The 71688-nt window shown below is 46.4% G+C and overlaps 2 protein-coding genes across 2 annotated transcripts; both read left to right on the plus strand.

Moving 5' to 3' along the window:
- Positions 1 to 2624: 2624 nt before the first annotated feature.
- On the plus strand, positions 2625 to 44641 carry LOC311167608 (butyrophilin-like protein 1; the record flags this gene model as incomplete). Its single annotated transcript, XM_084228689.1, has 6 exons — positions 2625 to 2988; positions 36565 to 36846; positions 36974 to 37174; positions 37436 to 37456; positions 37549 to 37575; positions 44607 to 44641. 6 exons carry the CDS (start codon positions 2625 to 2627, stop codon positions 44639 to 44641), a joined length of 930 nt encoding a protein of 309 aa, XP_084084815.1.
- LOC311167609 (butyrophilin-like protein 1) lies at positions 5196 to 12472 on the plus strand (the record flags this gene model as incomplete). The annotated part of the gene is made up of 7 exons (XM_084228690.1): positions 5196 to 5232; positions 6020 to 6301; positions 6418 to 6552; positions 6643 to 6669; positions 7647 to 7673; positions 11522 to 11552; positions 12265 to 12472. 7 exons carry the CDS (start codon positions 5196 to 5198, stop codon positions 12470 to 12472), a joined length of 747 nt encoding a protein of 248 aa, XP_084084816.1.
- Positions 44642 to 71688: the final 27047 nt, after the last annotated feature.

Below are 71688 nucleotides of genomic sequence, written 5' to 3' on the forward strand. Positions count from 1 at the left end.
GGTCTGTCCTTCATGGGGGGCCTGGGTCTCTTCCTCTATTCTGGGGAGTCACTGGGTGTGATGATGAGGAGGGGAGGGCAATTTGCAACCAGTGAACAGAATGGTGAACAGTCTGGGAATGGAGGGGCCTGGTGTTCTGAGTAGAGTGGGTCTGGGATGTGGATTCCACAGGGTGGGAAGCGAAGGGAGGATGTTTTTCTCCAATAAACCTCATTGTCTCTAGCAGCACAGAGGCTCAGAAGCCCTGAGACAAGCCAGGTCTGCCCTTCTCGGTCTCAGGGTCGAAGGGGTCCCTAGGAACGGCCCTGCTCCTGCTGGTGGGGATCCCTGGGCCTGCTCCCCTCTCCCCCATCCCACAGCTCCAGGCTGCCCTGATCCTCTGTGTGGACCTGGATGCCTCCTGCCCTGTTTCTCCCCAGCCCTGAGGAGATGGCGCCCTGCTCCTGCCCCAGCTCTGTGCTCTGCCTCCTCCCCTCCCTGCTGCTCTTCCTCCAGCTGCCCCCTGGGGGGTCCCCAGGTGAGTGTGTCCTTCCCTGTTCCTGTGTCTCCCTCGGGTCAGTGGGGCCCAGGAGCTCTGGGAGCTCCTCCTTCAGGAATTTCCTTTGTTCATTTGTCTTTGCTTAATATCTTCAAGTTCCATCCATGTTGTTTTAAATGGCATGATTTTACTTATTAAAAAAAAAAATCAGTGGGCCAGCCTGGTGGTGCAAGTGGTTAAGTCTCAGCATTATCAAGCTATCACCAGCCACTGCAGCAGGAGTTTCATCCCTGGCCAGGGAGCTGATCCACACAACTTGTAGCAGACTTCTCCTGTCTTGCTAACTGCTCCCCTCAGCAGTCTATTTCTGTCAGTCTTCTTGTTCTTCTCCCCACTCTGTCTCTGGTGAATCATCTCACACCACCCCAGCACCTCTGGCTTACAGCTCAGCTCTTATATGCATACATAAATAAAAATATATTTTTTTAAAATCTGAGTACTATTTCATTATGTGTTTGTGTGTGTATATGTAATGTTACTCTATTTCTTTGAATGAGTCTCTGTACCTGTCTCTCTTCAAATTGTGGAATATCCATTATGCTTATGTTGCCTTTCTTCATAGATTGGTTAGTTCTTCCAGTTTTTCTTTATTTTTCTCTTTTTTCTTCTAATTCGGTCCATTGTTCATTATTATTGTGAGGTCTCTGATTTGATTTGGTCTATTCTGCTCCCATAGCTTCTCCAGGAGTGAGTAGCTTCTCTGCTAATATTTTTACAGCCCCCATTTCTGTGATTTTAATTTAAAGCTTCAATTTCTATTTTCTTTTTACTCATATTATTTTCCAAGTCATTCATTTTTTGTTCTGAATTTTGTTTTTCTCTGTAATTCACTTTTCTGAGTTTTCTCCATTTCTTTGACTTTATTACAGCAATTTGAACTCTACTTGATAGTAAGATATGATCTTCCATATCTTTGTAGTTGCATACTGCAGAGTTGCTGTTGTCTTGTGATTTCATATTCCCTTGAGATCTCAAGTTTCTGGGGCTTATTGTACTCCTTTAAATTTCTTGTTTTTGAAAAAATGCATCTGTAGAGGTAACTTAGAGAGTTGAACTACTTCTTGCTTTCCATCAGGTGACCCTGGTGTGTTTTTAGATTTGTAACTTACGTAGGACTAGAGACCTGATCCTTGAGATGCTGAGTCAGAGACTGTGGGGCCTGCAGTCATCCAGCCTCTGGGGTGGGTGCTCTGGCTGGGGCATGTGATCTCATGTGTGTGGCACCCCTGACACCCGCCTCTCCCAGTTCAGCCCTGAGACTCCGCCCTGTGCACACTGTCCCTGAGCTTCAGGAGAGCGGGGCCAGTCCTGAGTGGGGAGAGGGGATGCTCTGTGCCTCCAGCTCTGTGCCTCATTTCTTCACTGGGGACCTTGTTAGCTGGGAGCACCCAGTCAGAGCTGTGAGCCCCTCACTGTCAGCTTTCCCTGCCCAGGGTCACGTGCCTGGTTTAGTGACCACCGCACTGTGTGCTGTGGCCTCCCCGACCCTGACCACAGGCTCCAGGTGTCTCTCTTGTCCTAAAACTCTTGATCAGTGAAGCATGACTCCCCTCTTTGCCCCTTTTAGTGCTGTCTGCCTGGTGACTGCTGTATGAGAGTGTCCAGTTGTCTCTCAAGCCTGGTGTTCTCTGGGTGTCCTGTCCACTCATTCACATTGATGATCCTCTGTGCAATGAAATACATTTCCTTAGTCACCTTCTTAGTCCCTCAAGAACTCTTTTGAAATGGATGTTCTTGGGCACATCCCAATCTGCTGCATCAGGCCTGGGGTAGGATCCCTGCATTTTACAACTACAAGCCCTCCTAGAGATTGTGATGCTGAAGGTGAGAACCATGGAGTTAGAGTTTTTATGGAAGGTCCTGCTATCTGGGACACTAGTGAATGAGGGAGCATCTTTGACATTATTTCTGGACCACAAGTTGTGGTTGGGAGATCTTTCCCAGATTCAGATTTGTCACTCTTAATCCTTCATGTCAGCTGTCTGCTCATAAGACACCTTCCCTCGGCCTGCCTGGGCCTCCCCCAGTGTACCCTGATGGTGTGTGTTCCCTGATATGACTGTGTCTCTCAGCCTTTCTAACTCCCATGTCTGTGTTCACAGAGAGGTTCCGTGTGTTTGGCCCCTTACAACCCATAGTGGCTGAGCTGGGCAAGGATGTCACACTGCCCTGCTCCCTGTACCCAGCCATGAGTGCAGAGAACATGGAGTTGAGGTGGTTCCGGTCCAATATCGTGGAGTCAGTATTCACCTATCAAGACGGACAGGAACGACATGAGGAGGTGATGGCCCAGTACGCAGGGCGGACCTCACTGGTGGGGGAATTCCTCAGTGAGGGGGAGGCTGCTGTGCGCATCCACAGGGTCCAGGCTTCTGACAACGGGCTGTACACCTGCTTCTTCAGCAACGGAGACTTCCATGGGCAAGCCAAATTGGAGCTGCAGGTGGCAGGTTGGTGACATGATTGAATAACTCAGAGTCCTGGAGTTTTGTAATTGGGTTGAAAATAAGGGCAATGCAATTTAGTTTTTCTTTTCTTTATGAGTAAAAAAAGCCTTATTCATTCACGTTTTATGAAATGTAAATATACAGGGTACCTACCACATGTCTGGCCCTGTTCTAAATACTTGGATACAAAAGCAAATATAATAAAGTTCTTCACTCTGTGAGTTTATATTTGTGGTGGGAGAGAGAGCAATTGTAATAAATAACCAGGGCATAAATGACATTTTGAAGTGAGAAGGGATAAGGACAGGAAGGTAAATGAAGCAGGGAGATGGGTCAGCAATGTGGGGTGGAGCTGAGGGGAGGTTACAGAAATATATAACAGCTCAGGCTGGTGCCATGGGAGCAAAGACTCCAGGGAAGTAGGATCATAGATGAGTAGATACCTGATGTGTGGATATTCCTTTCTCCCCAGTTTTTAGACAGATAATTACTAAGTATCATATGTAATGTGAAGCATACAGCATAATGACTGATTTGTATATATAGTGAAGTGATTGCCACAATAGGTTTAATCACATCTGTCTGCTATTATAGGTTTAATAAAAAGAAAGAAAAAGGAGCAAAAAGGGAAAAATTTCCTCATCATCAAAAAAAAAAAAAATTCTCTGGAGTTTGTCCTTTAACAACTTCCCTACATGGGTCTCCCCGGTGGTGCAGCGGTTGAGCACTGGGTTGTGAAGCTGCCCGCAGCCTCTGCAGCGCCGGTTTGATCCCTGGCTGCTCCCCGGCCACCGGAGGAGGGTCCCACATGGCGCGCAGACCTCTCCTGCCGCCCACTGCTCCCCTCAGCAGTGTACTTTGGTCCTTCTGTCTGCTCTGCTCCCCGCTCTGGCTCTGGTGAATTCTCTCACCCTCCCAAGCTTCTGACTGTACCCAGTGCTTGTATAAATAAATAAATAAAATCTTAAAAAAAAGAATTCCCTTCATATCACTCAACAATGTTGGCTACCGGCATGTTTTACATTGCAGGGAAGGGAATTTCTATATGGAGGCACAGCCCCTGTGAATGACCTGGGGAGAGTGTGTGTTTGGTGTGTGATCTGCTCACATGGAGTCCTCATGGCTGGTGGGAGAGAGTGAGGAGCAGGGTATTGTGAGGTGACAATACTCTCATAAAAAATGTGTTGAGTATATGGCAGAGAGTTCAAGGGTGGCTCCCACTGGTAATCAGAAACTCCTCCAAATGTGTAGATATTTGAGCTGGGATGTCATTTTATCTAACAGGGTTCTATAAAGCCCCTCAGGCCAGATGCAGAAAGGTCGATGGAGTCCACAGAGCCTGGTGATTGTGGAAAACAACAGTTAAATTCTATAGTTTGGGGTATTGGGCCTTGAGGGCCAGGGTGTAAAAAGTGTGATTAATGCAGAGAGAAGAGGGCTAGAGAGGAGTCACAAACAGAGTCACTGGTGCGCATGTTGTGGTGATTGTATGTGGAGCTATTGGAGAATTTCAGCACAGCAGCGCTTGGCATGGTGACTCTGGCAACAGTGGGAGGAAAAGGGCAGAGACAATATCTGGAGTTGTGGTTGCAGTTACGGGGTGGAGAGGGGGCTGGTTCACACAGTGTTGGTGGGTGCACAGGAGGTGCCCTCATGTAGATTTAGAAATAACCCAATTGAATGAGGAGAATTGGGTCACAGAATTTAAAGAAGAAGGGATTGCAGAGGCTTCAGAGGCTTTGTAGAGTCTGTTTGATATTTAATGTCAGGAACATTAATAATGTGTATCAGTTACCTGTCACCATAATGCTGCTGTGTAACAAAGAACCACAGAAAAAATCTCTCAGTGGCCTGTAGAAATGGACTTGTATTAACATGGGCTTGTGGGGACTTCAGCTAACTGGGATGGACTTGACTGCTTGCCATTGAACTTACTCCTAAATTTTTTGGTCAGATGAAAAGGTTACCCAGTGGACCTTGGCTGGGCTTGTTACATGAATGGTCATGGGCTCCTGGCTGAGGGAGGCCCGCTTCAGGGGAAATGCTGGTGACAGGCCCTGCTCTACCAGAACTACAATATTCTTCCATGGAGATGGCAGAGGGAAGACCCCTGAGGCCAGCACTTTAAACCTCTGCTGAGTCACATGAGCTGATCTCTCATTAGACGGATGAAGTCACATGACTGAACCCAGAGTCAGAGTATGAGTAAAATGTACCTGGCAGAGTGTGAGCCTGATATGAAGAAGGGTGAAGAATTAGGAACATTTTTATTACTAATTTACCTCAGGTGAGACAACAGCATGAGTTCAGATGTAGAATTTCGGGTGTGAAGAGCATGTGAGGAATCCTGGCAGATGTAACCCACAGGGATGGGGCTATCAGGGAGGGAGATGGGGGTGCTGGTGAGGTGATATCTGGAAGTGATGTATGAGGAGACACAGAGCTGAGGGAGAAGAAGCTCTGGGAGAGGGTGTGAGATATGATGGGATTTAAGGACTGGACCCTGGGACTGTGCTGCCTTCAAGGAGCAGGTGCAGGGAGAAAAGTCAGGAAAGGGGCTCAACAGTGGCCCAAGTTACAACAAGCCACCCTCAGAGGGAAGTGACCAACCCAAGATGGAGTTGGTTTCAAGGTTAGGTCAGAAGTTTCCTGACTGAAAGGAGACTGGGTGAGAGGAACTTGGAGACTGCTGTTGACAAATGGGAGACTTTTGTTGAATCACAGAATGGACTAGGAGGAAAAGCTGCCAGATGGAGGCTGAGATGTTGGTGAGAAATGAGAAAATACAGCCGTTCATGGATTAAAAGGTATCCTGTTCTAACAAGAAAAGAGTTCTACAAAGACTTGAACATGTTTATATAATTATAAAATTATAAAAATAATAAGTAGAAAGGTAGAGATGAACATGTCAGGTCATCATCTTGCTCCCCCAGGGATGGTCTCCCCCAGATCCCCCAGGATGCAGATTGACAGCCTCTCCTGAAGTGTGCATAGGTAGGTTCTGACCCACCTGGCTCTCATCTTCCCTCCGCAGGTGTGGGCTCTGTCCCCCAAGTGCACATCTCAGGGCCAGAGGAGGACGGGGTGTGTGTGGTGTGCATAGCCTCAGGCTGGTTTCCAGAACCCCAGGTGCAATGGAGACACCCCCATGGGGAGCAGTTCCTGGAGTTCTCCAAGGTCCAGGCCCAGGACACTGAGGGGCTGTTCAGCGTGGAGGCTGCTCTGGTGGTGAGAGACAGCTCTGCGGGGAGCGTGACCTGCTCCATCCTCAACCCTGTCCTGCGCCAGGAGAAGGCCATGGCCATTGTCATCCCAGGTCAGTGCTGTTCCCCACTTCATGTTCCCTGCAATATCAGATGCACCCCCAGCACTCTCAGGTGTGCTGGGCTGGACTGTGTCCTGATGGCATCTCTGTGGGGTCTCTGACTGCAGAGCCCTTCTTCCCCCGGGCCTCTCCCTGGAAGCTGGCTTTCCTGGTAATTCTTCCCTTGCTGCTGCTCCTGCTCCTGGGGGCTGCCTGCTACACCTGGAGAGAACATTCTACACAGGAACTCCAGAAAGTTCTAGGTAAACTCTGCTCTCTCTCCCGAAATCTCCGTGTCCCCTTTATTGGTGACATTCTGGTTCTTAGCTCACCTGTTTCCTGTTGTCTTTCAGACCAGAGGAAGGCAGCTTACCTGACTGGTGAGTCATGCTCCAGGGGTCCTGGATCCCTGTTCCCTGTGCTCAGGGGTCCCTCCCCTTGGCTGTCTCAGCACAGACATGTGGCCCCCTCCCTGGGGTGGAAGTGGGAGCTGGTAGGAGGCAGGACCCTGCTCCATGGGCTCTCCAGATCTGGGTGCTGCTTTCTCCCCATTGTTGGGATACTGGTGGGGTGGTGCCCTTTGAGTCTCCTGCATCCTGGTCTCATTCCAGCCCTGAATTTCCCACCATGGTGTTGGATTTCTCATCCTCAATGCATCTCGTTCTTGGTCAGCACCTGGAAGTAAAGCAGTGGCTCTGGGTTTTAATAAGTAAATGGACTCTTGAAGTTTAGGAGTGTGACCTCCTGCCCTTTCTCCCCAAACAACCCCAAGGAGAGTCTGTTCTCTCTGCTCCTGAAGATGCTGATCAGTGGTGCTGGGAGAGGATGGGGTGACCTTGCATGGGAGGGAGTGGGGGGACTTTCCCTCTCCCAGAGAGTGTTTATCACTAGAAATACTGCATTGGAGGAAGACGGGCCATTTCTACTCTGGAGCTGGTGTGATGTCCATGTTGTGTTTTTATTTCATCTTCCCACTAATTTCCAAGGAAATACTGAATTGTGTAATAATATGTTCATTAAAAAACATCTTCCAATATACTGTTTTTGATGCTGTGTAGCAATACTGAGTAGCAGGTGAAGCAGGAGCTTTGAAGTCTTTGAGGCCAGGAGCTGGCCCAAAGCCCCACAGCAGCAGCAGCAGCAGGTAGGGCTGGGTCAGTCTGTCCTGCAGGCTCCTGACCTGAGCCATGGGTTTTTCCACCAGCCCCAGTAGTCTGCACAGGGCAGGAGGTCGTGACCTCTCAGCCTCTCCCCTCCACCCTCTAGAGATTCTCACCTGTAGAACAAGAGGAGTCCAGGGCCCCTGGATCACAAGAGCAGCTGTTGTGCTGAGTCTCACCTGTGTGTTCCTTTTCAGCCTGGAGGAAGGCCCAGCTGTATGCAGGTGAGTGGCCCTGAGGTCCTGGGACCCCTTTCCAGCCTCCTGTCTACCCCTTCTCTATCAGGGGTCCCCATCATGAAGAACCTGGGGTCCCTGGTCTTCCTTCACTCTGGAGCCTCCATCTGAGAACTTCAGGGTCCCCCTTGTGAGCTCAGACCTGCCTCCACTTGCCCTGTCCTCCCTGCAGGTCATCGGGGTCAGGACATGGTCACCTACCCCTTTCTTGTGGGTTTGGACAGTGGATGTCAGTGTGAGGAGAAGCTGCAGCAGGGACAGATGTGTGGTTCAGGATTTGCTGATCTCTTGAAAATTCCAGACATCCTACTTCCTGCTTCGGAGTCATATCTTGCTAAGGGGTCCTGGGTTTTAGATCCTTCTGGATTCAAAATTCCAGTCCTATTTTGGATCTAGTTTTTGTTTCCTGTTTCCTCTTGATTCTCTGTCTTCTCATACATGCTCTGATTCATATCCTAGCTGCATTTTTCTTCTAATTCTTGTGGGTGCTGAGGAATCAGTTGTTTAGTGAAGATGTCTGAGTCTGGATCAGAGCTTCTGGGGTGTTTATGTCTCTTAGGCAGGGGCCTGTGAAATTTCTGAAATTGCTGTAAAATCCAGTTTGTGTGTGTGTATGTGTTGTGTGTGTGTGTACTTTTTTTGTCTTTATAACAAGATGCACAATGTATGATTTTTAGAACCATCATCTTTTTAAGGAGAATTCTGTTTGACAGTCTCGTGGTTGCTATTATTTAGTTGTTTTTTTTTTTTTTTTTTTTTTTTAAGAGGCAACTATGTAGACTGGAAAAGAACACCTAAAATGGTTATAATCTGTTTCCAAAGAATAGTAGGGAAATGTGAAAGAAAAGTCTGGATGGAGATAGAGAGGGGAAGGAAGGAGAGGGGTGTGTGGGAGAAGAGCCTTCTAGAGGTTTTGGGCACAGTCACCAGTTGGAATATGTGCTGTGCAGACACTGTGCAAGGCTTGGGAATGAAACACAGTGGGCCTTTGGAAGTCCTTCAGATAAACTTACACTTTTCAAACCATTATGAGGTGACCATCTCACTGCATTGCCTCTCACATGAGCTCCTCCTGTCACCCCAGGGCAGGGTCTGCACAGGGTCCTGCAGGGAAGGTCAGAGATGCTGATGACGGGAGATCTGAGAGTCCTGAGCCTGAGCCACATGCCCTTTCCCTGCTTAGGGGTTTGTTTATGGTCCTGGACACAGACCTTGAGCCACAGAGATGGGGGTTGTAAGGGAGGGGCCTGGGGACCTGGAGTGTGAGGACCCTCCTGAGAGTCTCCCTGGTTCCCCTGGGGCTCATTTCCACACAGTGAGGAGCACAGAGTCATCTTTACCATCATTCCAGCCTTTGCTGAGTTTGTGTCTCATGTATTTTAGCATAAACTGTCCTTTGGCATGCAAAAACTATGATGTGTTTGAATGAAAGAAACACCAGTAATACACTAGAATCAACATTTTGATATTGACAGATTCACAGATGGATACATGTGTGATCTCGTATTATTTGTAAAATTTAACAAAAATGTTTTATAAAGTTTTGCTACAAAAATTGACTAGCACAATGACATGCATACACAGTCCTGGGCACACTGTGTCTCACATTAAATGCCACTTTGATCTTCTCTTTTTGCTCCTGCTGCTCCTGTTCCTGTTCTCCTCCACTCCCTCTTTTTTATTGTTGTATGAAGAAATGTGGTATAGAGCATTAGAGCTGGATGTCAAATAATGTCTCAGCAAAAAACAAGTAAATTTAAAATCTTTTTTTTACAAAGAGGTCACATATATGCCACCCAATCATTGCATGTGATCTTGTTTCTTATCACGCAAAGATGGAAATGCCAGTTTCTCTGAGTGAGCTTGTGCAGATGTGGCTGGTGTCACGCATTTACACACCATGTGCACAAGAAGATGTTGTTCCTTATTCCTGTAAATGTGCATCCTGGATTCTCCTCTCTCCCCCTCTCTCCTCACACAGTTGGGAAACACACACTCTTCCCTGACGACCACTCAGAGTCTTGCTGTGTCTGACCTGAGTGTTGGGGAATGACCTGCTTCCTCCTTCCCAGGCAGGCGTAGAGTGGGGGATGATATGGCCTTGGGGCTCTGCGGGGGAAGGGCCTGTGCTCCCATTTCAGTCATTTCAGGGGCTCCCCTGGGTCACTGGTCTAAGACCCTGTGTGGCACATACTTAGGGGGGCAGGCATGTCCTGTCTGGTCATTAGGGCTTGTGGGTGACGCTACCTCTACAGCAGAGTCAGGGTCTGGGTCTGTCTCTGGTCAGCAAATTGATAAAACTTGTGGTTCCTTCTTCCTGTCCCACATCCTTGTCTTCCTCTCCTCACCTGTCCTTCCCTCCCTGCCTGCTCTCCAGGGCCCTCTCTCTTCCTCCATCTCCTCTCAGAGCAGGTGACACTTTGGGGTCCTCATCTGTCCACATACATCATGGGGTCCTGGTGCTCCCTCCAGACCCTCCCCTGCCAGGGCCCTGCTCACCTGCCTGGGCCCCCACATGAAGCATCAGAGCTCTGGCTGCTGCTGACACACGTCACCACACCCTCAGCAACCTCACCCACACAGTTTATCATCTCACACGCCTGCAGGGCAGACTCCTGAGACTGCGTCCTGGGACAAACTCCAGGGTCTGGCAGCTGCTTCCTTCCAGGAGCCCCTTCCTCTCCCGGGATCTAGGGCCCCTGCATTGACTGGGGACCCCATCCTCTGTCTACACAGCCTGCCGTGCAGCCTCTTTATGGCCCTGCTGCCGTCACCATGTGACTGTCTCTGAGCACAGGGGCAGGTTCATGGCTGTTAAGGCTCATGGAATTGGTTCCCCCTCATGATCCTCAGTAATATTCCTGTTTCCAGGTCCTGTCTCTGTCCCACCTGCAGGTTTCCCTTTCCTCCGTCAAGGACACATGTTTACAGGGTTATGGGATGAGGACATGGACACCTTTGAAGTCATTATTCTGCTAATACAGAGAGGCTTTACTTTGAAGCTTCCATCTTTCTGGGCTCCTCTTGAAACAGTTGTGTCAAGCCAATGTGTTTGTTCTTCTCTGTCTACAGGGATGGCTTGGTTTCCACCACACATGAAAATGTGGAAAGTTGTCACTAGTGTTTGATCCTCTTAGTGTGTGTCCATGTTCCCTATTCTCCACGTCTCTCTCCTCCTTAGGACCCTCCACCCCATCCTGACTGTGCAGGACCCTCTCCTGCCGTGTCCTTGGTCTCCTCACTCATGTCACTGTCACCTCCATGTCAGCTCAGTCACAATGTAGCTCTCTTTCTGTCTTTGTTTTTTTTTTTAATTTGACAAGGAGATTTATTCAGAAACAAGTTGAAAAGCATTTCCTGTTGGTTTCCATGTGTGCAGTCTTCCCCAGGCAGCCCCTGCTGCTACTTGTGTGTCAGGTAGGCATGGGCTGGATTCTGGTCTCTGTCCCCAGGGCTTACAGATAAGCTGCACATTCAGTTCTCTTAGTCTCTGTAAGTACACACAGTCCTTGATGTTTGATCGCCATAAGATTTTTTCAAGTAAATCTAGTTTGCAGGATGGGGTGTGGCTGATGACTTGAGAAGCATAAATGGATGGTCATTCTGTTCAGTTGGTGTCCAGCCCCTCAACCCCTGGGTATTAATCTGTATGACTTAGCTTTCATGGAATGTTGCTGTGGGGTGTGTGTGTATCAATCAAAAAGATAGATGTATCAACTAAATTTTTCAAAACATTTTCCCCATCAATCCTGTGTCCCTCTCCTGTAGAAAATGAGGCGTGGGCCCTGATGTGTCAGTATCTCGAGTCCCTCACGTGACATGTGTGTCTCTTGCAGATTGGCGGAAGGAGAAGTTCTGGGCCTGTGAGTGACTCTGTTCTCTCTGGGGCTGCTCAGCTTCTGGCCTTTCCTTCTGTTCTCTGTGTGGGCACAGACTCTGCACCCTCTGTGGGGGTGGGAAGGGTGCAGCTGTGATGTCACACAGCTGGGATTGGGGGGGATGACTGGTCATGGGTACTGAAGGGGCTTCTTTGTCCTTGGGGTCCAGGTGGATCCCCAAAGGCCCTGTGACATATCTGACCCCCAGTAAAACTTGTGGCTCCTTTTCTTCTTTGGGAGACTGTGTGCTAGAGACACAGGCTCTCATTTCAGAGCAAATATCCCTCCCACCACACTGCTAAGAATCTCGGGTGAGGACGTCTGTGCCCTTGTTTTGGGGCTGAGGGTGTGGAGGGCCTTAAATAATGGGTCCTTCTCTCTGCAGGGGCTGTCACTCTGGATCCGGGTTCTTGTGACAGAAGAATTTCAATCTTTACTAACAAGAAGAGCCTGTGGTGTTCTCATTATGGCAGACAAAAAGGATTATTTCTTTGTGGTCTTGAGGGCATCACTTCAGGGCGCTGTTACTGGGAAGTAGAGGTCGGGTATCCATACAGAACTGAGTGGGGTCTAGGGGTCTGGAGGAAAGATGAAAAAACAAGACACAATGATCCGACCCCGCGAGATGGGTTTTGGGTTATTGCCCATTTCAACAACATTTTCCAAGCCTTTACTGACCCTCCTACTCCACTACCCCATAGGCACATTCCCTACATGGTGGGGGTTTTCCTGGACTATGATCATGGGGACGTCTCCTTCTATGACATGACTGATGGCTCCCACATCTTCTCCTTCCCTCCTGAGTCCTTCTCTGGGACTCTCCTTCCATATTTCATCTGTTATTCAGGAGACGTGTTCATGACCCTCTGCCCCCTGGAGGCTGGCCCCAGAAGCCCTCTGTGCCCATGAACAATCCTCTTTCTCTGGAGAAGCCTGTGAGTCCCCCAGGGCAGGGGATCCCCTAAGGCTCTAGTGTGGATGGGGTTCCCCCAGGGACTGAAGCCCCCCTCCTCCCCTGCACCCCTGAGACCATGTCCCCATGAGGCCCCTCCCTGCCCAGCCCAGCCCTGGGCTCTTCTTGGGGCTTCAGGTTCCCTGTGGCAAACCTGTGAGTGAGTCCCGGATGCTGGAGTCTCATCCTGCTCTGGGTGCAGATTCCTGGGCCGTGGCTGAGAGAACAGTCAGGTCAAGCCTTGGACTGAGGACACAGAGGATAGAATTGACTTACTTTGAACTGGTTTGTGATAATCTGAATTTTTCCATCAGAACCCATTTTTCTTTTGGTAAAACAAATATTTCATGTGGTTTTCATGCTGTTAGGACAAGAAAGGGGATCGGCTGAATTATTCTCCTAAGTTTATTGGAGTTTACTTTATCCAACTTGAGTTTGTGCAGAGGAACCCAGAGTCTAATGAAGGGTCCCCAGGTCTATTTTGAGGGATCTGGACTCTCTAACGAGGAAATTTAAGCATCCAAAATATTTCAGGGAAATGGCAGATGATGGATTTAGAAGAGCCTAATATTCTGTGTTATATTCTTCTTACTCTGGAATGGATGAAATACAACTGTTTCCCCCCCCCCCCCCAAAACTCAGTAAATATCTATTACTAGTGATAAACTTGTAGTGTGTTTATTTTTGGAACTCAAAAATGTAAGGTTGGCACAGGGGGCCTGCTGAGGGCCCCAGGCTGTAGGCACAAGGAGAGGCCTTGAAACTGCAAAGGGAATTCCACCTTGCCTCAGCTCCTAGAACCAGAGGCCTCCACCTGACACAAACAGGACCTGATAGCAATCAAACAGAAACCACTAAAAAAAAGTCTTTGGTTCTGAATACCCAGTTTGCCACCCAACAACTTTTCTCACCGTATAAAGGGACATCTCCCCCGACAAAGGACACAACTTTACTGAGCCCCAAGGGGGTCCGCAAATCTTGCCCAGCACCACAATAAAGTTCCTGCCTGTCAGAAACTTGGCCTGGCTCTCCTTTCTTTACATACCAATCTTTTCAAAAAGGATCTGCTTCTCTTTTTGTGTTAACACCTATTGGAAAGAAGAAAACTGCTCCCTGAATTAAGATGAGAATAAAGAAAAGACTTTCAGACTTGGGGTGACTTGGGGGCTGTGACCTGAGCTTCAGGTGCCCCTGTGCTGACTAGGTCCTTCTGAGTCCTGAGGCAAAGGGTCATGGGAACCACAGCTGCCAGAGGAAGCAGGATCCTGAGCCCCAGACCTGCAGGGAAGAAGGTGTGATCCTCCCCCAGGGGACACTGACGTGGTTCTGCTGGGAGGAGAAGACAGAGAAGGGGAGTGGGGAGGAGTCAGATATCATTTATGTGTGTAATCCAGGACAAAGGAAGGTTGTAATTGTATTTATTATCCATTGTCTTCCTCTCTCTTCTTACCCTTATGCTGTTATACAAATTGTTGTTTATATTTATAATATTTTTTTGGGTAACAGAATAGACAAAGGGCATGTGACTAATTTGAGATATAAATAATATAGCATGTTACCTGTAATAATTGGGGCTGCCTGTCTCATTTTTGGGAAAGGTGAGCGCTTCTTTACTTGTAAAGGAAAATTTCCCTTCTTAGTTAGATACATACAGTTGTGTATGTATTCAAATGTGTGAATTGTGTGTGAGGAGCTGAGTAGTCACAGGTTGTCCCGGCCCGCGGGATTCGGAGGCACGGAAAGAGAAGGGCTGAGGATTGAAATGAGGGGCTTGACAAATTGACGCTAGCGTTTGCTTCTTTATTTTTCCTTTTCCTACTTTTACATGTTTTTTCCTTTCCCTGTCCTACTACCTTCCCTGGCTTTCTCTATGCTCCTCTCTCAGTACGCTTCTCAGTATCCTCTCTCAAAGTCTCTACGCAGTATCCTTTCCACAGTCTCCCTCTCGAGGTCTCCTCGCCTCATCCTCTGCGCAGTCTCTCTCCTTCTCCTCCACGCAGTCTCTCTCCCTATCCTCCACGCAGTCTCTCTCCTTCTCCTCCACGCAGTCTCTCTCCCTATCCTCTACGCAGTCTCTCCCATGGTTCCCTTCTTCTCCCCCCTCGCTCCTCCCCTCGTACCTCCCAGTCCCACGTGATTTTCCGGAAACGCAATGGTTTCTCCGAAGGTGAAACAGGAATCGAAACCGAACTTGCGAGCATGCGCAACACGGCACATGCTCCATGCGGCTCCGGACAACAGGTGTGGACTCTCCCATCACCATGTGTCGCTTCCTGGCCCACATTCCACACGTGCCCTCTTGTGTGACCTGGAGCTGGACCCCAAGTGCGTGTTCCTTGGCCCCCTGCACAGTGTCAGGATGAGCCCTGGAGGGGACACTCCAGTCATAGCTGAGGTCATGCATCTCTCTGGTCGTGCTGCTTCTGGATCCTACGATGGGATGTGTCATTTATTTTTTTCCAGCTGTTGGTTCTCCTTCAGCTATTATATTTGAATTTTTTTCCTTCTATAGTTAGGAAAAAATATTAGAAACTACAGATAGGTACAAAATTTATTATCATAACTTCTCATTCTCATCTGGGGTATTAGAGATAATTTAATTAAATAAAATTTATGTAATTTTTAGGGAATATAATTTTTTTCATTAAATAAGGATGTGTTTTTTGTGAAGTTAACTGTTTTCTGCTCTATAGAAAAGATATTTCTGAGGATTATATTTTTTTGGCCCATTGACATTAACTACTTTTGCTTCATCTCAGCATATTTATTTCAAACTGCCATTCATGCTGACAATATTGAACCTGTTCTTCAGACTCTTCTTTATATCAGGTTACAATTATACCAGTTCCATCAAGTATTGATTAAATAAATTATTTATATATTTGTATGACAGTCATGTTTGTTATATCATGAGAATTAGACAATATTTCTTACATCTAAAATGGGTGTTTATATTAGAAACTTTATATTAATATAGTAGAAATATTTTTTGCCAGTCAATTTTAAAGATAAATACATTAAAAATTCAACTATTAACATGAAAACAGAAAACACTGAAATGCAGTTATAACATAGCTAAGATCCTTCCTCTGCATAATGAAGAGAAGCATGAAGGGAGGAGGAGACACCAGGCCCCAGACAGGATGGGGCAGACCCTCAGTCTAGACTGAAGCGGCTCACCTGACACTCATGGTCCTTCTCACCTCAAGAGCTTGTCCACCCCCAGCTGACCCCAGAGTCCATGTCCCCAGAGTCTGGGACGGGACTTGTCCCCTTGTCCTCTGTGAGCTGTTCCCCAGCCTGTCTCCCTCCTTCCTCTCTCTCTCTCTCTGGGCTCAGGGAGAGTCATCTGAGGAGGTGAGATCTTCATCCAGAGGGAGAGGAGCCCTCCTAAATGGGAAGGTCGGGGGGGTTGTGTCGGGGCCCAGACCTGGGGCCCAGACCTGAACATCCGGGTTCTTGCCTGAAGCAGGTACTGAATGTTAGCTCAAGTGAAGGTTTCAAGTTTCCTATTGTGACGACTGAACCTTTCCCCCTGCTTGCTACTTGTGCCTTGTTGGCATTGGTGGTCTCTCCTTGTTAGAGATAACGAGAGACCTCCTCCTCTGAACCCTATATAACATTGTACACATTCCTGAATAAATGAGACTGGTGATGATCCTGGCTTTGTCTCCACTCCTTGCATACCCCTGTTCCATACCAAGCCCCTGCTTCCTCCCCCGGGTACCGTGTTGATCTGCCCGGCTGGCCCGGACATTTGGCACCCAACGTGGGGCCCGGGTACGAGGAAGAACTACAGAGGGAGAAGACGCCCGAAAAGGAAGCTAGCTAGCTCAGGAGGAAGCCTTACCGACGTGGGACCCTGCCGCGTCGTGGATAAGGTAAGCTCAGGTACAGTGTCTGAATCATGGGACAGGAAATAAGCCAGCATGAGATATATGTGAAGCAATTAAAAGTGGCACTTAGGATGCGAGGAGTCAGGGTCAAAAAAAGGATCTACTCCACTTTTTTGATTTTGTTCAAGACCTGTGTCCTTGGTTCCCTCAAGAGGGCACAATAGATCAAAAAAGGTGGAAACGGGTAGGAGATGCTTTAAATGACTTCTATGAAGCTTTTGGCCCTGAAAAAATTCCGGTGACAGCATTCTCATACTGGAATCTAATTAATGATTTAATTTCAAAAAAGGAAGCCTACCCTGATATTAAAGATACCATTTGCCAAACAGAACAACTGCTTAGAAGTGCTTCCCCCAGCAAGGCAGGGGCCCCATCCCCCAACGATCACTGTGAGGACTTAATTCAGTTTCACAGTGATGTGGAGGACAATCCATCCAAAGAAGAACAAAAAGAACCCTTAGGGAAAAATGAAAGGGCCTCTCCCGACCGACCCAAAATAGAAAAGAAAAACAGAATTTATCCCTCTTTGAGCAAGTTTACTTCTGTAGCTACAAACCCTTCTTGCTCCTCTGAAGAAGAGGGCGGAGTTTTTCCACTGCTTAACTCCAAAAGCGAAATCAAAGTTGCTTCGCAACCTCCCCCCACTATCGCAAAAGGGGAGGATCCTGAGGCGGGCGAAGCAGATTGGGGCAATCTGGAGGAGGAGGCTGCACATTACGATCCCCACTCTCCTCCTTATTACACGGCCGCTGTTGCCTCTGCGCCCTCACAACTTGCTCACCCTAATCTCGACCTTAAAACCAAAATCGCCCACCTTGAGGAGCGCATGCGCCTACAGGCTCGTTATCATAAACTTTCCCTTCAACTTCAACAGATCCAATTAACTTCTTCATCCAACTCAGATCCCGCTCCGCCATTATGGGGGAGGGGTGACGCCGAGGCCACTTCAAAGCCGCTGTTAAGGGGCGGGCTTGAAGCTGACGTCACCTTAAAGCCGCCATTACGGGGCGGGGTTAGTGTGGACACCATTTTAACTCCTCCCCCGGCTCCCGCGGTTTTGTCTGCTTTCCCGCCTCCCAAAAAGCCCTTTTCCGCGGCTTCTGTCTTTCCTGTTATTGAAGCTCCAGATGTTCAAGGCCACCTCCGCCGCTATCACCAGCCACATAATTTTCAACATTTAAAGGAATTAAAAACCGCTGTTACCCAGTATGGTGCTAGTGCCCCTTTCACTCTCACAATTCTTGATTCTATCGCAGAAGGGTGGCTCACTCCCCTAGATTGGCAAACTTTAGTAAAGGCTGCCCTTGACGGCAGAGATCATTTACTTTGGAGAACTGAATTTCAGGATCTCTGTAGGGACATGGCCCGAGAAAATAAACGGGCGGCTGGAAACCCATGGACTTTTGAAATGCTCACAGGCTCTGGGGATTTTGCTACGTCGGAAGCTCAACTTGTGGCTGATCCTGGCCTTTTTGCTCAAATCTCTTCTGCAGCCACCAGAGCATGGCGCAAACTTCCTGCCAAAAACAATACTGGAATCCCACTGATTAAAATAAGACAGGGTACTGGGGAGTCCTTCTCTGATTTTGTTGACCGTCTACAGATTGCAGCAGAGCACTCCCTAGGCTCCACCGCTGCCACTGCTGACCTGGTAAAGCAGTTGGCTTTTGAAAATGCCACTCCGGCTTGCCAAGCGGCTATCAGGCCCATAAAAAAAGGACCTCGGATGTTTCTGACTACATCCGCATTTGTGCTGACATTGACCCTTCATATCAACAGGGTTTGGCCATGGCGGCAGCGTTTAGCGGTCAGACTGTGGCTAATTATATTAAATCAAAAGCAGAACCCTTGCGGGATTGTTGTAAGTGTGGCAAACCTGGCCATTTTTCAAAGGCTTGTCCTTTGAACCCCGCACAAGCCCAGCAAAGAGTCCCTGGGCTGTGTCCCCGCTGTAAGCGCGGCAAACACTGGGCACGAGACTGTAAGTCAAAGATAGACATTCAGGGACAACAATTCCCGTCCCAGTCGGGAAACGAAAAGAGGGGCCAGCCCCAGGCCCTGAAACAACCTCTTGGGGCAATCCCCTTTGTTCCAGCGACACCCACAAATCCTTTTCAAAACTCCGCAGAGCAACACCAGGAAGTGCAGGATTGGACCTCTGTGCCACCTCCAATACAATATTGACCCCTGACATGGGGCCCCAGGTCTTAAGGACAGGGGTTCATGGCCCTTTACCACAGGGTATGTTTGGCCTTATCATCGGCAGAGGCAGTGTGGCTTTACACGGTCTTAAGATTTTCCCAGGTGTTGTTGATAATGACTTTAAAGGTGAAATAGGAGTTATCGCTGAGTCAAAAAATGTTCTTTCTATCACTAAAGGTCAAAACATTGCTCAACTAGTGCTGTTCCCCTTGGTGCCCACAGATCATGTCAGCCTCTCCCCCTTTAGAGGGAATAAAAATTTTGGCTCCTCAGATGCTTTTTGGGTTCAGCCCATTACTGCTAACAAACCCTCACTTACCCTTATGTTAGATAATAAGCCTTTTACAGGAATAATTGACACAGGAGCAGATGTCACCATCATTAGGCAGGAAGACTGGCCATCTACCTGGCCAACTGTTGCCACCATAACCAACCTTCGGGGTATAGGCCAAAGTCGTAACCCTTGCCAAAGCTCAAAATATCTTTCTTGGAAGGATCCAGAGGGCAATTCTGGTCTTATAAAGCCTTTTGTTCTTCCACACTTACCGGTCAACTTGTGGGGAAGGGACTTGCTTTCTCAGTTGGGGATGGTTATGTGCAGCCCTAATGACATTGTCACTGCCCAAATGCTCAATCAAGGTTTTGTCCCGGGACATGGATTAGGGAAAATGGGCCAAGGTATTCGACAGCCCCTCCCTGCCATTGGACAACAAGACAGGAAGGGACTAGGAAATTTTTAGTGGGGGCCACAGACAAGCCTGCACCCCTTAGACATGCCGATCCCATTGTTTGGAAGTCGGAAGACCCTGTCTGGGTTGACCAGTGGCCCCTATCTTATGAAAAATTACTTGCAGCCCGCCGGTTAGTGCAGGAACAAGTGGCGGCGGGTCATGTCGTGCCCAGTTCTTCTCCCTGGAATACACCTATTTTTGTTATTAAAAAACAATCAGGGGCATGGCGACTCCTCCAAGATTTAAGAGCTGTCAATGCAACCATGGTTCTCATGGGGGCCCTTCAACCTGGCCTCCCTTCCCCGGTTGCCATCCCAAAGGGTTTCTACAGGGCGGTGATCGACCTCAAAGATTGTTTCTTCACCATCCCTCTCCATCCTGAGGACCAAAAAAGGTTTGCATTTAGTCTTCCTTCAATTAATTTCAGAGAACCATTGCAAAGGTTCCATTGGACAGTTTTGCCCCAGGGCATGGCTAACAGCCCTACTTTATGTCAAAAGTTTGTGGCACAGGCCCTTCAGCCTATTCGTGATTCTTGGACCCAAATGTACATAGTCCATTACATGGACGACATCCTTGTGGCTGGTGCTGATGGCCAGTCGGTTCTGCAATGCATAACCCAATTGCAGGATCATTTGACAGCTGCAGGACTACAAATCTCTCCTCATAAGGTCCAGCTTCAGGACCCGTATACCTATCTAGGTTTCCAACTTTCCGGGCCCACGATTACTGTCCGCAAGGCAGTTATGCGCAAAGATCACCTTAAGACTCTTAATGATTTTCAGAAACTTTTGGGTGACATTAATTGGCTGCGGCCATATCTAAAACTTACCACGGGTGACCTCAAGCCCTTATTTGATGTTTTACAAGGGGACTCTGACCCAAAATCCTGTAGGGCCCTCACCCCTGCAGCAGATCGGGCATTACAATTGGTGGAACAGGCCATAGCTGATCATTTTGCCTTAAGCATTGATTATTCTCAGCCTTTTGTGTTGCTGATATTCAACACTACTTTTTCGCCCACTGGACTTTTTTGGCAAGATAACCCAATTCTCTGGGTTCATCTACCTTCCTCCCCTAAAAAGGTTCTCCTTCCATATTTTGATGCCGTGGCAGATCTCATCATTCAAGCTAGAGAGAGCAGCCGCAGGTACTTTGGGAGGGAGCCTTCCTCGATTGTTCAGCCATACTCCCGTACTCAGGTGAATTGGCTCTTACAAAACTCAGACTCCTGGCTCATCGCATGCGCTTCCTTTTAGGCGAAATTGACAATCATTACCCTCCCAATAAGCTCCTGCAATTTTGCAGGTTGTATGATTTCATATTTCCCCGCCTAGTTCATAATGAACCCCTCAGTGATGCACTACTCATCTTCACTGATGGATCTTCTACAGGCCAGGCTGCTTATGTCTGTGAGGGTAAGGTCACACGCCTGAGCACCCCCTTCTCCTCCGCCCAACTGGTGGAATTGCAGGCTATTATCACGGTGTTGTCCACTTTTCCAGATAAATTACTTATTATTTACACTGATAGCGCCTATTTGGCGAACTCTATTCCCCTGCTTGAAACGGTCTCCAATATCAAACCAGTTTCTTCAGCTGCACAACTGTTCTTGACCTGCCAACAACTTATTCAAAAAAGGTCGGTTCCTTTTTTTCTGGGCCATATACGTGCTCACTTGGGTCTGCCTGGTCCCCTGGCAAAAGGAAACCTGTTGGCAGATGAAGCCACACGGACGGTGGCTACAGTCCTGACTTGTAATGTTCAGCAAGCCCAGGCTGCTCATGACCTTCACCATCTCAACTCTCGCTCATTACGGCTTTTATTTAAAATTATTCGTGACCAAGCCAGACAAATTGTAAAAGCCTGCTCCACCTGCGCTACAGGCCTTCCTGTGCCCCATCTTGGTGTTAATCCCAGGGGCCTCGTCCCCAACGCCCTCTGGCAAATGGATGTAACCCATAATTCTCAATTCGGTAATTTTAAGTATATTCACGTTACTGTGGATACCTTTAGTGGGTTTCTCCTTGTCACCCTTCAAACAGGTGAAACCTCTAGACATGTTATTGCACACCTGCTCCACTGTTTCTCCATTTTGGGGATACCAAAACATATTAAAACTGATAATGGCCCATGCTACACTGCAAAGGCTTTCAAAATTTTTTGCTCTACCCTGTCCATTCACCACACCACAGGCATCCCTTATAATCCTCAAGGACAAGGCATAGTTGAGCGTGCCCATCTTTCGTTAAAAACCACCATCCAAAAGATTTTACATGGTTCCTGGTACCCCTCTAAAGGTAACCCCCACAACACGTTAAACCATGCTCTGTTCATCCTCAATTTCTTAAGGCTTGACGCTCAGGCGAAAAGTGCGGCCGATCGTTTCTGGCATACGGAAACGCAAAATCAATCAGCAATGGTAAAATGGAAGGACCCTTTGGACAATACTTGGTACGGCCCTGACCCAGTTCTGATCTGGGGAAGGGGATCTGTATGTGTCTTCTCACAGACTCATGATGCAGCCCGATGGTTGCCTGAACGGCTTGTCAGACAAATTGATCATAAGCACCAACCCAGGGACACTCAACCTCCCTGAGGCATCTTTTACTTTTGATTTCTTACAGTATGGTGACCGCTTCCTGGCTCATCCTCTGTGCTGAGATGTTACTTTTCTCCTCGGCCTTCGCTGGCTTCGGAGACACAGGCCAACTGATGTCCTTGACTGAAGCACTGTACGGTAAACCCTGTGATTGTAAAGGGGGTTACATAAAAATGTCGCCCACCAGCTATACCTCTCAGGTGACCTGTACTGGTGCCATTGCCTACTTGGTAACCGCTTGCTATGGGCCCACAAGCCGTCAGGCCTGTTACAAGTGCCTGAAAACCTCCGTAAACCTCTCTCCGGGCGGGCGGTGCCCCTGCACCAGTTTTCTTTCTTCAGTCCACTCCTCGTGCTACAAGACTTTTTCTCAGTGCACGGCCAATAATAATAAGACTTATTATACTGCTGTTCTTATCAGGAAGTCCCCTGCAAATCAGCCACTGGCCTCCACCTTGCTGACCACCTGTGGTGCTAACAAAAAGGTGGGTGACACAGTGTGCTGGGCAACTACTGCCCCAGTACATGTCACCGATGGAGGAGGTCCTCAAGACAAAGCCAGAGATCACTTTGTCAGTACAGTCTTAAAACAGCTTGCACCACGCCTTCCCCCTGCGCTTAGCTACCATCCACTTGCCCTTCCTGCTGAAAGACAAAAGTTGGGCATTGACTACAATACTTTTAATATCCTCAACTCTTCGTTCAATTTACTTAATTTAACAAATTCCTCACTGGCCAATAATTGTTGGCTATGTTTACAAATGGGTTTCCCTGTGCCTTTGGCCTTTCCAACAACCAATTCCTCACTTGCGCCCTACCATAATTGTTCTTTCTCGGTTCCCATCTTGGTTCAACCAATCCAGTTTTCTGAGGCACATTGTTTCACTTCCGATCTTAATACCTCTCTTGACTTGGGCGCACTAGCTTTTTCAAATTGCTCCACTTTTACCAATGTCACCTCTCAGGTGAATTCTCCTCTTTGTCCTCCCGTGGACACTGTTTTCATTTGTGGAAATAACTGGGCGTATACCGCATTGCCGACTAATTGGACTGATCAATGTGTGTTGGGGTTCCTTCTACCTGACATAGACGTTGTTCCTGGAAGTGAGCCCATGCCCATTCCAATGGTTGACCATTTTTTCAGTCGAAGTAAGAGAGCAGTACACCTGATTCCCTTATTTGCAGGCCTGGGTATAACTGCCGCCGTGGCCTCAGGGACAGCTGGATTAGGCATATCTCTCTCACAATATACTAAACTGTCTCAACAACTTATTAATGATGTTCATGCTCTTTCTAGCACTATTCAGGATCTTCAGGATCAGGTTGACTCCTTAGCTGAGGTAGTTCTTCAAAATCGACGGGGCCTTGATTTGCTAACTGCGGAAAAGGGGGGTATTTGCTTGGTCCTGCAGGAGAAATGCTGTTTCTACGCCAACAAATCAGGAATTGTCCGCAATAAAATCCGACAGTTACAAGATGACCTGGAAAGAAGACGCCAGGAGCTAGCTGAAAATCCACTCTGGACTGGTCTTAATGAACTCTTACCTTACCTTCTTCCCCTCATGGGTCCCCTATTAACCCTTTTGATATTGGTTGTCGTGGGTCCTTGCATTTTTAACAGAATAATCTCCTTTGTAAGACAACAGATTCAGGCCCTTCAGGCAAAACCCATTCAGGTACATTACCATAAGTTGGAGATGCGAGATAAGGGAGGCTCTTACTCAGACTTACGCTCAGTCTGAAGAAATAAGACCCCCTTCCCCTGTGCGATGGACTCGTCAGCCAATGACGGGTAAGATCGGGGGCAGACTCAAAATGGGCAAAACACTGCATGACTTACATCTGAGTAACATCTTTAAAGAGACATCACTCAAAGCAGTGATAGTGAAGGCAAAGATAAACAGCTGGGACTACATCAAATTAAGGAGCTTCTGCACAGCAAAAGAGACAGTAACCAAAACAAAGAGACACCCCACTGACTGGGAGAAAATTTTTGCACACAATACAACTGACAAGGTACTAATCACAAAGATCCACAAAGAGCACACACATCTCAACAAAAACAAATTAAACAATCTTGTCCAAAATGGGCAAAACAACTCAAAAGACACTTATGTGTCCGGGCCAGCCGGGCAGATCAACGGGGTACCCGGGGGAGGAAGCAGGGGCTTGGTATGGAACAGGGGTACGCAAGGAGTGGAGACAAAGCCAGGATCATCGCCAGTCTCATTTATTCAGGAATGTGTACAATGTTATATAGGGTTCAGAGGAGGAGGTCTCTCGTTATCTCTAGCAAGGAGAGACCACCAATGCAAACAAGCCACAGTAGCAAGCAGGGGGAAAGGTTCAGTCGTCACAATAGGAAACTTGAAACCTTCCCTGGAGCTAACATTCAGTACCTGCTTCAGGCAAGAACCCGGATGTTCAGGTCTGGGCCTCAGGTCTGGGCCCCGACAGATCCTCCTTTTCTATAATTTCTAATGAGAGAGCGAAAAGACAAAAACCCCTCGGGGACTGCACCTGTCTTAGGTCGTCAAGTGATAGTTTTACTCCTTCTTTCCCTATTTGGATTGCTTGTATGTCTGTCTCTTGTCTTATTGCTCTGGCTAGGACCTCCAGTATTATATTGAAGAGCTGTGGTGAGAGAGGACATCTTTGTCTTGTTCCAGATCCTAAGGGAAAGGCTTTCAGCTCTTCACCATTGAAGATAATATTGGTTGTGGGTTGTTGTATTTATATGGCTTTTATTATATTAAGGTATGTTCCTTCTATCCTGAGAATTTTCAGGGCCTTTATCATAAATGGTTGTCAAACTTTGTCAAATGTTTTCTCCACATCTATTGATATCATCATATGATTTTTGTTTTTCTTTTTGTTCATGTGTGGGATCACATTAATTGATTTTCAGATGATGAACCATCCTTGTGTCCCTGGAATGAATCCCATTTGGTTATGTATATTATCTTTCTGATGCATTGTTGGATTCTGTTGGCTAGGGTTTTGTTGAGGATTTTTGTATCAGTGTTCATTAGAGAGATTTGCCTGTAGTTTACTTTTTTGTATGTGGTCCTTGTTTGGTTTTGGTATTAGTGTCATGTTGGCTTCATAGAACATATTTGGTAGTATTCCTTCCTTTACAATTTTTTGGAAAGAGTTTGTGTAAGTTAGGCACTAGTTCATTTCTGAACGTTTGGTAGTATTTTTTGTGAAACTGTTCCTGCTCTTGTGTTTCTGGGGAGGGTTTTGATTACCATTTCAATTTCACTGCTTGTGATTGGACTGTTTAGGTGTTCTGTTTTTTCTTTATCTAGTTTTGGATGATTGTATAATTCTAGGAATTTATCCATGTCTTCTAGATTGTTGAACTTGTTTGCATATAACTATTCATGGTAATCTCTGATTATTCTTTTGATTTCTGCTATGTCTATTATAACTTCTCCTCTTTATTTTATGATCCTATTTGTTTGTGTCTTCTCTGTTTTTTCTTTGTGAGCTTGGCTAGGGTTTGTCTATTTTGTTTGTTTTTTTTAAGAACCAACTTTTTGTTTTGTTGATCTTTTGGATTGGTTTTTAAATTTCTACTTCATTTATTTCTGCTTTGATTTTTATTATTTCCTTTCTTAGACTGGCTTTTGGGTTTTTTTGTTGTTCTTTTTCTAGTTCTTTGAGATGGGAAATGAGGTTGTTTCTTTGCATTCTTTCTTGTTTCTTCATGTGAGTCTGTATTGCTATATACTTTCCTCTTTCTAGTGCTTTTGCTGTGTCCCATACGTTCTGGAAAGTTGCGCCCTCATTGTCATTCATCTCAAGGTTTTCTTTAATTGCTTCTTTGATTTTCATCATTAATCCAGTGGTCTTCCACTGGAAGTAGTGTAGGTTTCAATCTCTATGAAGTGGGAGGTTTCCTTGCTTTTTTTCATGATTTATATCTAGTTTTATGCCTTTATGGTTGGAGAAGATAGCTGGTATGATTTTGATCTTCATGTACCTGTTGATGTTCGTCTTGTGTCCCAATATGTGACCAGTCCTGGAGAATGATCTGTGTGCACTTGAAAAAACGTGTATTTGGATTTTTTTGGGTGCAGTGTCCTATAGATGTCTGTTAAGCCCATGAGGTCTAGGTCCTTATTTAGAGCTCAAGTGTCCTTGTTTAATTTTTGTCTCATTGATATGTCCACCAGTGAGAGTGGGTTGTTGAAGTATACTACATATGTATTTTCTCTAATGTCTGTTTTCAGAGCTGATCATAATTGTCTGATATATTTTGGTGCTCTTTTATTTGGGAAGTATTTGTTGATGAGTGTTATGTCTTCCTGATCTTTTGTTCCCTTAATCATAATGTAGTGACCATCTTTGTCTTTCTTTACCTTTTTTAGTTTAAAGTCTTTTTTATCCAATGTAAGTATAGCTGTTCCTACCATGTTTTTTGGTCCACTTACTCATAGGATTGCTTTCCAAACTTTTGCTTTCAATCTATGTTTATCTTTTGTAGTTAAATGTGTTTCCTGTACACAGCAAAAACTTGGGTTCTGTTTTTAATCCAGACTGCTGCTCTGTGTCTTTTATTGATGAGTTTAGTCCATTTACATTTTGAGTTAATATTGCTATACTGATCTATGATTGTCTCTCCCCTCTTCCAACACCCTGAGTATTGATCAACACCCTGGGTCCCTCCAGGAACTCATTGTAATTTCTCCTTATCAGTTGTTTTTATGGGAGAATTTAATCCTAGCATCCCTTCACCACCATGTTGGTGATGTCATCCTGGGTTCTTTATTTTTATACAACTTGCTTTCTAGCAGGAGTTATTGAATAATACACGTAATGAATTGTTAAAACTACAATCTAGTAGTGGGGCTGAGAAGAGGGACAGGCTGGGAGCAGGTTGGGCAGTAGGGGAAGGAGGGACTTGTGGGGGCAGCTGTGTCTATCAAGGGGGTCAGTGTAGATGATGGGATGGAGCAAAGCACTGGATAGGGAGTGTTAGGAGTGAGGGTCCCATGGAAGGAACAGCCTGTGGGGAGCTGGCTGGTGTAGGGTGTGCAAAGACAGAGGGGGTGAGGATCAGCTGGAGCAGAGGGAGAGGGAGGGAAACTGGAATGGGTGTCAGAGGCCTGGGAAGGGGTCACCCTGTGGGGCTGGGGAGCCCCTACCAGGCTGTGAGCAGAGCAGGACCTGGTTCAGCTCCCAGGTGAAAGGCGCCCAGACTGGGGGTGGCAGGAGAGACTAGTCTGTGTGTCCAAGTGAGAGAGGAGGGCAGCACAAGTGAGAAGTGGCTCTTTGGAGGTCTAGGGGGCTCCTGAAAACAGCACAGTCCTGCCCTATCCTTCCCAGACCTCCTCAAGCCAAAGGCTCTGACTGGGGAGCAGGCTGGGAGAAACTTTTTCTTTTTTTTTAATTGATGTAATATTAATTTACAGGCTATATATTTTAGGTGTGAAATATCTCACCTTAGCAACTCTGTGTTTCACAAACACCCACTATCAAAATTCTAGTCACTATCCTCCACCAAGCTGTTCCCTCCACACTCCTTCCCCTCTAGTGACTGCCATTTTGTTGACACAGTCCAATGTTTTGTTTATTGAGTGCTTTTTTCTTCACATTGTGCACATGAGTGTAATCCTAGGGTGTTTCTCTTTCTGTGGGTGATCTGGGCTGAATGTGTGTTTTGTGTATTCTTGGCTCCCATGGAGTCCTCATGGCTGGTGGCAGAGTGTGTGGAAACAGGGTGCTAAGAGGTAACAATACTGTTACAAAAAGATGTCATGGGTACAGGAAACATGGGTTGAGATTAGTTGATCAGTGCGACCAAAGGGGGTCATAAAAATCTATAGGAAGTAGACCTTGACCTGGGACTTCATTCTATCAAACAAGATTCCATAAAACCCTTAGACCAGAAGAAAGGATAATGGAGTCCATGGAGCATGGGGATTGTGGTTAATAGCAGTTAGATTCTTGGGTTTGGAGTGTGGGGCTTTGAAGGCACCATTTGGTAAAAATTGTGAGGGAAACAGAAAGAAAGAAGAGTGTCGGGAAGAAGGCAGTTGCAGAGAGAAGACTCGGGGTGCTGAGTTATGGTGTTTGGATGTGGAGCTGATGAAGATTTTAAGCAGAACAGTTCTTAGAATGCAGGCTCTGGAGTAATAGGAGGAGAATGCAGGGGAGGAAGTCTGGAGGCGTGGAGTTGTGTATGGGGTGGGGAGGAGGATGCCTGACTTCTCATTGTGGCGGTGGGTGGACGGGAGGTCAGTCATCAGCGAGGATTAGATACAAAACCCAAATGGATGCTTAGAATTGGGACCGAGAGTTCAATGGGGGAAGCTTGGGTCACAAAGGTTTCCAAGTTTTGTGTGTGTATTATTTAATGTTAGGAACATTGTGATATGTATCAGTTATCTCTCACCATAATGATGCTGTGTAAAAAACAACCACAGAGAAATGTATTGGTGGCCTGTAGTAATGGATTTGTATTTACATTGGGCCTGTGAGAACTTCAGCAAACCTGGGAGGGACTTGACTAATCTCACGTGGCCTCACTCATATATCTTTGGTCAGATAAAAAGGTCACCACGTGGACCTTAGCTGAGCTTGTTACATGAATCGTCACTAGCTCCTGGTTGAGGGAGGACAGCATCAGCTGGAAAGGCTGGTGACAGGCCCTGCTCCATGAGCTCATCCTCCAGCACCTGGACTGAGATGTCCTTCCATGGAGATGGCAGAGGAAAGACCCACGGGGCCAGCACTCTAAACCTGCTTGACTCAACTGATCTCTCATTAGAGACATATCACCTGCCTGATTTCAGAGTCAGAATGTGAGGAATTGAAATGTAGGTGCCAGAGTATGAGGTAGAAGCATGAAGAATTAAGGATATTTTTATTACCATCTTAGCACAGATGAAACAAAAGCATGAGTTCCGATGTAGAATTGTGAGTGTGAAGTTCATGTGAGGAATCGTGGTAGATGTACCACAGAGATGGATCTATGGGGCAGGTCGGGAGAGCTGGTGAGGTGAAATCTGGAAGTGATGTATGAGGAGATACAGAAGTTGAGGGATAAGATGCCCTGGGAGAGGGTGTGAGATAAGACGGGGCTTGGAGGACTGGACCCTGGGACTGCGCTGACTTCAAGGAGTAGGCTCAGGGAGAAAAGTCAGGAAAGAGGAGAGGGGGCGGAGCAACATGGCGGCGAGGAGACGCTGCGAGTAAGATCTCCCATTAAAAAAAGTTAATAGGGAGGAAAAGCGCCAGGTCCCAGTGAGAACTGGGACACAGAAGATAAACGGACGACTCCAGCAAACTACCCTAAGAAGAAAGTTGCCATAAAAGAGGACTAGAAGGGAGGGAAGCACAGAACCCTGCTCCCCTCCCCCGTCCACAGAGGCGGCACTCTCCGACCGGCAGAGAGAAGGAAAACAACAAACCAAAACGGCCAACAAGAACAAACGACGCAGCAAGCGGGACTGTGAGTGGAAAGGAACTATTGCAGCCACCACACCCTGTGAACGGGAGCTGTGGAGAACCCTGCAGGATCCGCCGCGGCGGTGAGCGAACGGCTCCGGGCGCCATTAGAGAAGAACAAAGACCCCAGGAGAGGCGCACACAGCCCGGGCTGCCGGTAAGCTTGCGCGGAAAAGCGGTGCACTTGGCGCGCTTGTAAAGCAAACGCAGACCGGGAGCATGGCGGCCCAGGTCCCCGCGCCTGCGACCTAGGCTTGCGGGGAGACACGCGGAGGCCCTCACGGGGGTGAAAGTCCCTCACGGAGTAAGCAGGAACCAGGCGCCCAGGCACAGGAGCGGTGCAAAAGGCGCCATTCCCGCGCCACTGAACTGGGCTACAGCCCGCGTCCTGGAACTGAGGGCTTTGAACTGAGACCCGGGGCACGAAATTCGGGGCATGGGTTCTCCACAACGGTGGGGCACAAGGCAGACACAGCACCCCAAAGCCGTTGAGGTTTACCCTACCATTCCCGCTCTGTTCCCTGTCCCACGGGGTGGGGGGAGGCGAAAAACAGCCCCCCAAGGACAATAGGAGAGATCTCTGGCGCCACCTAGCGACCAGAAAAAAAAAGTCACTAACACCCCATAGAACAGGAAATTTCTTAAGACTGCTTGAAAAGGGCAGAAGGCATCTGGAGGACCCAGTGGCCAGCTGGGAAGTTAGCCCACGCCAGGCCCCTTCCGACCAGCAGTCTGAGCCCACAGAGGGAGCAGGCACCCACGTCCGGGGCAGACCGGGTGCGCAGAAGAGTGTGTCTGAAACCGGAGGCGCAGGGACTGCATCCCACTTCGCCATTTTAGAACAGGGACATTTCTTCAGTAAAGACTGCCTAAAACCAGCAGAAATCTCCCCCAGAAGCCAGAGATGGCTCCTGGAGGAGCCAGAGGGGAGCGGAGAAGTTCACCCAGGATGCCAGCCAGTCCGAACAACACAGTGTCCCAATGCATACGACAAATTAGAAAACAGACAGTAGGGAGTAGAAGAACCACACGCAACCTAACAACTCCTCAGGAAAGAAGCACACCACAAAAAGAAAACCACTCCCCAGATTGCAACGACAGCAACTTGGAAGAACTTCTGAGCCTTCCAGAAAGAGAATTTAAAATTGCCATGATTAAAAAAGTGATAGAAGTCATAAAGGAAAACAATGATCAGAAGAAGGAAATTGAGTACCTAAGGAGGGAAAACAATGGTCAGAAGAATGAAATTGAGTCCCTAAAGAGGGAAGTAAAAGAAATGCAGGAGATCAAAGAATTAATGGAGGAACTAAAGAACTCTGGGAAAAGCAATGAAAGCAGAATAGATGAAATGGAAGAACGAATAAGTACTTTTGAAGACACAGAAATAAAAAGAACCAAAACAGAAAAGGAAAGAGAAGTACGAAGGAAAAAGAATGAAGAAAGACTTCGGGAACTATCTGACTCCATGAGGAAAGGAAATATAAGAGTTATAGGAATTCCAGAAGGAGAGGAGAGAGATGTAGGAACAGAGAAAATATTCCAGGAGATAATTGAAGAGAACTTCCCAAATGCGAAGAAGGAGCTGAAAATTGATATACAAGAAGCAAGAAGAACACCAAACTTCCACGATGAAAGGAAAAACACAGCAAGACACATAATAGTAAAGCTCCCAAGAATCCAGGACAAGGAAAAAATAATGAAGCTGACAAGGGGGAAGAAACAGATAACATTCAAAGGAAAACCAATCAGGCTGACATCAGACTTCTCTGAAGAAACACTACAGGCAAGGAGAGAGTGGAGGGACATAGTCAACAGACTCCAAGAAAACAGATGCCAACCAAGAATACTCTATCCCGCAAAGCTCTCTTTCCTCCATGAAGAAAGAATATGGACCTTCCCAGACAAAGAGAAACTACGGAATTTCATTACGACTAAATCCTCACTCCAAAAAATACTACAAGGAATCCTAAAGCCAGAACCTCAGAGGGACGAATAACAACGAAAGAAGACCAAAAAAAAAAAAAGTTATTAAAAGAATAAATAAATAAAATCAAAGGAAAGACAAACACAATGGCAAATACAGATGCTAACATATCAATATTAACTCTAAATGTAAATGGACTAAACTCTTCAATAAAAAGACACAGAGTTGCAGCCTGGATTAAGAAACAAAACCCAACCTTTTACTGTCTCCAGGAAACACATTTAGCTACAAAAGATAAAAATAGGCTCAAAGTCAAAGGATGGAAAACAATCCTACAAGCAAATGGACCAAAAAAGAAAGCAGGAACAGCTATACTTATATCAGATAAAACAGACTTCAAACTCAAAAAAATAAAAAGAGACCCCAATGGTCACTACATTATGATCAAGGGGACAATACTTCAAGAAGAAATAACACTCATTAACATATACTCACCAAACGAAGGAGCACCAAAATATATCAGACAACTGTTGTCCTCTCTGAAAACAGACATCAGAGAAAACACATACGTAGTGGGAGACTTCAACACACCACTATCAACAATGGATAGATCAACAAGACAAAAAATAAGTAAAGAAACTAAAGCTCTAAATAAGGACCTAGAGCATTTGGGCTTAACAGACATCTATAGAACACTAAACCCCAAAAAAACGGAGTACACATTTTTCTCAAGCGCACACGGATCATTCTCCAGGATCGATCACATACTGGGGCACAAGACAAACATCAACAGATACACCAAGATTGAAATCATACCAACCATCTTTTCTGACCATGAAGGCATCAAACTAGAAATAAACCATAAAAAGAAGGCAAGGAACTATCCTACCTCATGGAGATTAAAAACCACACTACTGGAAGACCACTGGACTAAAGAGGAGATCAAAGAAGAAATTAAAAAATTCTTTGAATTGAACGACAAGGAGGACACCAATATCCTAAATGTATGGGATGCAGCAAAAGCAGTAATAAGAGGAAAATATATAGCAATAGAAGCTCACATCAAAAAACAAGAAAGAACTCAAAGAAACAACCTAATCTCGAAGCTCAAAGATCTAGAAAAAGAACAACAAAAAAACCCCAAAACCAGTAGAAGAAAAGAAATAATAAAACCCAAAGCAGAAATAAATGAAATTGAAACTAAAAATACAATCCAAAAGATCAATGAAACCAAGAGTTGGTTCTTTGAAAAAAATAAATAAAATAGACAAACCCCTAGCCAGGCTCACAAAGGAAAAAAGGGAGAAAGCACAAATACACAGAATCATAAATGAAAGAGGAGAAATCACAACGGACACAGCAGAAATCAAAAGAATAATCAGTAACTACTATGAACAGTTATATGGAAACAAGTTCAACAATCTAGAGGAGATGGACAAATTCCTACAACTCTACAATCACCCAAAGCTAGATAAAGAAGAAATAGAACACCTAAACAGACCAATTGCAAGCAGTGAAATTGAAATGGTAATCAAAATCCTCCCCAAAAACAAAAGCCCAGGACCAGATGGATTTACAAATGAATTCTACCAAACATTCAGAAACGAATTAGTGCCTATCCTTCACAAACTCTTCCAAAAACTTGAGAAGGAAGGGGTAATACCAAACACGTTCTATGAAGCCAACATTACACTAATACCAAAACCGAACAAGGACAACACTAAAAAAGAAAACTACAGGCCAATCTCTCTAACGAACACTGATGCAAAAATCCTCAATAAAATTTTAGCCATCAGAATCCAATAATGTATCCATAAGATAATTCAACATGACCAAGTTGGATTCATTCCAGGGACACAAGGATGGTTTAACATCCGAAAATCAATCAACGTTATCCAGCACATCAACAAAAAGAAATATAAAAACCATATGATAATATCAATAGATGCTGAGAAAGCTTTCGACAAAGTGCAACACCCATTCATGATAAAAGCCCTTGAAATTCTGGGGATACAAGGAACATACCTCAACATCATAAAGGCCATCTATGACAAGCCAACAGCCAGTATCATTCTCAATGGTGAAAAGCTGAAAGCAATTCCATTAAGATCTGGAACAAGACAAGGATGTCCACTCTCACCACTGCTTTTCAATATAATACTGGAAGTCCTAGCCAGAGCAATAAGACAAGAGAAAGACATCCAAGGAATCCAAATAGGAAAAGAAGAAGTCAAACTATCACTATTTGCAGATGATATGATAATATACATAGAGAACCCCAAAACCTCCACAGAAAAACTAATTCAACTCACCAATCAATTCAGTAAAGTGGCAGGATACACAATCAACACGCAAAAGTCAGTAGCCTTCCTATACACAAACAATAAATCTGAAGAAGAAGAAATCAAAAAAACCATCCCTTTTATTATCGAAACAAAAAAAATCAAATATTTGGGAATAAATCTAACAAAAGAGGTAAAGGACCTATACAAAGAAAACTATAAAACACTGTTAAAAGAAATAGAAGAAGACACAAAGAAATGGAAAGACATCCCCTGCTCATGGATTGGAAGAATAAACATTATTAAAATGGCCATCCTACCAAAAGCAATATACAGATTCAATGCTATTCCAATCAAGATTTCAATGTCATTCTTCAAAGAAATAGAACAATTATTGATGAAATTCATATGGAATCACCAAAAACCCCGAATAGCCAAAGCTCTACTGAAAAAAAAAAGAAGGGAATGGAGGCATCACACTCCCAGACTTCAAACTATACTACAAAGCCATAATCATCAAAACTGCATGGTATTGGAACAAGAACAGACATACAGACCAATGGAATCGAATAGAAAATCCAGAAATAAACCCACAGATTTATGGTCAACTAATCTTTGACAAAGGAGCAAAGACTATGCATTGGAGCAAAGAAAGTTTGTTCAATAAATGGTGCTGGGAAAACTGGGTCGCTACATGCAAAAGAATGAAGCTTGACCACTACCTCACACCATACACAAAAATCAACTCAAAATGGATTAAAGAACTAGACATAAGACCTGAAACCATAAAATACATAGAAGGAAATATAGGCGAAACACTACATGATTTGCACATCAAAGACATCTTTACAGACACATCACCCAAAGCAGTGATAGTGAAGGCAAAGATAAACAGCTGGGACTACATCAAATTAAAGAGCTTCTGCACAGCAAAAGAGACAATAACAAAAACAAAGAGAAACCCCACCAACTGGGAGAACATTTTTGCACCCAACACTAATGATAAAGGACTGATCACAAAAATCTGCAAAGAGTTGATGAGACTCAGCAACAACAAAGAAAATAATCCAGTCAAAAAATGGGCAGAAGAGCTAAAAAGAAACTTCTCTGAAGAGGAAATGCAAATGGCCAACAGACATATGAAAAAATGTTCAACATCACTTGTAATCAGGGAAATGCAAATCAAAACTACCATGAGATACCATCTCACACCAGTGAGAATGGCACATATTAAAAAAAACTAGCAACAACAAATGTTGGCGAGGGTGTGGAGAAAAAGGAACTCGTCTGCACTGTTGGTGGGAGTGCAAACTGGTCCAACCACTATGGAGAGCTGTGTGGAGATTTCTGGACCTACTAAACATAGAGCTTCCGTATGATCCAGCAATTCCAATCCTAGGTATTTACCCAAAGGACACAGAAACATCCATTCCAAAGAGCACCTGCACCCCTATGTTTATAGCAGCACTATTTACAATAGCTAAGCTTTGGAAACAGCCCAAATGCCCAAAAATAGATGACTGGATCAAGAAGATGTGGTACATATACACCATGGAATATTACTCAGCATTCAAAAAAGATAAACACATGCAATTTGCAGCAACATGGATGGCGCTGGAAGGGATCATGCTCAGCGAAATAAGCCAAAAAGAAAAAGAAAAATACCGGATGGTCTCACTCATAGCAGGAATCTAGAAAACTTAAATAAGGGACCAGGAAAATGAATATAAGAAAGTGAAAATCAAAATCAACAAAAAACTATGAACCAGAGACACTTTTTTGGGGGTGGGGGGCGGGAGGGGAGGGATTGGGGTCAGAACGGGGCGTTTGCAATTGTATGGGGGAATATAAAAATAAAATTTATTAAAAAAAAAAAGTCAGGAAAGAGGCTCAGCAGGGGGTCTGTGGTGTAACAAACCACCCTCAAGATAAGAGAAAGCAAAGAAGATGGAGGTGGTTTTAAGTGGAAGTCTGGACTGTCCCGTGCTGAAGGGAGACTGAGTGAGGAACATGAGGATTGGGGCTGCCAAGCAGGAGACTCCTGTTGAGTCCCCAGAGCAGATGAAATGGAGCCGTTGGAGGAGCTGCTCTGGGGTGCAGGTGAGAAGATGTTTATGGACTTTGAAGTGCACTCTTGTGACAGGGAAAGAAAAGACATTCTACAAAGATTTGAGAATATTTACAAAATTATAAAAAATAATAGGTAGAAAGGTAGAGATTAGCAATCATGACCAAACACTTGTAACCTATGAGAGGGGAGGGTAGAGGAGAGGAGAAGAGGAGATGAGAAAGAGAGGTGGGGGAGGAGGTAGGGGGGAGAGAGAAAGAGAGAGAGAGAGAGAGGAAGAGCCCAGAGAGAGAATGAATGATGGGAACAGCCCTTATGAGAGGTGGTGACCTGTGGGGCTAGAGCTCAGGGAACAGTCTCTCTTGGGGAGATTCCCTCTCCCTGAATCACCGAAGACTGGAAGACCAGTTTGGTACAGAAGAGTTTTGGGGTGATTAAAACATGCAAAAACATCTATTCCACAAATCTTCTAATTTCAAATATTTTTTTGTTAACTGGAGAAGTCCCCTCAAAATAGATTTTATGTTGACAAAATGTAGGCCTCGGTATCAATTAAGCCCTTGAAAATTTGGTAGCACATGCCTTGTTCCTCCTAGACTGATCCGGAGTTTTATCCTTGATGTATTTATCCTTAGGCTTTATATGTTTGGAGACAGAGACGTGACATTCCTTCTCCTCTCTTGTGGGCATCATCTTTCTACCTGCAGGGCTGGGTGAGGAGCCCAGGTCCTTCCAGACTCTCATGTTCCTTCCTTCTGGTCTCTGTGTCAGGGCAATCTCGTTCCTATCTCCCCAGACCCTCCAGAATACACCTTGACAGCCTCCCTTGGTGGTGTGCACAGGAGGGCCCTGCCCAACCTGGCGCTCTCTCATCTTCCCTCTGCAGGTGTGGGCTCTTCCCCCCAAGTGCACATCACGAGGTCAGAGGAGGACGGGGTGCGTGTGGCGTGCACAGCCTCAGGCTGGTTCCCGGAGCCCCAGGTGCAGTGGAGACACCCCCGTGGGGAGCAGTTCCTGGAGTTCTCCAAGGTCTACACCCAGGACACTGAGGGGCTGTTCAGTGTGGAGGCCGCTCTGGTGGTGAGAGACAGCTCTGCGGGGAGCGTGACCTGCTCCATTCTCAACCCAACCCTGAGCCAGGAGAAAGCCATGGCCATTGTCATCCCAGGTCAGAGCTGCACCCCCCTCCCCACTCCCTGCAGGGTTAGAGGGAGGGGCCAGCATCCCCAGGGGTGCTGGGCTGGAGTGTCCTGGGCTGTGTCCTGATGGGGTCTCTGTGGGGTCTCTGTCTGCAGAGCCCTTCTTCCCCCGGGCCTCTCCCTGGAAACCGGCTTTCCTGGTGAGCCTGCCCTTGCTGCTGCTCCTGCTCCTGGGGGCTGCCTGCTACACCCGGAGAGAACATTCCACACATATGTGGGAGCTGCAGGAACAGAGGAATTTGCGCCAGGAGAAGGAGCAGGACAGACAGACCAAGGAGGAGGCCCTGAAGGACACAGGTAAGGTCCAGGCTGGTGAGTGTGCAGTGGGTGCTGAGAGGGACAAGCTGACCACAGAGCCAGAGCCCAGAGTCCACTCTGCAGGGAGGTCAGTGCAGGAGGCTGAGGAGACCCAGAGAGGACAGAGGAGCTTGGAGGTTGGATGGGTCTGATGATGGACCTTATAGGACAGAGAGAGGGTCTTTTTATTGGTTTTCTAGGCACACAAGTTTTCTTTTTAAGGATGGAGTTTTTGCATATTTTTTTCATTCTCTCTTTTAGATGAACTCCAGGAAATTCTAGGTAAGTTCTGCTCTCCCTCCTGAATTCTCTGTGTCCCCTTCCTAGGAGACATTCTCATTCTTAGCTCACCTGTTCCCTGTGTTTCTTTTCAGGCCAGAGGAAGGCAGCTTACCTGGCCGGTGAGTGATGCTCCAGGTGTCCTAGGTCCCTGTCCCCTGTGCTCAAGGATCCCTCCCCTTGTCTGTATGAGCACAAACATATGGGTAGAAGTTGATGAGAGGTAGAATACTTCTTCCAAGCTCTCCCAGATCTGGGTGCTGTTTCCCCCATTGTGGGGATCCTGTGGGGTAGTGACCTCTGGAGTCTCCTGCATCCTGGTCCCATTCAACCCTGATCTTCCCACCATGGTGCTGGCTTTCTAGCCTTCAATGCATCTTGTTCTTGGTCAGCGCCTGGAAGCAATTGCCAGCTGTTCTGAGATCTCATAAATAACTGGGCTCTTGAAGTTTAGGAGTGTGACCTCCTCCTGCCCTCTCCCCCCCAAACCCCACCCAAGGAGAGTCTGTTCTCTCTGCTCCAGAAGATGCTGATCAGTAGTGATGGGACAAGGAGTGGGAGGGGGTGGGGAGACTTTCCATCTTCCAGAGAGCGTTTATCTCTAGAAATATTTTATCTGAGAAATGTGGGCCACTTCTACTGTGGAGCTGGTCTAATGTACACGTTGTGTTTTTATTTTATCTTAGTGTTAGTTTCCAGAGAAAACTGAATAGTATCCTTATGGAGTTATATACACATTAAAAATACATTTTTGTATACAATTTTGACTGTATACTATTCCAAGTAGCAATTGAATGAGTTTTTGAAGGTTTATGGGGCCTAGAGTGGTTCAGTGATTTGCCTAAAGCCCCACAGCAGCAGCAGGCAGGGCTGGGTCAGTCTGTCCTGCAGGGTCCTGACCTGACCCAAGGTTTCCAACCACCCCCTGCTGTCTGCACAGGGCAGGAAGTCATGACCTCTCAGCCTCTCCCCTCACCCCCCACCTGCTTGAGAGTCTCACATGTAGAACAGGGGGAGACCAGGGCCCCTGGATCACATGAGCAGGAGGTTGTGCTGAGGTCTCACCTGTGTGTTCCCTTCCAGCCTGGAGGAAGGCCCAGCTGTACGCAGGTGACTGGCCCTGAGGGTCTTGAGACCCCCTCCCAACCTCCCCTCTGCCCCTTCTCTATCAGGGGACCCCACCAGGAAGGGGTTGGGTTTCCTGGTCTCCTTTCACTCTGGAGCCTCCTGAGAACTGCAGGCCCCCCCACTTGTGAGCACAGACCTACCTCCACCTGCCCTGTGCTCCCTACAGGTCATGTGGGGTCAGGACACTCTCTGACCCCCTGTCACCTGGTCTTCCTGTGGGTGGGGACAGGGTGGGGTCAGTGTGAGGAGGGGCTGCAGCAGGGACAACTCTGTGGGTGAGGAATTGCTGTTCTGCAGAAGGTTTCAGGAATTCCGCTTGTCTGTGTAAGAGTCAGGTCTTGCTAAGGGGTCCTTGGTTATGGATCCTCATGGGTCCAGGAGCCCATTCTATTTTGGATCTAGTTTTGGTTTTTCCTGTTTTCCGTGCTTCTCTGTCTCCTCGTGCTCTGGTTCATGTCAAACGGGATTTTCCCTCTAAGCCTTTTTGGTTGCTGAGAAATCAGTTGTTTAGAGCAGGTGTTCTGAGTCCAGGTCAGAGCTTCTGGGGTGTTTATCACTCCTGGGTGGGTATGTGAAAGGTCTGAAATTACATGTAAAATCCTGTGTGTGTCTGTGTGTGTGTATGTGTGTGACAAATTTAAAAATGTAATATATAAGTGTTCAAAACCATCACCTTCCATTTTAGGAGAATTCTCTGAAATGCTTAGGATCATTTTTTTTTTTTAAGATTTATTTATTTATACAAGAACCGGGGTACAGGCCAGATGCGTGGGAGGGTGAGAAGATTCACCAGAGACAGAATGGGGAACAGAACAGGCAGACTGATGAAATACACTGCTGAGGGGAGCAGTGAGCGCGACAGGAGAGGTCTGCCACACCGTGTGGGACCCTCGCTGGCTGGCTGGGATTGAATCAGCACTGCAGAGGCTGTGGACAGCTTCACAGTGCGGTGCTCAACAGCCTGCGCCACCAGGGGAGGCCCAGGATCATTATTTTTTTTTTAGTGTTAAGGTATGAGGATTGGAAAAGGAAGAAACTTGAATCACTTTAATTGTTTCCCAGATTATGTGTTGGGGGAAAATTAGGAAAAAAAAAATGTATGGAGGAAGAGCAGACATGGAAGGAAGCAGAGAGGTGTGTGGGAGAAGTGCCTTCTAGAGGTTTAGATGGACAGAGGGACTGAAGTGAGGCCAAAGGTCACAGCCTCCATGTTTGAATGTGGGCAGAGGAGAGGCTGTGCCAGGCTTGGTCATAAAACAGAATGGGCCCCTTGACCCCTTTTTGAAGTATTTCAAAAAAACTTATATTTTATAAAAACATTTTTGAGGCAGTCATCTAAGTGAGTTGCCTAATAGGTGCTCCACCCTCCTCCACATCCTGCCCAGTTTCCTAGGGATGGTCTGCACCGGGTCCTGCAGGGGAGGTCAGAGATGCTGGTGAAGGGAGATTTGAGCCTTGTGAGCCTGAGTCACACACCCTTTCCCTGCTCAGGGGTCTGTTTATGGTCCTGGACACAGACACAGAGAGGGGGGAAGTGTCCTGGGGACCAGAGGTGTGAGGACCCTCCTGAGAGTCTCCCCGGTTCTCCTGGGGACTCATTTTCACACAGTGAGGGTCACAGAGTCGTCTTTACATCATTCCAGCCTCTGCTGAAATCATGTGTCATGCATTTTAGCATAGGCCTTTTTTTTTTGGCATACCCCCCTTTTTTATTTTTAAAGAAATGCCATTAATACACTAGAAATAACAGTTTCATATTGACAGGTTCTCAGATGGATACATGTGTGATCTCATATTATTTGTAAACTAAACAGAAATTTTTGGGTAAAGGTATGCCATAAAATTAACTGACTAGAGCAGTGAACTGTATAAACAGTATTGGACAGGCTGTGTCTCAAATTAAATGCCACCTCTCTTTTCTCCTTTTCTTCCTTCAGTCACTTTTTTTCCTTCTCTACTACCTCTTTTTTTTAATATAATGCAAGAGTTATGAAGTTGTATTTGTATGTCACCCACTGTCTTGGATGAAGACTAGTAAATTTAAAATCCCATTTTTCCTCAAGTTGGTCACTGGGCTACCCAGTCATTTTACATGTTTTTGTTTCCTTTGTCTTTTTTTTTAAGATCTATTTATTTATGCATACAAGAACTGGGGTACAGGCCAGAGGTGTAGGGGGTGAGAGGATTCATCAGAGACAGTGTGGGGAGCAGAACAGGCAGACTGACTGAAATACACTGCTGAGGGGAGCAGCGGGAGAGACAGGAGAGGTCTGCTGAGCCATGTGGGTAGCTCCCTGGCCAGGGATCGAACTCATGTTGCAGTGGCTGTGGCTAGCTTCATAGTGCTGCATCTTAACCATTTGCACCACCAGGGAGGCCCCTACATGTTCTTGTTTCTTACCAAGCAACTCAACAAAGATGGAAATGCCAACTTCTCTGAGTGAGCTTGTGCAGGTGTGGCTGGTGTCACACATTTACACACCATGTGCACAAGAACATGTTGTTCCTTATTCCTGAAAATGTGGATCCTGGATTCTCCTCTCTCCGCCTCCCTGCTCACACGGTTGGGAAGCTCAGGCTCTCCTCTGACAACCTCTCAGAGTCTTGCTGTGTCTGACCTGAGTGTTGGGGAATGACCTGCTTCCTCCTTCCTAGGCAGGTGTGGGGTGGGGGATGACATGGCCTTGGGGCTTTGGGGTAGAGAGGGCTGTGCTCCTCTTTCAGTCATTTCAAGGGCTCCCCTGGGGCCACTGGTTTAAGAGCTTGTGTGGCACCTGCTGAGGGGGGCAGGCACATCCCATCGGGTCATTAGGGCTTGTGGGTGACCCTCCCTCCACAGCAGAGTCAGGGTCTGGGTCTGTCTCTGCTCAGCAAATTGATAAACCTTCTGGCTCCTTCCTCCTGCCCAATGTCCTTGTCCTCCTCTCCTCACCCGGCCTTCTCTCCCTGCCTGCCTGGAGGCCCCTCTCCTCCATCTCCCCCAAGAGCATGTGACACTTTGGGGTCCTCATCTCTCCACGTGCATCATGGGGTCCCGGTGCTCCTCCAGATCCTCCCCTGCCAGGGCCCTGCTCACCTGCCTGGGCCCCCACATGGGGCATCAGAGCTCCAGCTGCTGTTGACACACGTCACCACACCCTGAGCAGCGTCACCCACACAGTTTATCATCTCACACGCCTGCAGGGCAGACACCTGAGACTGTGTCCTGGGACTAACTCCAGGGTCTGGCAGCTCCTTCCTTCCAGGAGCCCCTTCCTTTCCCATGATCTGGGGTCCCCTGCATTGACTGGGGACCCCATCCTCTGTCCACACAGCCATGCACCTTCTTTATGGCCCTGCTGCCGTCACCATGTGACTGTCTCTGAGCACAGGGGCAAGGTCACGGCTGTTAAGGCTCATGTGATTGGTTCTACCTGGTGATCATCAATAATCTCCCCTTTCCTGGTCCCCGTCTCTGTCCCACCTGCAGATTTCTCTTTTCTCTGTTAAGGACACATATTTATGGGTTCATGGGATGAGGACTTGTACATCTCTGGAGCCATTACTCTGCTTTGCAGAGAGGTTTCTTTTGGAAGTTTCTACCTCTCTGGGCTATTCTTATAGGAGACAGATGAGTCAATCCAATATTTCTATGTCCTTCTCTATCTGTAGGGATGGTTTTGTTCCCACAACCATGAAAATGTGGAGAGATGTCACTAGTGCTTGATCCTCTCAGTGTGTGTCCATGTCCCCTACTCTGCATGTCTCTCTCCCCCTAGAACCCTCACCAACCCCTCCTGAGTGGGCAGGACCCTCTGCTGAGTGTCCTGAGTCTCCTCACTCATATCACAATCACCACCACGTGCAGCTCAGTCAAGGTGTAGCTCTCTCTCTCTCTTTCTCTCTCTCTTTTTTGTTTGCCAAAGAGATTTACTTGGAAACAAAATATGAAGCTCTGTCTACCAGGCTCCATGTCTCTCAGCTTCCACAGGCAGCCCCTGCTGTGCCTTTGCTCCCAGGGGCAGGAGCATCAGCCACACACAGGCCTGCACTGAGTTGTAGCTTCTCCCCCCTCAGAGAGAAGCTGTGCATTCAGTTCTCTTAGTTCTTTATAATCACGTTCAGTCCTTAACATTTTGATCTCCTGTGAAACTTTTCCAAAAAAACCTAGTTTGCTGGATTGTAGCAAGCCAGCCGCAGCAGTCTGGGTGTCAGGGGTTCCTGAAGGATGGGAAGGCGTCGGCGCAATTGTAGAGAAATGATAAGGGAGGGGAAATGAGGAGACGCAGACACTTGATCAGGGTGCTGACATCATCCCGCTGAGGGTCTCAGCAGTCCTTTATTTATACTAAGCAAATCGTGAGTGCACAAGCATAAGGTAGGAAGATAATAATCATCACATGTTCTTTTTCAGGAGCAGCCAAGGGTCTGTTTGCCTTCTGGCAGAGGTGTAACTTTTATTATTCTTTGTCTTAAAAAAGGCACAGTTGCTAAACAAATGTTTTCAAAATAGTTATTTACTTTAAACAATCCAACAGTAATTGTATTACTAGCAAAAAGCCTATGTGTCTGCAACTAACATTTCTAAGTTTCCCATGGTGAACCATTAACTACAGGCTGAGGGAAACAAAGGGCAGGAAGTTACCTGGGGAAAGGGAGACAAAGAGATTATTTCTAACTAACCTATAAAGTTTAGACCAACATATAACTAATTGATTAAAGTAAAAAACAGAAGGCTTTTATATAGAAATCATCATCTATAGTATATTGTTTTAATCTTGATTTGATATTAAGGAACCAAAGGCCTGGAGGGCGTTAATGCCAGGCAAGCCGCACTGACTCTTCCCTAGCCCCCAGCTCTCAATTAAGGGAGGAAGTCTCCTAATCTAAACAAAGAGTTTTCTACCTATCACTTCTCTACTTTATCTAGTCAGCCTAGTTTCCGTATTTAACTATAAGATTAAGGGGCAATTTCCTCTTCCATAAGGTTGCTGGTTGTTGTTCTAAAGAACTACAAATATTTCATCAGGGGCAGGAGCGGAGATGGTTATAGCCTTTGATTCTCAAAAATGGTCAATATGTGACATATCAGTAGTTGTAACATTGACCGTTTCCAAGTGTGTTATTTGTGCTGCCGTGGTTACTAGCTCAACCAGTCACAAAATTGCTGTTGACTTATTCTTGAATGCATACTCTAACAGCTACCATACCAATTGTCACATCCAAGGGAATTAGCCCTAAACAAACAGGAAGAATTTAGCAAGAGTCAACTATGGCCTCTCCTGGTTTATCAGGAATTTTCTTATACTTGGAGCATGGCTCACCTCTGCCACCAAAGTGTTATCTTTAACTTTAAAGTAAAGGAATTTCTTTCTCCAATTAGCTCTTGCCTCAAAAGACCACATATCTATATCAAAGACTTGGCTGATAGATGTTTACAACCTTTTGTTTCCAGAAGTTTTTTCACTGGTTTATGTAAAGCCAAATGTTGAATTGTTGCCTTTTTGGCAGAGGACTACTAATTTTATGAAAAATGTAATATTTATATCACGCAGTGCCATTTGTCATCAAATTGGTTATTCAGTGAATGATCAGTATTTGCAGTTTTACTTTTAAATGCGTATTTTAGCAATGGTAGAAACTAGCCATAAACAAATGAGTATCTTGGAGTCAGCTAACGAGATTCCTGATTTTTCAGAAATCTGCCCCATGCTCGGACTTTTGTCAGGCGACATGAGAAGCGCGGCTCCCAGTACTGGATGGGTTTGTGACTGGTGACTTGAAAAGTATAAGTTGATGGTCATTTTGTTCAGTTGGTGTCCAGGCTCTCCATCCTGGGTATTCAGCTTTATGGTTCAACTGTCAGGGAAGATTGCATCATGATGTGTGTGTGCGCGCGCATGTGTGAATCTAAAAGATAGATGCATCAACTAAATGTTTGCAAATATTTTCATCTGTAAATTCTGTTACTGTCATAGAAAACTAGGCGTGGGCCCTGATGTGTCATTATCTAGAGTCCCTCACGTGACATGTGTGTCTCTTGCAGATTGGCGGAAGGAGCAGTTCCGGGCCTGTGAGTGACTCTGTTCTCTCTGGGGCTGCTCAGCTTCTGGCCTTTCCTTCTGTTCTCTGTGTGGACACAGATTCTGCACCCTCCATGGGGGTGGGGTGGGTGCAGTTATGACGTCACACAGCTGGGCCTGGGGTGACTGGTCATGCATGCTGAAGGAGCTCCTTAGCCCTTGGAGTCCAGGCTGGTCCCCAACGGTCCTGTGACATCTCTGACCCCCAATAAGTCTCTGTTTCCTTCTCTTGCTTGGTAGACTGTGGGCTAGGGTCACGAGAGTCTCGTTTTATGGATCATACCCTCCCCCAAAAAACTAAGTATCTGGGCTGAGGTTGTTGTGCCCTTGTTATGGGGCGGCAGGGGAGTCCTTGAGTAATGGTTCCCTCTCTCTGCAGGGTCTGTCACTCTGGATCCAAGTCCTCTCCATTCCAATATTGTGCTCTCTCCTGACAAGAAGAGTATGACCTGCAACCATGATGGCATGAAAAATGGATTTTTAGCTTGGGGTCTTGAGGGCATCACATCAGGGCGCTGTTACTGGGAAGTGGAGGTCAGGAGTAGGGACAGCAGTGAGTGGGTGCTCGGGGTCTGGAGGGAAGATGAGAAAACGAGATACAAGGCTCCATCCCCCAAGGATGGTTTCTGGGTTGTGGGGCTGTTTGAAAATGTCTTCAATGCCTTTACTAGCCCTCGTACTTTGCTACCACTTAGGCAGGTTCCCCACAGGGTGGGTGTTTTCCTAGACTATGCTCAAGGGGATGTCTCCTTCTATGACATGACTGATGGCTCCCACATCTTCTCCTTCCCTCCTGAGTCCCTTTCTGGGACTCTCTTTCCATATTTTGTCTGCTGTTTTGGAAACGTGTCCATGACCCTCTGCCCCCTGGAGACTGGGCCCTAGAAGCCCTCTGTGCCCATGGAAAATCCTCCTCCGGAGGAGACTGTGGGTCCCTCAGGGGAGGGGATCCCCTCAGGCTCTGGTGTGCATGGGGCTCCCCCAGAGCTTGAAGCCCCCCTCCTCCCCTGCACCCCTGAGACCGTGTCCCCATGAGGTGCCTCCCTACCCAATCCTGGCCTGGGCTCTTCTTGGGGCTGCAGGTTCCCTGTGGACAAACCTGTGAGTGAGTCCCAGATGCTGGAGTCTCGTCCTCGTGCTCTGGGTGCAGATTCCTGGGCCGTGGCTGAGAGAACAGTCAGGTCAGGCCTCTGCTGGGGTCACAAAGGATACAATAGTCTTACTTGAACGGGTTTGGTGTGGGATTTACTTTTCCATCGGAAATACTTTCATTTGATAAAGAAAACATTCCATGGGTTACTCATGCTGTTAGAACAAGAAAGGGAATCAGCTCTGAATTATTCTCCTAAATTCATTGGAGTTAACTTTATCCAAGTTGAGTTTGTGCGGAGGAAACCAGAGGCTGAAGGAGGGTGCCAAGGTCTATACTGATGTGTCTGGACTCCGAGCAGAGCAGTGGGGCAGCCGACATTGTCACGGAAGTGGTGGATGATGGACTTTTAGAGGAGCTTAATATAATATTTTACTTCATCTGTGTCTGAGTTTGGAAGGGAAGAAATACACCTACTTTTCCAGATGTCATAAAATTTCTGTTATTTGTAAAAACCTTGTGCTGTGTTAATGTGGGGAATTCAGGAGAATCATTTGGGTTCCCCTTTTTGGTCAACATCCACTGAAAGGAGAGAACTGCTCCCTGAATTAAGATGTGAATGAAGAGGAGAATTTTTTGACGCGGGGTGACTTGGGGAGCTGGGACCTGAGCTCCAGGCACCCCTGTGCTGACTCGGTCCTTCCACGTCCTGAGGCAAAGAGTCACGTGAACCACAGCTGCAAGAGGAAGCAGGATCCTGAGCTCCAGACCTGCAGGGAGGAAGGTGTGATCCTCCCCCAGGGGACACTGACGTGGTGCTGGTGGGAGGAGAAGACAGAGAAGGGGACGTCGTGCAGGAGACAGACGTCTGTCATGTGTGCCGCCCACTAGAAAACGAGCCATATAACAGATTGTATATTTCCTCTTGTGTTGTGTTGTCGTGTGCGTTAATTTGTATTTATTATTCATTTCTTTCCTCTCCTTATCCTATGTTTTTATAAAAATTGTTGGAGCTTATGCTTGCAAGATAGTTTTGGGGTAACAAAATAGGGAAAAGGAATGTGACTGAATTTAAGAAATAAACAATATAGAGTGGTAGCTACAAAGATGGGACTGTCGACTCCTAATTTGGGGGAAAGTAAGCAAATCCTCACTTGTAGAGGGAGTTTTGTCTTGATAGTTATAAACATGCAGGTGTGTTGTGTGGGTGTCAAGTACATGTGAATTGTGTATGGAGCTGAGTAGTCATGGTGTGGACTCTCCCATCACCATGTGTTGCTTCCTGGCCCACATCCCCCACATGCCCTCCTGTGTGACCTGGAGCTGGATCCGAGGAGCGTGTCCCTGCAGTGTCAGGATGAGCCCTGGAGGGGACACTCCAGTCACAGCTGAGGACACGTGTCTCTCCTGGTTGACCTGATTGAGCTGCTTTTCTTCTGGATCCTGTGATGGGAGGTTAGCATTTTTTTTTTTCCCCCCAGCGGTTGTTACTTCCTCAAGTATTATTAACAAAATTTTTCTGTCTATTGTTAAGAAAACTATTAAAAACCAACAAATAAGTGAAAAGTTGGATGTCATGATTTTTCAGTGTCATTTTGGCATTACGAAGATTATATTACTAGAAAAAAATTTACGTAATTATGTAGGGAGTGTGTAAGATTTGACTTGGGTTTTTATTATTAGTTTAGGATGTGTTTAATGTGAAGTTACTTGCTATAGTTTTCTTGAAAAGATAATTCAAAATTATAGTTTGTCTTATAGACATTAACTGTATTTTTTCTTTATCTCAGCATATTACTTTTATAATTAAAAATTCTTTTTCTTCATGTTTATTTGAAACTGCCATTCTTACTGGATAATAAAGAACAAATTCTTCAAATTCTTCTTTGTAGCAGGTAACAATTTACCATTTCATTACAATGAATAAATTATTTATATATTTATCTGAGACTTATGTTAATGGATACTTCCTGAAAATTATACAATATTTCTTACTATTAAAACAGATTTTTATAAAAGCTTTATTTTAATTATAGTAGAAAGGCTTTTATGCTAGGTAATTTTTATTTATTTTATTTTATTTTAAAAATATAGTTGTTTATATGTGTATATTACATTGTTGTTCATTTTTGTACAAAGTTTGATTTCTCCTCTCAGGTGTTGTCCCATAAATTCCCCACCATGAAGTCACCCATGCACCATCACCATAGTCCCCTGTGTCTTTCTTTCCCTGTTTTAATCACCCCCTCTCTGTTGAATGTCTCCGATTAATAGTTGCCTATGAATTTTGCCTTGTTTACTCCCGATCTCTTATTTTGTTCCCCTATATTCCTCCTATAAGTAAAACCATCTTTTTCCTTCTGACTTATTTAGTGGACCATAATCCCTTCTAGCTGCAACGATGTAACCATATCTTTTCCAATTGCTGAATAGTATTCCATTGTGTATATATACCACATCTTACTGATCCTGTCATCCGTTTTGGGGCATTTGGGTTGTTTCCAGGTTTTACCTATCGTCAATAGTGCTACGATAAACACAGGGATGCATGTTTCCTTTTGAATCAATGTTTTTGTGTCCTTTGGGTAGATCCTTAGGAGTGGAATTGCTGGGTCATATAGTAGCTCCATTTTTAGTAATTTGATGACTCTCCACACAGCTTTCCATCGACCAGTTTGCATTCCCACCAGTTGCTAGATAATTTTAAAGAAAATACATTAAAAATCCCCTGCTGTTGAGATTAAAACAGAAAATACTGAAGTCCCAGTTATAATCTAGCTAAGTCCCTTCCCCTGCAGAATGAAGAGAAGCCTGAAGGGAGGAAGAGACATCAGATCCCCCAGACAGGATGGGGTCAGATCCTGGATCTAGATCAGAACTGCTTATTTTACACCCCCAGAGTCCTTGTCCCCAGAATCCTGGCCAGGGCTTGTCCTCTAGTCCTCTGTGAACTGTTCCCCACCCAGTCCTCCTCGTCTCCTCTCTCTCTCTGGGCTCAGGGAGAGTCATCTGAGGAGGGTGAGATCTTCATCCAGATGGAGGGGAGTCCCCCGTGGGCAGGTCAGGGGGGACTTGGGAGAGTCAGAGTGTCCTCAATATTCTCCTCCCAATAAGGCTCTGATTCCTTTCATGGGGACCCCAATCTTCTCCCAGCTCTGCAGGGACCATGTCATCACTGTGACCTCAGCCAGAGCAGACATGGCCTCCTCAGCCCTGGGGGTGCTCCTGCCTCATCTCTCACTCCCACTGGGACCATCTCCTACCCTCCCTATTTGGTCTCTTCATTCCTCCATTTTTCAACTCTGACAGTCACGTGGTCTTTCCCATGCACCTAGAAGGATGTGTCACATCCTTTGCTGATCAAGAAGATGACATCATCCTCTCAGGTGCCTAAAGAATAATTGGGAATCCTGTCTCTGTCCAGCCCAGCTCTCTCAAACCAGAGGTCACGCTTACTGCCAAGGGGAGGACTTTGTTCTCCTACTGAGTCCCGCTCAAGGGCATGAGAGGCCTCACCCTGTATGGGGAAGCTGGAGTAAAATGCCCAGGTGCTGCAGGAGGCCTTGCTGCCCCAGCCAGATAAAACACTGGCAAGCAGCGAAGCTAAAGGGCCTCACACCGTGGGGTCAAAGGTAAAGAACCTTACACTGTGGGGCTGAAGATTCCTTGTACCTCACACTGTGGGGCTGAAGATTTAACATTCCTTCACTTTTTGTTTTTGGTCATAAAGAGAGACAAAATTTCCCAAAAAGTACATTAGGCAATAAATCATATGTATCAGCAGACTGCAAGCAATTGGCATGGAAAATTACCTGTTTAGAAATTAGTTACTATACAATTCAGCCCACTTGACAATGGGAGACGATTTATTGTACATATCTGACAAGCAATCCAGCATAACAATTATAGTAAATCCTTCTTTTGTTTTTTAGAAGTTTCCTTTTTATTTAGAAGTTTCTTAGGAAAGTTTTTAAATGAAGTTAACTGCTAAGAAGTTTGTAGGTAGAAAAAAGTTCTGATAGCTGAGTAGCAGCTGGTCTCCGGCTGAAGGCCATGTGAATAGAATAGTCTTTTGATGCTTAGACTTTAGCTAATAGGGATGCACTGGCGGCTATCCACTGTCTTAGGTAATTGTCTAGCTGAAATAATAAGTTTTAGTGTTAGGTTTGGTTTTTTATCTATTAACCTTGAAGGCTACCGTCTAGCTGGGACCCGTAGGAGCCAGTAGTCCATGGGAATAAAATACACTAATTGTTTCTGCTTTACACATAATAATGTATTTTTTTTCTGCTTACCAAAATGAATAAATAAAGACCTGCTGAGTCTCTTGGCAGAAGATACTTGCACCTCATCGAGTGTCAGTGTCTCCTCACTACCTCATCCCCTTCCCCTCAGCCCGTAATGTGTCGCAGAGGCCGTCTCATCATTTCAGGAACCCCTGACACAACATTTTGCTGGAGGCTGGTCCCGGCACCCAGGATTCTAGGAGGAAGGGTAGGGGTGTAGTCACTTGGGCAGGAACAGTCTGTGTCAGTACTGAGGCTTCTCCTGTCTTCCTGCTCTTTAGTCGAAGGAGGGGTCACCTCAGAGGAGGAGGGGATAGAAGGGGTTTGGTGAGGGGCTCAGAGGACCACTTGGACCTGTGGGTGTGAATAGAAGGTTCTGGTGCCAATTTGGGTCTCCTGTGTGACACCTGATTCAGGAGCAGCTGGAGGGGGAAGGGAGCAGGGCTAAATGGTAGGAAATAGACTAGGAGGGTCTGGTCAGGGCACAGTGAGGCTGCTTCTCCCCCAGGAGCTGGTCTCTGTTGCCAGGGGCCAGGAGCCATGATGAGAGCAGTGCAGGGAGCAGCGGGGTGGAAGGACAGAGGGACAGATGAGCCTGGGAGTCACTGGGAAGACATGGGAAAGGTGGGTATGGTGGGGCTGAGGCTGGTCCATCCAGTGAAGGGGCAGGTTCCCAGGCAGCTGTCCCTGGTTTCAGAATAATGTGGACACAGAGCTCAGAGCCTGGTTCTGAAACTTTGTCTGTGTCTTTTCTACTTCTTTTTTTATTATTATTATTTTTAATTTTTTTTTAAAGTTTTGTGTCTTTTCTACTTTTTAAGAATATTCATTAAAGAAGCACCTCTGTGCACAGCCCAGGGCCTGTGGAAATTCTGTGTAGTACATTAAAAAAGTTGCTAAAAGAGGAAATCTTATTTTAAGGATTCTCATTACACACACACATAAACTAAATATAATAAAAGGAGTGGTAGAAACTGGAGGTAATAGATATGCTTATGGTATAGATTATTGTGATGTTTTTATGGATGTCTACATATTATCAAACTCATCGTGCTGTGTACAGTAAATGCCTACAGCTTTCTGTGTCAATCATGCATCATGAAGTGGGTTAAGAAAACCTCTCTACTTTTCTTTCTTTTTGCATAGAGCTGGGGTGTAGGTCAGAGTTATGGGAGATGAGAGGATTCACCAGAGACAGAGTGGGGAGCAGGGTGGATCTACTGAAATACACTGCTGAGGGGAGCAGCAGATGAGGCAGGAGAGGTCTGCTGTGCCATGAGGGTAGCTCCCTGGCCAGTCAAGGCTTAGAGGTGATAGCGCTGAGACTTAACCCCTATGCCACCAGGGAGGCCCTCTCTCTACTTCTTGATTGCTAAATAACGGGACAGTGGAGGCTATTCCTGTGTGGTCTCAGGGGTGGTGGTAGCAAAGGTGGATGAGAGTGTCCCTATAGGGCAAGTCTGGTATCAATCTCAGCTGACTGGCTAAATCCAAAATGAGCCAAGTGTCCCCACATCTCAACAGAGGTCTGCAGAAGGGTCCCCACCTCAACGCACCCAGGAATCTGGGGTCAGAGCAGAGGCAAAATACATTAGAGTTTCTGTTAAGAATGATGTCATAGGGGCCTCTCCTGGTGGCGCAGGCAGTTGAGCACCGTGCTGTGAGGCTGTCAGCAGCCTCTGCAGCGCAGGTTCAATCCCGGCCACCCGGCAAGGGTCCCACAGGGCATGGCAGACCCCTCCTGTCTCGCCTGCTGCTCCTCTCAGCAGTGTATTTCATCAGTCTGCCTGTTCTGCTCCCTGCTCTGTCTCTGGTGAATCCTTTCACCCTCCCACGCATCTGGCCTGAACCCCAATTCTTACATAAAATAAATAACTAAATCTTAAAAAAAAAGAATGATGGCATTCATCTCTTTTATTGTATAGTTTACTTTCATAATCTGTACAATGTTTGTTAGCTGACCTGCATGTCCATTCAAGAGGAAAGTAAATGATTAACACATCAGCATCAGGATAATTTATATGTGACAAGACAGAACAGAGAACAGGGAACAGTGTATGCTGACAAAGCAGCAGGAACGCAGGCCCTTGAGAACTGGGAGAGACAGTGAGAGGGTCAGTGTCCTTTCTGCAGGGTATACAGTATCCCCCAGCGTTGTCCAGGGACACCTGCCCTGTACTCTGTCCCTTCTCATTCCAGCTACTCCCAGTGGGAGCTCGGTATCTGGGTGTATCCTCCTGGGGCAGTTTTGAGTCCATGGTCCTCTTCCTGCTCCCTTCCCCCTGAGGAGTGTGGAGCTGGGGGCTGGGCTGGCTGAGAGCTGGGGTGGGGATGGGGCACATCCTGTAGCTGCAGCCCCTTCCCCCAGGAAGGTCCTGGATCATGTCACTACACAGAGGGCAGGACTCAGGTGACTTCATCTCTGTCTGCAGGCGTGAGAATCAGGGGCCACAGACATCACCTGTGCAGCCCAGTTCCTGGCACTTAGTCGGTGCTCAATACAGTTTGGTTTTCTCCCCTCTGTTTCTTCATAAGATACTCTTAATGCCTTTAGGCCTTGAGAAGTGTCCCTATTGGACAGGGATTGGTGATGTTTAATGGGGTAAATATAGAGGAGAGAATTAGTCCTTTTTTTATTTATTTTCAAATTAAGCTGGATTTTCCAAGATGTACTCTAAGTCGCGGTGATTATAAATGAATTTTAAGGATGACAAAGTGGGGTGTGTTCAGGAATATCCAGAAATCCTGAGTTCTCTGAGTTTTACTATCTCAGACCAGACTTCAGGCAGAAATCAAGCATTTCCGTGTGCCAGGGTCAGTCAGTCTGTCTCCATGAAGACAGATGCAGCAGGCCTCTCAGGAGAGGGAGAGTGAGCCCTGGCAGGACAGTCCTGCTGATGTGAGGCTGTGACCCTGTGAGGAGTTGTGTCCTGGTGTGTAGAAGATGATGTGAGGATGACAACCTGGCAGGAGTGTGGTGAGGGCCTGGTGACCCTGAGCCCTGGGCAGGCCTGGGGGACAGACACAGGTGCTCACCTGAATGTTTCCAGGTGAGTGAGATGTGATTAGTTACCCTGTTATGTTTGGTGGGATGGAAAACAGACAGGGGAGCGTGGTAGACACTGTGTCCATCAGGGGCTAGTGCTCAGGTCAGAGGAGACATTTGGTGTTCTCAGTGGACTGAGGGGTTTTCTGAGTGGACGAGGCCAAGGGGCCCATGGGCAGCAGCAGTGTCTCCTCTGCAGACAAGCTCAGCTGAGACTGGTGAGGGCCCTCCTTTCTGAACATGGAGCAGAACACACAGGGCCTCCTCCCAGGATCCCACATGGTTCCCAGATGACACCTGTCAGGGCTGTGGTAGAGAACAGGCTCTCCAACCTCAACAAGCAGATATGGGGTGCACAAGGGGGAATGGGAGGTCGGGGGAAGACCCTCAGAGCAGTGCACTTCAGGTGAGGACTGAAAGGTGAGGGGTTTGGGGAGCAGAGGGACTGTGAGGAGACTTGAGACAGGGAGAGCTCCCTGAATTGGAGGAGTCACCTGAGCCAGGAGGGGGCCCAGCGAGAGGAAAGGGAGGGGATCAGAGAGGGAGAGGAGGCCCGGGAGCCCCCCCCCACCCTTTAAGCAGAGGGAACCCCTGAAGGGATGAAGCAGAAGTTGACACAAGTTGACTTGACAGTGTCATGAACTTGGAAGAAAAAGGAGCTGCTGTAAGGGAGGTTGTAGTCTGCTGCGAGCCAGCCCCGGCAGCCTGGGTGTCAGGGGTTCCTGAAGGATGGGACAGCGTCATTGTGATACCGGAATTGTCAGGCCTAGTCTCTCAGCCAGGAAGAGATCTCAGGCTGCAGGGCAGCGCTGAGCCCCGCCACTAGACCCCCACGGGTTGGTGTCTCACGAAGCCGCAGCAGGAACTTCGCAGACGCTCAGGCAAGCAAGTGAGAAGAGGCAGGTTTGTTTAGAGAAAGAAAAGTTTATTGAGGAGAAAAAGAGCAGAAATAAAGTGGGACTCCCAGGCCAGGGAACCAGGCCTGGGAGGGGCAAGGAAGCCAAAGTGGAGTCGTGTCTCAGGGACTATACACCTTCTTTCCCTCATTATTCTAAAGCTCCACCAGTCTCTTTGTGATTGGTTAGTTCTCGGCTGTCTCACTTAATTTGCTACTGAGTGGGGGATCTTCACATTCCTTATCTAACAGTTCTGTCTTTCCCCATTTGTTGCATCTTTATCTTTATGGCCCAGTCCTCTGGATGGACACCGCTGCATTGAAATTAAACAGCTGCCCTTCTAAGTTGTCCATAAATTAAACCACTCTCCCATTTCTCCAATCTCCGCCTCCCTTTACCACCTGAAGGAAACCAGGACCAGCGTTAACAATGTTGTCCTTGGTCCTGAGATGTTTGTTTTTCCCAGTGGAATTGGTTACATTCCCTTGGTTGTTCTTATCTCTGAAGCCTCCCTAAATTCTTCAGAGGTCCCCTCCTGCACTGTCCCTAAAACTGCCTAATAACCCTAGCTTGCCCTGTGTCTCATTCCCCCCTTCTGCGAATGGAGCCCCTAACTGCAATTAGGGAAAAGGGACGTCGTTCTGATCAGTAAGTAATTCTTGCTGAAAGCGGGTGATTGGGGAAGCAGTCCGGGCTCCATCGCAGGGCGACGATCTAAGGGACCCCAGAAGATGGATTGTGGAGGCGTCATTTTGGGTTCCATTTGAAGGACCATTTGGAGCTTGATGGCCTCCAGGCGAGCAGAGATGATTTTGACGAGAGCGTTAAGGATGCAGGGCCCAAACAAAAGAACAATAAAGAGAATTAGTAAGGGAATGAGAAAAGGGAGTAGCCAGGACAGAAGTTGTCCTTTTATAGAATCAAAGATTGTCTGTGTCCAGCTAAGCCCTTGTCCTGCCTGTCTTTTGAGATCATCCACAATCCGTATATTTCTCTTTAGTATTTCTAAATTTTCTTCTACCTCATGAGAAGTATTTATCCAAAAGCAACATGTTTTATTTAAGAGGGCACAAACTCCCCCTACTTCAGCCGTAAGCAGGTCCAGGGTTTTGCGATTTTATATTACCACTGAGACTAGGGATTTTAAGGAGCAATGTTGGGCTAGTGCCCCAAACACCTGGAGGTGCTGTAGCCAAAATGACAGAATTAGTGAGACCTAGGACTTCAGTACCATTTTTATGTTTAGTAGCAGCAGCTAGGAGAGCCAATAGTGGCTGTGGAGGCTGCTAGTTTGGAATTTAGTTACAATTTTCTCCATCCTAATAGAGGAAGGTAGGAAAATAAAACTAAAGATGTATAAACAAGTAGACTTGTAGCAAGCAAGGTAGCAGTGCTGTAAAGTGTCCTGGCTCAGGCTGGCCATCTGTACTAGTGAGGGGGACAATTGACCAGCAGGTCAGTCCAAAGAATTGGAGTAAGGCAGAGTAAGTGGCCCCTTATTTAACAAAAAAGGTGATTTTTATGTCTGCCACTTTTAGGGTCACCCGAGGCTTGTCCATATAAACAGTAAACAGGGGAGTCTCTCTCACCTCTGGGCTTCTTCAGAGAAGATTTTCTCCTGCACTGGGTTCTTCATAGTCAGAGGCAGCTGACGATCAAGCCTGTCCTCCCATCCTGGCCTGTCGTTTGGGCTGGCCCCTCCCTCTCTGGAGAGTGGGACAGTCCCTCTTTTTAGTGCCCTGTGCGATGGCAATGAAGGCAAGGCCCTGGGGACAGCTTCTTGCAGCTGAGGTGTGCTGGTTGCAGGCAGTGGAAGCAAGCTGGCAGCCCATTAAGAGGTTGAGGTCCCAAATTGTCCGGAGCCGCATGGCGCATGCGCCGTGTTGCGCATGCTCCGAAGTTAGGTTTCGGTTTCTGTTTCGCCATCGGAGAACCCACTGCGCGTCCGAAAGAGCACGTGGGACAGAGAGGTAAGAGAGAGGAGCGAGGGGGGATAAGAAGGAAACCACGGGAGAGACTGGAGAGACGGCGGGGAGAGAGACTGCGTGGAGGAGGAGGAGAGAGACTGCGTAGAGGAGAAGGAGAGAGACTGCGTGGAGGATAGGGAGAGAGACTGCGTGGAGGAGAAGGAGAGAGACTGCGCAGAGGATGAGGCGAGGAGACCTCGAGAGGGAGACTGTGGAAAGGATACTGCGTAGAGACTTTGAGAGAGGATACTGAGAAGCGTACTGAGAGAGGAGCATAGAGAAAGCCAGGGAAGGTAGTAGGACAGGGAAAGGAAAAACATGTAAAAGTAGGAAAAGGAAAAAGGAAAAATAAAGAAGCAAACGCTAGCGTCAAGTTGTCAAGCCCCTCATTTCAATCCTCAGCCCTTCTCTTTTCGTGCCTCCGAATCCCGCGGGTTGGGACACCAAATGTCCTAGGGTGCATGGGGCCTTGGGTGAATTTGAGGTGGCAGGGTACTAACAATGGTAACTGCCATTTACTGGCCCTTCTCTTGCCTTTCTCCCCTTCTTTTTAGTCTAGTTAGTCCCCTCCATATTATTGTAGGCCTTGAAGGCCATGTTCAAAAGTGTTAAAAGGATTTTAGGCCCTTGACTTAGTCTCTGGAGTTTACACCTGATGTCAGAGCAAGTCTGACTAATGAAGGAGACTGAGACCGTTAAATTGTTTGTCCTTTTTAGGGTCTAGATTAGTATACCTTTTTATAGCCTCAGTAAATTTAGCCTGAAATGACTGGCTTATTAGGTTTTAAGAAGTCTTATGTGTTTTAGAATAATTTTATTTGTGTACATTTATGTTGAAAAGGTGAAACAATTCTATGAGAATACTTTCTATGAGGTATTAATATGCCCAGGTTGAATCAGTTTGTTTTCACAACAAGAAATAATTTTATGTATCAAAATAACTAAACCTGGTGCCACACAGGTGCACAACTCACATTTAAGTTAACCAAAATATTTCATGGCAAGTCACTTGAGAACACAAAATTTTCTGTCAAAAATCCCTCTCTCAGACCTTTAACACTTCCCTTTTTTTTTTCTTTCTTTTAAAACACAAACACACCTTACTTTACTTGTATCCAGAATTATCACACCTTAGTTTCCAATCTCTGTATTGTAAGACACAATAATAGCTGTTACACTATCATCTCTTTAGACTACTCAACTTACAGACACATTTTTCAATTTTTTTTTGTTGTTTTTGTTGCTGTTGAGATGACATTAAACTTTAGTTTCCTTACAATAAGGAGCAAAATGTAAACCTGAAATTTCAGTAAATGGTCAACAAATTTTATTACTCAACTTAGCAAAAACCTTAGTTTAGCTTTAGTTTTTTTTTTTTTTTTCTTAGAACTGGAATTTTAAGTCAACTGCAGAGTTGCCACTGTAACAATTTTATATACCAAGTTTTCTTAGGCAAGCACTAGATAGATTGACAAAAGCAAGAAAAAAATTAGACACTTAATACCATAAACATTTTTTAGTAACTTGTCCCTATGGGTTTAGATGTTACCTTGAATTCTGTAAAGAAATATAGTCATTTACTGGGAGAATATATTGTTTATTCCAAGGGGAAAAGACAAGTAGATTAGTCTTCCTGGAACAAGATTCTATCAAGAGACAGAAGCCTAGAAATAAGATTTGTTTGTTTTTATAGGCCAGGTTAATTATTATTCCCTTTGTAGAGCATGAGTAAACACATTTAAACATCATAAAGTATTAATACACAAAATTAAAACCTTAAGGCATGTATGCTTTTTAAACCATTAAATTTAGAATTAGTTTTTCTTTACCACAATTTTAGATCGCGATCTCAAAATTTAGGATTTTTTTTATATATAGGCGCCATTTAAAATTAATCCTCCGGAGGCAAAAAGCAAGAACAAAGAGATCTCTTGATTTCCATTTAAAGTCTTTTTTGCCATGTGCATTAATTTTAAGAAACAGTTATTTTTACCAATATTTGCAAAGACACTGAGAAACTACAGTTTAGTAAACTCCCCTTCTTTAGTAACAATTTTTTTGTTTGACACATCCATTTAACCAAGTTTTTAATATCCTTTTTATATCGAGCAGGTTTTTAATGACATAGAAGTTAGAATTCTTACATAGATCAAGTACCCAATTTTAACCCTTAACCTAGGGTCCAACCAAAACCACAACAATTTTAAAGTCAAGCAGTTTGTACTAACTTTCTTAGATAAGAAAAACATTTTGAGTTTGTATTTTTAAGTATTATCAATTGGCTTTACATTGTTTTGGTTTTGTCACATTGAGACCAACCGCATTTTTAAGACAAAAGACATTTTTTTTCTTTTCAGAACCATGTATCGGGAGGACAGGAGAAGAGGAAGAATAAGATCTTCCTTTACAGTTTGCCTGTTTTCAAACTCTTATCAGAAATTAATTACTCTTAATAGGAAACTAAACTTTTACAGGTCCAATAAGCAGTTTAGAAGTTGTCACTTAACCAGAAATCACCTTTTATAGCTCGTTAGCAAGTCCAAAGTAACTCAGCAGTTTTTACCTTTAACATTTTAGACTTTAAAATCCGAAAAACACAGGGAAATAGAACTTTTTCCCTAGCATGAACCAAAACAGTTTTTCAAGGTGGACAAAGGGAGATTCCAGTCCCCCCACAAATGGAAGGCAGCAGAGATATACCAATAATCTCAACACTGGAAAAAAAATCCAGGCAGCTGCTTGCTGAGACCAAAGGCAGTCTTTTTTACCAGCCAGCTGTAGTGGACCCCTTTAATTATTAGTCCCCAGCATTTTGTCTTTTTGTCTTGACTGACCAAGGAGGGTTACCTGGAGAAGATGCCATTTATGGCCAAATTGGGCTAGTTTTTAAGAATGTGGCTTAAGGGCATGTCCCATGGAATTGAGATAGAGCATTTTATGGTCTCTGTAGCAAGAAAAGAAAAGTACCTGCAATAGCAGCGCAGAGACAAAGCAGGGACATCCCTGCAGTTAAGTCAGAGGTCGTCCCATCCGACCAGGACCATATATCATGGTCTCTTGGCTCTCAACTCTAGGATGCAGGAGGGATGTCGAGACTTGGGTCTCAGTGGCTAATTAAGAGAAGCAACAGGTGAGATAGGAGACAATTACTCCTGAAAATTTGTCTCAACTCTAGGACGCAGGAGAGAAGCGTGCCCCTTTTGCAAGGCTGACGAGGAGGCTCCCATCTGCAAAAAGGAATGAAAGCGGGTGTCCAACACCAGCTTCTTTCCTCAAGGGCAGAGAAAACCTATAATAGGCCAAATTAAAACCTATAGATGGTCAAATTATGGATTTAGGGTCACATTGAATCCAATTTTTAATCCACTTCTCCCTTCCTTTCACCAGAGGCGTCCCTCCATTTAAATTTGGAGCTCTAACTGTGAGTGATTAACAGTTTGCTCGCATAGGGTCTACTGGACTTAATCACTCCCTTACCAGCGTGACCAATTTGATCTTAGCACTGTCTGTCTCCCACCGAACAGACTGGCGTGGGGTGCCCGGGCTTTGTGGGATCCTACTGGCGTCCCCTATCCAGTCCTTGTACAAAAGGGTTTACATTCTACTCTCCTCGTACCCTGAACACACCTGAACAGTATAGACTCAACACAAGCCACAGACCGAGTCCTGCAACCTAACTTTTAATGAAGTCCTTTTGCCAGGCAATAAAACTGATTTCTTTTTCTTAAGCCATAGCCCTTGAAGCAGCAGTAGCCCAGAACCTGATATTTACTTGTCTTAAACTCCCTTTTGGAAAACTGCCATGAGACATTTATAATACCAAGGTATAATTAATTAGCTGGACCTAGGATTTGAGGCAAAACTGTACATACATCCCTGTCATAATATGAAACTCAGCCTCTCCTGCCTGTGCCAACTGGCAGGATTAAAACAGACATCAGGGAAAAGGCTCCCAGGGGTGTCTCAAGATTTTTATAAGACCATTTTGTACCTTATGACTTATAAGTTGCCTTGATAGAAGCTAAAAGAAGTCCATCCTATAGGGGAGGGATTAAGAAGGTGGAAGTCCCTTTTTTTTTCTTTTTTTTTTAAGACTGTTAGGCCTCCGTGACTCTCACCTATGTGCCAACCTAGCAGAATGCCTTGTCTGAGCCATCGGATCTCCTGGATGTCCAGGGTTCCAAGGGTCACAGCTTGGTCGTTCTGAGCACCCTCGGAGTCCACGGATGATAGAGAAAAGTAGGAATCAGTGACAAGAGTCCCGACATTCCCACTCAGCAAACGGGGCATCAGAAAGCCTTGCCAGCTGAGAAACCTGTCACCCGAGACTTTAAGAATGGCGGCCTCACACTAATCGCTTTTACCGGGCCGACCGGTGCCCATTAATTTTTTGCAATCAAATAAAGGACAGAGAAAAAGATTGTGAAATGTCTACTGCCTGTCTGAAGCCCACAGGTAACAGAGAAGTAAATCAGTTGCATTGCAAGAGAAGGAAGAATAGGGAGGAGAGAGAAAGAGAGAGAGAGAGAGAGAGAGAGAGAGAGAGAGAGAGAGAGAGAGAGAGAAAGGAAAGATATGGAGCCATCCAAATAATCCTAACAGGGATTTGAGGCTGGGGTTGGGTTCTTTGTCAGATCCTGTGTGGTGCTTAGTGAGGAATCACTTTCCCAACTGTCACATTGGGTCCATTCATCCTCTACTGGGTCTCGGCAGCTCCCCCTCTGCTGAAGGCAAGGGAGGATGGCCCGAGCTGCTGGGAGACCAGCCCCTTATGTGCAGCTTCCGGACGGCCTCCACGTGACGTATGTGCCTAGCTCTTCGGAGACCGGAGTCCCTCATAGGACGACAACCAGACTTTCATTCTTTGACTGGCAGATGGGCTAGTCCCCTTACCTGGTCTGGTCACCAGTTTATCCTTCCACAGGAGATTTTAAGGCAGTTGCCCTTTGGCATTTACTGACTGCCCTGTGCCCTTTTTATGGCCTCTTTGATGGCGCCGAGAGAAAGAAAATATTTAGCAAGAGAAGTTTATGACAAGGTGAAGATAGAAACAATTTGTGCCTCTCGGCTGACTTACCTTAAATCTTGTGAGATCCCGGACGAGTCCCCAAAATGATACCAGAATTGTCAAGCCTAGTATCTCAGCCAGGAACGGATCCCAGGCTGCAGGGCAGCGCTGAGCCCCAGCCGTTAGACCCCCACGGGTTGGTGTCTCACGAAGCTGCAGCAGGAACTTTGCAGATGCTCAGGCAAGTGAGAAGAGGCAGGTTTGTTTAGAGAAAGAAAAGTTTATTGAGGAGAAAAAGAGCAGAAATAAAGTGGGACTCCCAGGCCAGGGAACCAGGCCAGGGAGGGGCAAGGAAGCCAAAGTGGAGTTGTGTCTCAGGGAATATAGACCTTCTTTCCCTGATTATTCTAAAGCTCCACCAGTCTCTTTGTGATTGGTCAGTTCTCCGCTGTCTCACTTAATTTGCTACTGAGTGGGGGATCTTCACATTCCTTATCTAACAGCTTTCTCTTTCCCCATTTGTTACACCTTTATCTTTATGGCCTAGTCTTCCGGGTGAGCATCTCTACACTTTATCTTTATCACCTGAAAAAAACCAGGACCATTGATAACAATATTGTCCGTGGTCCTGGGATGTTTGTTTTTCCCAGTGGAATTGGTTACATTCCCTTGGTTGTCCTTATCTCTGAAGCCTCCCTAAATTCTTCAGAGGTCCCCTCATGCACTGTCCCTAAAACTGCCTAATTTTTAGCTTGCCCTGTGTCTCACTACCTTGGCCAGTCAACATGGGACAGCATGGTGTCAGCCAGACCCCAGCTCCTCCAACAGCACAGAGGACTGAGTGTCCAGTAGCCTGAGGAGAGAAGCCTCAGCCCCCCACGAGGCATCAAGGGGTCCAGGTGTCTTTCTGGTTGATGGATATACTTTGCCAGCCTCATCCTTCTTTTTAAGCCTTATATTTTGACTCATATAAATTGAAACTTAATAATAAAATTTTAGATAATTTTTTAAAAGATTTTTTTATTTACGCATACAAGAACTGGGGTACAGGTCAGAGGATTTATCAGAGGATTTATCAGAGACAGATTGGGGAGCAGAACATGTGGATTGACTGAAATACACTGCTGAGGGGAGCAGCGGGCAAGACAGGAGAGGTCTGCTGCACCAAGTGGGTAGCTCCCTGGCTGGGGATCGAACTTGTGCTGCAGTGGTTGCAGATAGCTTCATAGGTTGCATCTTAACCCCTTGCCCACCAGGGAGGCCCAAAATTTTAGATAATTTTAAACACACAGAAGAGGGAGAATACTAAATAATTCTTGATATCTTTCTCTGGGGTCACCCATTGATCCCATCTGACTCCATTTTTTAAAATCATTATTTCTTTAAATGCACCTTCTTTTCTCCTGGAGCCATTTGAAAGTTCACATAAGATGTTCCTTATTCATGGACACATTGGTGTGAGTTTCTTAAGAATGAGAACAGTCTTTTACGTAACCATTGTGCAACCATCATTCCAGGAAACTTAGATACAGCACTACTATCTACAGTCCATATTCAAAATTTGCTAATAGACCATAATGTCCTTTCTGATGAGTTTTTCAGGAGTTAATTCAGAATCAACGACTGCATTTAGTGTGTCTTTCCAGGCTCCTTTGATAAGCACCTTTGATTTGCTTTGTCTTTCATTATATTGACTTTAAAAAAAAGATTTATTTATTTATGCATACAAGAATTGGAATGCAGGCCAGAGGTGTTGGGGGGTGGGTGAGAGGATTCACCGGAGACAGAGTGGGGAGCAGAACAGGCAGATCTACTGAAATACACTGCTGAGGGGAGCAGCGGGTGAGAGAAGAGAGGTCTGCTGTGCCAGGGAGGTCCTCCCTGGCGGGGGAATGAACTCATGGCTTCGGATTGCTTCATAGTGCTGCGTCTTAACCCCTTGTGCCACCAGGGAGGCCCATATATTGACATTTTTAAAGAATCCAGATTAGCTATTTTTTATCCATTCTTAAATTTAGGTATGCCTAACATTTCTTTAGTTTATGTACTTTTTTGGCAGGAAAAACCACAGAAATGATGTCATGTCCTCAGTGTGTCACCCTAGGAGACATGTGAGCCAATACCATTTTTTTTTTTTAAGATTTATTTTATTTATGCATACAAGAACTGGGGTGTAGGCCAGAGGTGTGAGGATTCACCAGAGACAGAGTGGGGAACAGAACAGGCAGACCTACTGAAATACAGTGCTGAGGGGAGCAGCTGGAGAGCACTGGCTGGTCTTAGCTTGACAGCACTGAGACTTTAACCCCTGTGCCGCCAGGGAGGGCCCCCAAGACCATTCTTTTTCAAAAATTTTATTTAATTTTATATTTTTTTACACCATTTTTCATTTTTGTACAATGTATGCATTTTCATCATGGTTATAGTCCCCATACAATTCCCACCCCCCTTATTTTGACCCTAATCCCTCCTGCCCTCCCCCACCCCAGTGTGTCTCTGGTTTATAATTGCTTGATTTTGATTTTTACTTTATTATAATTAGTCTTTTTTCCTGGTCCCTTATTTAGGTTTCGTAAATATCTGCTATGAGTGAGACCATCTGGTATTTTTCTTTTCTTTTTGGCTTATTTCGCTGAGCATGATCCCTTCCAGCTCCATCCATGTTGCTGCAAATTGTATGAGTTGATCTTTTTTGATTGCTGAGTAATATTCCATTGTGTATATGTACCACATCTTCTTGATCCAGTCATCTATTTTTGGACATTTGGGTTGTTTCCATAGCTTACCTATTGTAAATAGTGCTGCAATAAACATAGGGGTGCAGGTGCCCTTTTGAATTATTCTTTCTGTGTCCTTTGGGTAAATACCTAGGAGTGGAATTCCTGGATCATATGGAAGCTCCATCTTTCCCAAGACCATTCTTAATGGCTGACTGGTATCCCACTGTTTGGTGCTCATGAACCATTGTTCATGAAGCACATTTCCTAGTGTCCCATAGTTAGGTGATGTCAAATTTTAAAACTATGATAAACTATGGGCACTAAATATTCTTGAACATTTCAAGAATAGAAGGGGTGGAGCGTGCACACGGGTGTTTTGTTGGCGGGGGGGGGGGGGGGGGGGAGACCTTCCAGCATCAATCTAGGGGGTCCATTGGATCATGGCAAATTCCTGCGGTGGGGGCGGTGTAGAGCAGCACACAGGAGGAAATGCTCCCTCTCCTCCCCCGCCCCAGCCCCTTTGTGTGAAGAGTCTGTAAATCCACTAGGTGTCACTCTCACAGTTTCCTTTGACAAACCAGCAACTGGCTCTATCTTGAGGTTTCATCAAACATTATATCAATATTTTCCTTAAAGGGGTTAAGATTAGATGTGAGGCTTTGAGAATTAGCTTTCAATATGTAGTGCCTACAGACATGCCCTACTCCATGCCTCTGAAATGAAAAAAAAAAAACAAAAAACAAAACGTTCTCCAATCTCTGCAGGAAGATTTTGGGGTCTGCTGAAAACCCTGAAACTTCTAAAGCTTTAAGACACGCTCTCCCCCTTTCAAAGCAGGTATGTTAGTTTTGAAAACAGCTGTCTCCCAAGAAGAGGAAAGTGGGGAGCAGTGGACTGTAAGGAGGGAGTTGAGAATGTGATGGGGCTGGAGTGGGGTTGGAGGTGGCCCTGGAAATGGTCCCGCCTAAGAAGACCCAGCACAGCCTCACTGAGGGGTGTCCTTCGTTTATTCCAACAGTGTGTCTGTAACACTCACTGGGGCAGACCCTGTTCTAATGACATAGTGACTCTTCCAATATAACTTCACGTAATTCTTATTCCCGCCTTGGGAAGGAGAGCAATGGGAGGGGGTCAGAGAGGGAGGGGGAGGCCTGGGAGCCCCTCCTTTAGCAGGGGGATCCCTTGAAGGGATGAGACAGAGAGTTAACACGAGCTGACTGGAGAGGGTCAGGGCCTTGGAAGGAAATGAACTGGAGAAGGTGAGGCTGGAGGTGGGGCGGGTGGTCACTTGAGGTGCTTTGGGCAGGTAAGGGATGAGTGTGGCTTGGAACAGGTGCTGTTTGGGGTCATGGATTGAGAAATATCTTGAACTCATTGGGCAGTTGGAAATAGACTGGTTGGGGGAGTGGACTGTGAAGATGACCCTGGAGTCTCTGGCAGAGATAACTGTCCTTCACTGAGAAGGGAAACCACAGAATGTGAGGGGGGAGGGGAGGCCCAGGCTCCATGGTTTCCTTGGGGACATAGAATTGGGCCTTCCTGGTGACCCGTCTCCTGGAGGGACAGGGTCTGGTCACTGTGACCAGGTCACGGGTGACATTAACATCTGAATAAGCCGCAGGCCCTGTCCATGCAGTGTGGGCAGGACCAGGTCCTGGCAGCTCCTGGTGCCCAGTGCTGACTCCTGGTATCCAGGGTGTGGGGGCTCCTGGGTCAGCTGTTGTGAAGAGGAGAAAAACGGCTCCCTTGGGGGCTCCTCACAGGCCCTGCCACATGGGGTGACAGCTGCCATGGGGTCACTGGGGTGGTCACCATCGGGCACAGGCAGAGCCCTATATGGGGCTCAATGTCAGTCTTGACTGGGTCCCACACTCACCCCTAGTTCTGGGTCTGGGAGCCAAGCAGCCTGGAGAGCGGTGGGTGCTCAACAGTGGGTGCTGGGTGGACGCCCCTCCTGTGTCTGCAGGGGTGTCCGGGTGCCTGCTCTTCCCCTCTGCTGGCTCCTCTGATTCCGTTTCCCTGCTGATAACCAGGATGCACTGTCCAGAGGGCAGGGGTGGAGTCTGCTGGGATTGCATTTCAGCTTTCACTTTCAAGTGGTGGAAAGAATCTGAGAAGGGTGACTCCTTGCACTGGGAGAGCTTTGTTAGGGCCCTAGGGCTGGTCTTTACAGACACCCCTGAACCCAAGAGAGGTTCTGTTTCTCTGCTCTCCTTGGAACCACCTTCTCTCAGCCTTGAGAACCTCTTGGCTCCCAGTCTGGCTCCTGAGCAGCTAACTGCTGGTTCAAACTCTGCAGGAAGATTTAGGATCTGCTGGAAACACTGAAACCTCTCAAGCTTCAAGAGATGCTCTAGAAGTCTCCCCCTTTCAAAACAGGTATGCTCTTTCTGAAGACAACTGTCTTCCAAGAAGAAAGTGGGAAGCAGCTGGCTGTTAAGGATGGAGCTTTGGATGTGATGGGGCTGGAGTGGGGTGGGAGGTGGCCCTGGAAATGGTGCAGCTCTAAGAAGACCCAGCACAACCTCACTGAGGGTTGTACTTCACTTATTTCAACAATGTGTCTGTAACACTCACTGGGGCAGACCCTGTTCTAATGACATTAGTGACTCTTCCAATACAACTTCATGTAATTCTTTTTCCAGCCTTGGGAAGGAAGATGCTGTTACTATCTCCATTTTGCAGATGAGGAAACTGAGGCAGAAAGGTTAAGGGACTTGAACAAGATGGTGGCACAGAGAGTAACTCAGTCTAGAGGGGACACATAGTCAGTCCCCAGAATCTGTCCTCCCAGGACCATCACCTGCTTTTCCCCAATTCCCAGCCAGTGGGTGTTTTCTCTGGCCTGGACTCACTTTCCCTTCCCTGCTGTTCTGTCCCACTGAGTCCCTCACCCAGAGGCAGGAATCCCCTCCCCCCCCAGAGCTGGAGAGTGCTGTGAGCCAGCCACAGCACCCTGGGTGTCGGGTTCCTGAAGGATGGGATGGCATTCAGAGCAATTGCAGAGAATGATGGGGAGGGAAAGTTGAGGAGATGCAAACACTTGATCAGGGTGCAGGCATCTTCCTGCTGAGGGTCTCAGCAGCTCTTTATTTATACATTTCAAGCAAACTGTGAGAGTGCATAAGCATATGCATTAAGGCAGGAAGATAACAGTCATCACATCTTTCTCAAGAGCAGTCAAGGGTCTATTTGCCCTTTTGCAGAGGTCGTGACATTTATTATTTTTTTGATTTTAAGAAGGCACAATTGATAAAGTGTTCTTAGAATAGTTATTTACCTTAAACAACCAAACAGTCATTTTATTAATAGCAAAAACTTATGTGACTGCAACTAACATTTCTATGTTTGCCATAGTGAAGGATTAACTAAGGGCTAGGGGAAACAAAGGGCAGGAAGTTACCTGGGGAAGGAAGATGCAATGACTCTTCCCTAGCCCCAAGCTCTCAATTAAGGGAGGAATTCTAATCTAACAAGAGTTTTCTACCTACTACTCCTCTACTTATCTAGTCAGCCTAGTTTCAGTATCTAACTTTAAGATCAAGGGAAATTTCCTTTTTTGGTAAGATTGCTGATTGTTGTTTTAAAGAACTATAAACATTTCATGGGAGGCAGGGCCGGAGATGGTTATAGCTTTTGGTTCCCAGAATGGTTAATACGTGACATATCAGTGTTGTAACATTGACTATTTCCAAGTGTGTTATTTATGCTGCCATGGTTATTAGCTCAACCAGCCAAAAAATGTTGTTGACTTATTCTTGAATGCATACTCTAACAGCTACCATACCAATTGTCACCTCCAGGGGAATCAGCCCTAAACAAACAGGGAGAATTTTGCTTAAGTCGGCTATCGTGCCTCCTGGCTTATTAGGAATTTTCTTACACTTGGAGCATGGCTTGTGTCTGCCACCCAACTGCTATCTTTAACTTTAAAGTAAGAGAATTTCCTTTTCCAATTAGCCCTTGCCTCAAAAGCCCACCTCTCCATATTAAAGACTTGGCCAAGGGATGTTTACAGCCTTTTGTTCCCAGAAGTTTTTTCACTTGTTAATGTAAGGCCGAATGTTGAATTACTGCCTTTGGCAGAGAACTATTAATTTTATAAAAAATGTAATATTTGTATCATGCAGTGCCATTTGTCATCAAATTGGCTATTCAGTAATTGATCAAACAGCATTTGCAGTTTTACTTTTAAATGCGTATTTTAACAATGGTAGAAACTAGCCATAAACAAATGAGGAGAATCTAGGAGTCAGCTAAGGAGATTCCTGACTTTTCAGGAATCTGCCCCATGCCTGGACCTTTGTCAGAGGACATGAGTAGCATGGGTCCCAGTAGGAGAGGAGGAGGAAGCCCTCAGTGGGGATCTGACCTGGCTCCTGCTGTGTTTGGGGCAGGACCTTGTCCTTGGCCCTGGTACGTCAGGGCTGGGGAGGGACTGACCTTCAGGTGAGCTGAACAAGCAGTCAGAGGAGGACAGGGTCCTATAGGGGGACCCCGACTCCTTGGGGACAGTGTCGTGTGTCCTGAGGCTTCTCAGGGATAGGGACACCTGCTCACACTGAGGGGGACAGGACCAAAGCAGGTGCTGGCCTGTCCTTCATGGGGGCCTGGATCTGGACCTCTGTCCTGGTGAGTGACAGGGTGTGATGATGGTGGGGGAGGGCAGTTTGCACCCCAGGCCTAGGTGCTGGGTGTTGTGCCCAAGATCAGCAGACTCGGTGAGCGTAGCCTCCAGGAATCCAAAGACAGTCGATGAAAATACAAAAGGGAGTTTATTTCAGACTTGAGTCCGGGTTCATGGCACCTACCAATGCAGTGGCAGATACCGAGAGCCCTGAACAAAGGAAGCAGGGGTCTTTTAATAAGGTTAAATTATGCTGGCAGTTACTCATTGGCTACAAGGATGCATTCTCTAACTTTGCCAGGCTATCATTCTAAGCTGACTGGCCAGGCCAAGATGCAGCTCCAGCCTGCAGCTCCAATTACTGAAACTATCTCTGGAATGCAGTCTTTCCCAGGACAGCAAGACCCGAAATTCTAAAATGGCAGTTACACACAAAATGACAAAGCAATGGCTAAGAATACTTATGCTTGGTTCCACACTGGGCCCAAGTTCTCTGAGCAGAGAGGGTATGGAGTGTGGGTTCCACGGAGTGGGAGGGGAAGGGATACATCAATATAAACCTCATGGTCTCTAGTCAGAAGCCCTGAGGAGAGCCAGGTCTGTCCTTGGTCTCTTGGCCTAAGGGGTCACCAAGAAGGGCCCTGCTCCTGCTGGTGGGGGGTCCCTGAGCCCTGCTCTCCCTGCTGAGCCCAGAGCTCCTGGATGCCCTACTCCTCTGTGTGGGCCTGACTGCCTCCTGCCCTGTCTCTCCCCAGCCCTGAGGAGATGGCGTCCTGCTCCTGCCCCAGCTCTGTGCTCTGCCTCCTCCCCTCCGTGCTGATGCTCCTCCAGCTGCCCCCTGGGGGCTCCCAAGGTGAGTGTGTCCCCCGCAGTTCCTGTGTCTCCCTTGGGTGCGTGGGGCCCAGAGGCTCTAGAAGCTAGTCCTTCAGGAAGGATGGCTGTGTGGGGGCCCTGGCTCTAGAAAGATGGGGGTGCTCCCAACCACTCATGTGATGACACAGTTAAGAGCAGTAACTGAGGGGCTTCCCTGGTGGTTCAAGGGGTTAGGACTCAGCACTGTAAGCTATCCACAGCCATTGCAGCATGAGTTCAATCCCCAGGCAAGGAGGTGTTCCACATGGCGAAGCAGACCTCTCCTGACTCACTAGCCGGCTGCTCCCCACAACAGTGTATTTCAGTCAATCTGTCTGTTCTGTTCCCCACTCTGTCTCTGGTGAATCCTCTCACTCCCACACCTCTGGCCTGTACCCCAGTTTTTGTATGCATAAATAAATAAATCTTTGGAAAAAAAAGAACAGTCACTGAGCTGTAACATGAGGGAGAGGGATGACAATTGCTCACTGTGGGGTTTATGGTGTTGTTAGGGCAATTTCCCAGAGAAATCAGAGGGCACTCAGAGAGGTAGAGAGAGAGAGATTTAATTGTCATACCAACAGGCTCAGTGGGATCACTCCCCAAAGGGCTGAGCACCCCAAAACAAGAATGGCAAGGTTTTATACAGTTTGTATGAGGAAACTTGCTATCCCATCCATCATAGCATTCTTGATTGTTCTGGAAGGGGGTTCAAAGGTGTCATGACTACCATCATGAACAAGCAGTGCAGTACACCCAGAAACTTCTCATTGAATCCAAGGGCAAGTTAGGGTAATTAGGCAGTTTTAGGAACATTGCAGGTGGGGACCTTGGGAGAATTAAGGAAGGCTTCAGAGATAAGGGTATCAAGAGGAATGTAACTAATTCTGTTTGTTTGGGCTGGTCAGCCACCGGTGAAGCTTGGAAACCACGTTGGGCGCCAAACTGTTACAGAGCAACCCCGATATAAAACGGGTTGCCTGGCTGTGGGTCCTTACCCGCGTGCTTAAAAAGGACTTATTAATACTCCACTACAGGAACACACAAAAGGTTAATAAAAGGTTTATTTACAAGGGAAAGGGAATTAAGGAAATGTACAATTCAGGGAGAAAAGAGGGAAGTAAAGTCTTTAATGCGTCCTACCCGATCCGCCGACCTGGAAACCCAAAGACACTTTCAGAGCTGGCCAAACGCTGCGAGCTGGCAGAGAGCCAAAATGGGGCATCTTCTCCAAAGTCCACATGTCCAGTTTTACCAAACCTGGCTGCTTAACCCTACCCTCAGGTCCCAGCAACCTTCCCTTTTGTGCTGATGGGATTTGGAGTTCCCAGTGTCCTTTGGCTTTGGTCTGGAGTGGGGGTGGAGTCCACAAGGCCTGTATGGAATTAGCTTTAGGACATCCTTTTCCCCCTAACAATTCCACTGGGAATAATAAACATCCCAGGGCCAAGGACAACATTGTTAACGCTGTCCTTGGTTTCCCTCAGGTGATACAAGGAGGTGGAGTTTGGGGAAATGGAGAGTGGTTTAATTTATGGACAAATTAGAAGGGCAGCAGACTCATGTCTGGTGGACCACTGTCCTCCTCTTTGTCAGAGTGCAGGGATATTTATGCAAGGAGGAGATGAGAAGGGGTCACCACTAAGACCGGTGGGCGGCAGCCTGTTTTTCTTCAATAGCTGATGTTTAACTTTCTCTTCCCTAAAATGCAGGGGTGCTCATCTGGGAGACTGGGCCATAAAGCTAAATCTATCAAACAAGGGGGAAGATGCAACTAATGGGGAAAGACAAACCTGTTAGATGAGGAATGTAAAGATCCCCTGAACAGTAGCAGATTAAGTGAGATAAACGAGAACTAACCAATCACAAAGAGACTGGTGGAGCTTTAGAATAATGAGGGAAAGAAGGTATATATTCCCTGAGACACGACTCCACTTTGGCTTCCTTTCCCTCCCTGTCCTGGTTTCATGGCCTGGGAGTCCTGTAACAGGGTGGTCCCCAGGAAAGGGGGAGGTTCCAGTTTCCCTGCCCCACCCAAATGGAAGGTAGAGCTGAGCAGGGAGAGAAGAAGCTGCAGAGGAGACTGAGGAAGGAAGGAAGCAGGATGGAGAGCCAGGAGGAGACCAGGGGGAGGCACATGGAATGGAGAGACACGTGAAGAAACTGTGTTTGCCTTTTGGTCGTGGACGGGTGACACAGATGTGGGTGAGACCCATGGGGAGGTGACAATGGCAGCTTTTATCTTGATTTTGATTTTGCTCTTTTCCTTCTGGGTTGTTTCTGACCCTTTTCTGTGGGTCCCCACTGGAAGATGCTTTAGACTTGTGGCAGGCTTTGTGGCCTTGCTCCATCCCATTTGGATGGAGTTTTACTCATGAGGGGATGGGTAACTTTGCTTGATTTAGAAATTAGATTCTTTGCCTTTCCTGTATTGTTTCCTAGTTGTATTAAAGTTCCTTCCCATTAAAGTCTCATATGTTGTGTGTTTATACGGCGGATGGCAGAATCCATATAGAATAGGCAGGTTTGCGGGGTCTGGGCTGCCCCTCTCCC

This window comes from Talpa europaea (assembly GCF_964194135.1).
Source record: "Talpa europaea genome assembly, chromosome: 2".
Taxonomy (NCBI): Eukaryota; Metazoa; Chordata; class Mammalia; order Eulipotyphla; family Talpidae; genus Talpa; species Talpa europaea.